Source organism: Protomyctophum bolini (genome assembly GCF_963924005.1).
Source record: "Protomyctophum bolini genome assembly, chromosome: 13".
Lineage (NCBI taxonomy): Eukaryota > Metazoa > Chordata > Actinopteri > Myctophiformes > Myctophidae > Protomyctophum > Protomyctophum bolini.
Window position 1 is genome coordinate 8,469,663 of NC_137874.1, and position 71,770 is coordinate 8,541,432.

Below are 71,770 nucleotides of genomic sequence, written 5' to 3' on the forward strand. Positions count from 1 at the left end.
TTGTTTTTGTCCTATAAGAACTTTCTGGGATATATGTTTTTAACTCTTCAAACTGCAAACAATGATATTGTTCATGCAATGAAAACAGACCCTCGCATTCCCCCCCACCTGCAATCTCATCCAGACAAACGACTCTCCGTTTATCTACACTTAACAATGCATTTGTGCTAATTTCCCTTTTAGAAACTGACTAGGGAGGGACAGACACTGCCTCAAGGTCAAAGCCGAAGCAGTACATTAACATTTAATCACACTTATACACAGATTTAATGTGGGGGAAGCGCAATGGGAATTATAAGGAAGGAGGTCTTGAAAGGGATAGACGGTATATCTAATGAGTCAGAAGTGGATGATTTACATTTATTGTTTATGTGCAACTAAAGAGGGACTGTGGGGGGCCCGCGGTCATGGTAGGCCGTCTGGGGGACCCGGGTTTTACAGTTACAACCAGTATAGTGTGGCCACAGGCACATTCCCTTTGCTGCTGTCAAAGAACGTTTATACAGTGTGTGTGTGTGTGAGAGTGCATGACTGTGTGACTGTGTGTGTGTGTGTGTGTGTGTGTGTGTGTGTGTGTGTGTGCGTGTGTGCGTGCGTGAGTGAGTGCGCGCGCGTGCGCCTCTCATCGTCTCGTTTCAAGGAATGCCTCACAATCTTCCCTGGAAAACAACAGCCAATTAAAACAGCTACAATCTGTATGCATAAGCCTCAGCCAATTTGTCGAGGGGAGAACGGAGGAATTTGTTTGCAAGTATACGCGGTTTGCAATATTCAATACATTTGTATTTGCCGGTGAGTAAAGCCATTAGGTATGCATGCATTCCACTGATGGCAAACCGTGATTCAAATAGAGCCAACTTTAAAATAAAGTAAAACGAAAACAGCAATAGCAACTGCCTCATTAAATGTTTCCAGATGGATTCAAATCAGTTCTCACTAGCAGTAGTGAATGACAATTAAGGGCTAAATACTTGGTATTGCCTGTAAGTATGCCGTTGATAGTTCTCTAGTTTACCAGAGGGAGTGCAACAAACCATGTACAACCCAGATTCGGCACAAACAAGGGACTAAATTATTTTCGCTCCTATGCCACTAAAATGTGGAACGCCCTACCAACATTCATTAAGACATGTGAATCCCTTGACTCCTTCAAAACCGCTCTCAAAGGGCACCTACGGACGGCTGCAATTCGAAACTGGCCCCCGTAAAATCTGAATCGCCCCCCTCCCCTGTATATGTTTCTTTTCCCTTTTTGCTTCCTTTATGATGAATTCCTGGTCTGTTCTTTAACTATATAGAAGTGTCTATTTGTACGTCTCTAAATGTTTTGATGAATTGAACACAATTAAGTGTAATGCTTAATTGGGTCGTCCACTCACAGTTAACAGTCTTTGTATTGAGTTTGTGCTTGACTTGTACTGTAATTCTGCAAACTGTTAATACATATTTCAATCAACCAATCAAAAACTCAGTGCATAGATAGTGAGTTTATACAGGATGTTTCCAGGGTGTTTGCTGGAGTATGCCTGTGTGTGCATGTTTCACAATAAATTATACATTTCTATCTATTTTACTTACCATACATTATGAGATCGATATGTTTTCAAGTAACAATCCAATCCAATCCAACTTTATTCATATAGAACATTTCACAACTCAAGGTTTACAAAGTGCTGTAGAGAGAGTTAAAAGCTAAATACACTATATGAAGCTAAAACATAAGACAAAACCACACGGTAGAAACGGACAGATACAGTAACAACAAAGCCACCGAAAAACGCAGAACTGTCACACGTAATTAAAATTAGATAATACAGTCCATGTATCCCCCCCGGTGAGCAGACATAATGCTACTCGGTGGAATTGGTTCACCCATGTACTGTACTGTACTGTATGTGTGCTACTGGTTCACATGCACAGCATTTGCTGTTGTGTTTAGCCTGCTATTGTGCTTAACCCATTCTGCGCGGGAACCCCTTTTGGTGTTTTAAGCATTATGCTACGCTTTAGCTGTTGAAAAATAACAGACCTACAAGCTCGTAGCGCGGCACCGAGTGCCGCGCTACGAGCTTCTAGGTCTGCTATTTTTGAAAAACCCCGTGAAAATGTGGCGCAAACCTTAGAACATATATTCTTCCAGAGCGAACAACATATATTCAGATGGGGGTCGGCGGCCGAATACATATATTTCTGGGGGTCCTTGACATGAAAATGTTTGAGAAACGTCACGACATAGAAACATGGGGTTTTTTTTTCCAGAAAACTGTCAGGCTTTAGAAGACATTTGTAGAATCTTTTCTCGGGTCAAAATGGGTTATATATATAGGCTATGGCGTGTGTATTCTCCAGGTCCATTGGTATGTGAGACGTGTGCAGGCTGCACACATATATATGTCTGTGCTGGAGTCTTCATTACTGCAGCTGGTCCTGAAGGGAATATATATACGCTGCACGTTGTTTGTGTTATTAATGATCTTCATTTAATTGGGCAGCAACAACGAGGCTGAACCAGGAGTGGTTTCAGTTCCTCTTATTGGCTCCGACGCAGTGCATTTCAGCATCAAAGTCAGGCTGCAACTATTGATTTATATGCAATAGTTGCATTTCCATATATATTTTTTTAAATAGTTTGAATAAAAAATGAAGAATAAAATAATAATTTGAATCAATGTGGATTTTTTTTTTAGAATTTTTAGAATTGCACAGAAAAACTGAAACACATTAATGTCTACAAGGCACACGCTCACAGTATTGTGAGCTCACAGTGTTGTGAGCTCACAGTGTTGTGAGCTTGTAGATCTGCTATTTTCTGTATTTGTAAAAAGCTATTTTTGTCTTTTAACTTAAAAGCACGTATCTTTACCTAATTCATTATTAGGTCATGAATGGTACAGTCAATATGCTGCACATTGGTGTATTACAGATAAACACTTTTCTCAACCAGAGTCTATAAGTCAAGCGATGTAAACACCTTTTAGATCCCATATTCAAAATCAAATGCATGTAGTTCCAACTGTAGAATCTAACTAGAAATCATTGTTTTGGGCCAGAAGCAAGGCTATTATTTCTAAATCAATAAAACATTGTTTTTCTTTTTCTCTTTACCTCTACGCTGTGTCAAATTATCGCAGGATAATGAGTTCTGATTCTGAGTCCTGCATCGACCCTGATCATGGGGGTTTATTCCACAACAATGACTGGCTCACTGTTCATCATCCCTTATACTTATCCCATTCTGACCTGAGATCAGATTCTACAAAACGTCTTCTACATCCTGACAGTTTTCTGAAAAAGCTACGTTTCCATGTCAGTCGTTCTTCGATTTTCCAAAAAATAGCAGACCTACAAGCTCGTAGCGCGCCACTCGGTGGCGCGCTATGAGCTTGTAGATCTGCTATTTTTCAATAGCTAAAGCATAACATGATGCCAAACACCAAAAGGGGTCTCCGCCACCAAATGGGTTTGTGCTGGTGTGTGGGAAGGGTGGGTGGCAGAGATAAGCTGTCACACCTACACACATGTCGACCTGTCATTATCACTGCCTGCCTGCGTCATGGGTGGCCCCTCTGCTTTGACAATTGGCACACGCCTATAGCCTGTCCTGTCCTCTCGTCGTCGTCCCCCAGACCCCAAACCTCGGGGCTTTCGTGTTTCATCATCGACGGCAGCACAACGCCGAAATGGTGAGCTGAAATCCACCAACCGCGCCGCATGCACCCCTAGCCCCAATAGGTCAACCACAGTGGTTTATAGCGCTGCTGCTGGACATGCTATTTGCCACCTGGCAGCATGACTCGAGGCCAAGCTTCCAATGAGGACCCCCCTCTCTGTTTCTAACCAATCACCATACAGCCCTGCTGCGGAAACGTGACCATTTAATGAGTTGTTGGCAAAGCTTATAAAGCCCTGCTTCAGCCTTGTCCAGGAGAGGATGTATATACTGGTGGATAATTGGACCATTTTCATAGCTGGATGTTTTCTCTGGCACGGGGGGGGGGCTCCGTGTAGCGTGTTGAATTAATGAGCTGACCATTGTATTATTGCTCTGTTTGCGGGGGGAAAAAGGGACAGAAGCATGCATGACGCTCCATGAGGCTAATGACGCTCGCCATTATATAGCAGCCTCGGCTACAGTATACAGTATTAGCTCTCCAGACAGGGTTTTGACGGTATTATCAGGTACTTTGTGTCTTCATCATCATGGATAACCTGACAGTCTAGTGGGAACCCATTCGGTATAAAGAAAAATAAATAAATAAGAATCACACCCGTGGTGAAGTATAGTAGATCATCTCTTAGCAATGGTATCGTCTTATCTTATCGTATATCTGCTCTTATCATCGTATATACATCGTCTCAGCCGCCAATCACAACCAAAATGTGGGAGACGGTCCTTCCGGGTGCTTCAAAAACGCCACTGAGCAACTTCCAACTGATATGAATAGTGGGGGAGGGGGGGCTATATCGCGCTGGTTCAGTCTCTCTATCCTTCTTTATATATACTCAGTATAGCTTGGTTTGGCTCCTCCCCTTTCTTAGTCCACTTCCTCCCGGGTGCTTGCTGCGTGTATTCCTGCTGACAGTCGTGAGTAATCTATATAGTGAGAGAGTGGCGACACTATATATAGCGTTGACTCCCATTGTAACAATTGGAATGCGGAAGTGCTCATTTCTATCTCAATGGGATAGTTCCAATGTTTGGAACTATAGCCCATAGGGCACCCCGCTTTGTCTCAATGGGATAGTTCCAATGTTTGGAACTATAGCCCATAGGCACCCGCTTTATCTCAATGGGATAGTTCCAATGTTTGGAACTATAGCCCATAGGGCACCCCGCTTTGTCTCAATGGGATAGTTCCAATGTTTGGAACTATAGCCCATAGGGCACCCCGCTTTATCTCAATGGGATAGTTCCAATGTTTGGAACTATAGCCCATAGGGCACCCCGCTTTGTCTCAATGGGATAGTTCCAATGTTTGGAACTATAGCCCATAGGCACCCGCTTTGTCTCAATGGCATAGTTCCAATGTTTGGAACTATAGCCCACAGGCACCCCGCTTTATCTCAATGGGATAGTTCCAATGTTTGGAACTATAGCCCATAGGCACCCGCTTTGTCTCAATGGCATAGTTCCAATGTTTGGAACTATAGCCCATAGGCACCCTGCTTTATCTCAATGGGATAGTTCCAATGTTTGGAACTATAGCCCACGGGCACCCCGCTTTGCGGCGAGATCAAAGCGTGTCCCTATACTCTCCTACTCTCGCTACACTCTGCTGACAACAACACTACGTGTTTACTTAGGGCACTAGGCTGATTCGGCCGTTGGCACAATCTGTCTCCGGAGATTATGAACCAGCTGAAACTCTGTGTCAACAGAGGATTATCAATCTGGCCTGCTGTCCTTGTTTTGATCCTTGACATATGTCACTAATGTGTCTTACATTATGGGAAAGACCACACTGGAGCCTAGAGAGACAGAGCTATAAGGCCATGAGCCCTCGAAACGCATACAGTATATATTAGCACACGACGCACCGTTGTGTGTAGCCATCCTGTCTGTTGTTGTTCTGGAAATATATACAGTATACACTGAGATGATTGACAGCACCACGCAGCAACAGTGTCAAACATATTGTGTATACTGTAAATAATATACAGTATACACACTGAGATGATTGACAGCACCATGGAGCGACAGTGTCAAACAGCTTGTATTGGCGCATGGCCTGCATGCCACTGGTCAATAGTGTAGCCTGGCATGGCCAGACTTTTGGTGTTTTAAGCATTACGTTATGCTTTAGCTATTGAAGAATAGCAGATCTACAAGCTCATAGAGTAGAGTGCCGCGCTACGAGCCTTGTAGGTCTATATACAATTCGACCACGTTTGAGAGATTTTAGATTTACTACCGGATCGAGTGTTAATATACAACTGCTCTAGTCTACACAGCGCTCTTGTTTCCTCCCCTCTCTTTTTTTTTTATCGACTGACAAACTATAGGTGTCTGGCGAGATGCTTGGAATATTTCACACGGTTTTTGCCCTGCCACTGATATACGAATGGACAGGATTTATACTGTGTAGAGCGTGTGGAATGGGCTGTGTGTGTGATGGGCAGCGGGCAGCTGGTTTGCTCCCATGCATTGTTAACAGTGGCTGCGGCATCAGCATGACCAACGGGAGGTCAAACCGCAGCCGAGCATTATCCCATTCTGTACGGGAACTGAACTTATGCCTTAGCAGATCTACAAGCTCATAGCGTGGCACAGAGTGTCGCGCTACGAGCTTGTATAGGTCTGCTATTTTTGAAAAAATCCTGAAAATGTGGCCCCAAATGTTATGAATATATTCTTTCAGAGCGAACGTTTTTTTTTTACTCAAATCTTTGCTTCTGGAGGACAACATATTTTCAGACGGCGGTCGGCAGGCCAATGACTATATATATTTTTGGGGTTTTCCTCCTTGACATGAAAATGTTTGAGAACGAATGACACATAGAAACATGGGGTTTTTCGGGGGAAAACTGTCTGGATTTATAGAAGGCATTTTGTATAGAATCCTCCTCAGGTCTAAAGGGGTTATGGTTGCCTCAGCTCAGACACAAGCTCCTCCTGACAGACGGCGAATCCCCCCGCGACACCCTTTTCCTCCACACCTCCGCTCTTCGGTTACATTCAACCTCTGTGTGTCAGACTGGTCTCGTCAGCGGGAAAACAAGGAACTGTATAACGTGAGGATTATTCACGCCGTGTCTGTCCGGCGTGTACAGTATGTAATGTACAGGATGTTTGTGCAGTAAATTATTTCCTATAATACTTTACTGAAGTGTCTGTTTCCTCCCCTTTTCTATATAAACAGTTTCCCGGGAGTTGATTGAGTGAAACACAATTATGTCGGATGCTATAACACAAACACAGTGACGTCGTCCGGATGTATTCATCCGAGTGTGTAAAGTTTTTCCCCCTAAAGCCATATATAACCTCTTAAACCATAGTTGATCTACAAGCTCACAATGTGCGCCCAACAAAATCTGAGGCTGGAAAAAAAAGCCTTGCTTATTTCGGACCCTGGTCTTGGAATGACCTACAGAGACCAGACTCAAACTGGCGCTTCTGTGATTCCCCTAGTGAGCTTTAAAAGGATTGCCATGGCTGGGCAACCAGACAGTGGCCTTGTGGTTAGAGTGTCTGCCCTGAAACTGGGAGGTCGGGGGTTCGATCCCCGGGCCCGGGTTCATACCAAAAGACTGTAAAAATGGGACCCAATGGGACCTCCCTGCTTGGCACTCAGCATCAAAGGGTTGGATTGGGGGGGTCAACGGCGCGGCACGGCTGCAGCTCACCGCTCCTTGGCTGCGGCTCACCGCTCCAAGAGATGGGTCAAATGCGGAGCACAAATGTCACTGCGGTAACGTGTGTGACAAATCGTATGACTTTGACTGTATTTATGAGCGTTGTACGTATGTTTGTTGTATGTTTGTGCTGTTTTTTGTCTGTATTTATTGCTACTGGCAGAGCTGTGTCACTTATTTAGCCTCTACTCTTGGCCAGTTCACACTGTGTAAAAGAGACTTCAGTCTCAATGAGTTTCTTTTACTTTTTACTGGTTAAATAAAGGTTAACCCATTCTGAACGGGAACCCATTTTGGTGTCAGCATCGTGTTATGCTTTAGCTATTGAAAAATAGCAGATCTACAAGCTCATAGCGCGCCACCGAGTGGCGCGCTACGAGCTTGTAGGTCTGCTATTTTTGAAGAACGACTGACACTTTTAGAATCTGATCTCAGGTCAGAATGGGTTAATCAGACCAGTGTGTGTCCAGTGGAAACCTCGTCTGAATCTGATCTCAGGTCAGAATGGGTTAAATAACTACTCTAGTCTCTACAAGCTCACAACCCATTGAGAGCTTGTAGATCGCCTATTTTTTGCCAAACGTTCGCCTATATTATAGGATGCCCCCGAATATGGACATTAGAGTATATACTGTGCGCTTACATTAGCGCTTCGGATTTGACTTGTGCGGGATGACAAATATACACTGAGCAACGTGTACTGTTCAGTGTTCCTATGTGTGAACAGTATCACACTGCAGTATATTAATGTGTTCTAAAGGACCCTTTGGTGCAAAGAATATTCCCTCCCCAAGTGCACCTACTCTGCGTTAGAGAGGCCATCGCGTGGGGCCGGGGTGACGCGGGGGTGGACGTAACCGTTCATGTTTCCCTGCCGCACCACCCTGCACCCACACACATTGACTCCGGTCTGTCGCTGCACTTTTGACCTTGCTATGTATCATCATCCTGCAGTTCATCATGCAGTGAAGTTAATACAGTTGGTTCTGGCTCTCAGTCGTACACTTCCAAGAGCCGTTCTTCATATTGTCTATTATTCCACGGTACAACAAAGCATTATCCATCCATGTGCATCCATTATGTTATATATATACTGCTGCCTGTTTGTCTCTGCCAGCTATAGTCAAGCAGAGTTGCAGAATGAGGGGGATTATCGTCTTTCTACCCCTCGTTGGAGTGTGTTTTTTTTTTCCTGAAGTCCCTTCAACGTTAGCACTTGAAGCGCTCTGTGATTGCTCTCGTCTCAGCCCATTAATTGGGTGGAGTGGATGCATCCGCGACAATGTCGATATACTGTAGAAGCCTGTGTGTGTGTGTGTGTGTGTGTGTGTGTGTGTGTGTGTGTGTGCGCTGTGCTGCATGTTTGGTTTTTAACTCAATTCGAGAACAATTGAGATAGCCCGCCTGAACGTGTCGGCGCGAGACAAACAACATGAAAATGTTAAAGCATCACTCCAGTCTTTTATTTCATCTCCCATATCTAGGGGGTCTGCTGCAGTGCTCCAAGTGGCTCACGTATTAGAGATGTCCCCGATACTGTATATCGGCATCGCAAAAGTATCGGTATATATCGGCCCTTCTTTTGGTCATAACGGTTCATATCGGTATCGGCGAATATGCCGGTCTAACCACCGATCCAGACACAGGGGGTAAGCGGGTTGACTATACTATAAGGCAGGTGAATACAATGTTGGGGCATGTGGAGTTTGCTACTTTTGGAGTTGCCCAAAACGGCAAGTGCACATTTGAGTGAGGATTCCGCTATTGACAACACGAGATGAAATCAGTAATTTTTTTATTTTTTCATTACTATTATAAATATTATTCTCTGGTATCGGTATTGGCTAGACAGAGCACATGACCCAATACAAGTACACAACAGGCTGTTGTCAACAGCAGACTGATTTATCTGCAGTATTTCACACAAACAGTCCAACAGCAAAACACAATGCACGGCTGTTCAACTACAATATAGTTCTACATAACCTCGACCACGTCAGGCTCTTGGTTGTATATCGACGGGGCGATTGAGATTAAACGACACGTTCTTCAGACTTTTGCTATCGTAAAGAAACTGTCGCTGTTTTTCATACTTCATCACATATACGAGTGTCAGGCAACTGTGGAGATCTAGATCTGAAAACGTACTTACTTTACTCAGTGGTACACATTTCAGCACATGATGCGCAGCGCTGGGCTTGAACCCAGGGTATGGTGCATGAAACTTGAAGCTTTTAATTCAAAGAAATGCGTTGAATTCCACAAGTTCATTATGGACTTGTTTCAACACAACAATTTAAAAGTCATTCCGTATAATCTCTATACACCATATTGAATTGGGCTCATTATGATCCTCTATATATGTGGAGCCACATCTCACTGAAGCTACATTTAATTGGAAAAGTTCTCATCCCGAAAGTCTTAACACTCGCCCTCGCAGTACACCTCCAGACTTTTAAACATTCTCAGACGTAACCATTACTTTTGATTATTGATTTTTGTTGTACTTGTTGTTGTTGTTGTTGTTGTAAGTGTTACCCTAGTCTAAAACTTAAAATGTTCAGTCCAGTCCTTTCTAATCCCCAGCTACAGCTCTGGTCCATAGCCTTACTGCTCTCGCTGCCGTTGCATTAACGCTATGGAACTGTTTGGCTTCCTGCCTCGCATGAAATGCAGACCAGCCTCTCCCCTGTAGCGAAAATAAAAAAGAATGTTTTACCTGCTCACCAATACATTAGAAAGCCTACTTTCCTTAGTGCATGCACTCTGAGCCAATAATGGTTTGAATAACTTAGTATTAAAAGGGAACATGCAGTAATTGTAAAGTTACATTTGAGTATAGTGCACTTAGTAAATGTTTGTTAAATGGAGAAGATCGTGTACGGTATAACAGAACCATATCACCATGCATTCTGTGATGGCTCATTTATTTACACTTTGTCATACACATTTATTTTTAGTTGAACCTTTTTAGTTCACGTGTCAGACAGAAGCATCAATTAGTCTTAAGCAGATGCACCACAACACTTTTACTTCGTCAGCTGTTATTGTTCATTCTTCTACCAGATTTGGATCTTTGACCCTTTGGGCTTGTAAACTTGCTTTGATCACTCAGCACAAACAGGTGCTCACTTTAGTGTCTCATAGCCACCATTTACAGACAAGATCTGGGTAACAATTGCAAATATAGTGCTTTGCTTGAAGCCCTCGTTGTAGCAGCCGTACAAATGAAAATTTGGACAGCTCAACTGTCTACAGGATAATCTGCTATTATAGTCTGCTATGCTTTATTAATTATAGCCTAATGATAATAATAGTTGTTTTGTTTTTACATTGTCCAGGACAGGCTTCAGAGTCAGACACACCTCCTCAGGAGACTAATATTATTATAATAAAACGTGTAGCTGAAACCAACAGTGGTAAATGTCCAAACTGCTCAACTACAATCTAAAAACACTTGCCTTTATCAGATATTTGAAATGGTTTTGCACTGGGTTTTTTTCCTGTTTCAAATAACAGACACTAAGCAAGTCATAACTCTTTTAAATGACATGTGAACATACTAAACAGATTCTGAATCCGGTTCTGTTACACTAAAAAAAACACACTGCTTAACAAAATGTTAACACGAAACAATTACATTTTGTTCTCTATATACGTCCTTGGATTCAATCAGCCCCAGCTTTGCATTAGGGAAACATCAGGGCTCCTGTTTTCCATCAACAGGACCAGACAACAGTAACAAAACATGTGACACATCCCCAGGGGATGATGTCAGATGATGCTACTGAACGCTCATTGTTAAACTCAATGCGTTAACCCTATACCCAGCTCCCCCAAATATATCCATTATTATTCACCCCCCCCCCCCTCCTGAGCAGTCCATCCTTGCATGCTATCTCATGATAGCCCCCCATTCACCCAAACTTCAACCCAGCTGACTCCCTCCGAGTGATAGGCAGGGGCTATTGTTTTGTGTGTGCTTCAACAAAACAAAAAAAAACGGCCACATGCACTATAAGCTAACTCCACCACAAGATCCCTCCAGGGAGGGAGAGAGAGAGAGAGATAGAGAGAGAGAGAGTTACCAATGTCTCAGAGGTTACACGCGTGTTCCTCCTCCCCGCGGGGGGTCACGTACGCCTCGTCCCTGGTCATGCTGAAAGTAACCATAAATAAAGAGCGACTGCAGCGCGGGGGAGACAACTAACTGGAGGAGGGAGAGAGAGAGAACAATGACCTATACCCCTCCCTCCCTCCCTATATACCCCCCCCCCACCCCCCTTCTTCTCACTGTGGCCGCCAGGGATGTTGTAAATCAGAGGTGGAGGGGCGGGGGACGGGGGACGGGGGGGGGGAACCTGATCCGAGAGGAGGAGAGTAAGGCAAGGCGACATTAAAGTGGGAACCTGGTTCTGGAGGCGACTGGCTGTCCTTTTATGATGATCAGAGAGAGCCTGGGAGACGACGGGGAGGAAAAAGAACAAGGGGCTGGGACGCAAACACAACACACACACACACACACACACACACACACACACACACACACACACACACACACACACACACACACACACACACACACACACACACACACACACACATACACAAACACAACACACACACACACACACGCAAACACAACACACACACACACACACACACACACACACACACACAACACACACTCAGATAGATTGACAAATAAATGGCAAAAAAGAAGCAAGGTCGTTGCCTCACACAGACACAACACAGGCACACACGCACACACACACACACGCACACACACACACACACACACACACACACACACACACACACACTCCCACACACAGACACACAAAGTCGTAAAGTAAGGACGTCGCTGTAAATTGTGACAGCATTAGCCCCAGAAATCCAGGGAGGCGAAGTATATAATTACAAGCAAACAAGGGATTGCTTTTGATTTCCTCCCCCCCCCCCCCCGATGGCAAAGGAGATTGAGACCCTAAATCTTTCGCTTATAAGTCTCTCTTCTACATAGTGCGACGTTCCCTTGCAATGCAATCTTGTCCTTCTTTGCCCCCCTCCCACCGGTGTCCTTGTGTTCACAGAAACATCCCCTAATAATGATGGAGAAAAGAGTTATTGAAGGAAAGGGTAGAGAGACAGAGGACAAGCGATGGAGAAAAGCATGGGAAAGAGAGGCAGAGAGCGAGGGAGAGAGAGAGAGAGAGAGAGATTGTGTATTTCCTTCATTGTGATTCACCCTGCACCCTCACAAAGCAAGGCGCACGCACACACGCACGCACACACGCACGCACGCACGCACGCCACACCACAATTGCACATCCTCAACAACTGCTTGGAATCAATCGATAGCAGTCAGAACTCATCAGTGTGTGATTAACCACCAACTTTACTCCGGATGGGAATACGTTCTATTATTTCACTGTATTTCAATTTGTTTCATTTAACTCGCTATTTAACCGAGACTGATGAGTCACCTCTATATATACAATAGATAACCACAGACAAGAGTCATTTTTTTTTGCTGTATATATAGTCCGCCTGAATTCTCAGACTGTGAAAAGCCTTTTTTCCCACACTGACTTTTTTAGCCTGATCATTCTCACACAGCGTTTGAAAGACATGACAGTGGGAATATTAAGGTGGGTTTCGTCAGTGCAGTGACTTTGCTCTATATATGCGGCATCGATCACGACATCGACGGCCCCTCTGGGCTCGGCTCATCTTTCTCACAGGTAACTAAGCCTCGTGGAATGTTGGTGCTTCCCCACTCTCTCTCTCCCTCTCTCTCTCTCCCTCTCTCTCTCTCTCTCTCTCTCTCTCTCTCTATCTCTCTCTCTCTCTCTCTCTCTCTCTCTCTCTCTCTCTCTCTCTCTGTCTCTCTCCGTGTTTTGAGGTGGCTCTCACCCATCGGCTCACATTTTCCCCCTGAGGTGCTGAGGCTTAACCCTGACAGCCTGTGTGGAGAGGCTGGGGGATGTCGTTGCCTTTTGGTTTTTGTATAGTGTGGACTCTTGTGACCTATCGTCAGTTTGCTGCCACGCAGTTCTAATTTTTACTCTGAGAGTGTACAGTATACAAAGGGTCCATTTGGTTACATTTTGTGTACAGCACACTCCTGTATAGTTGCAAAAGAATGCATTGACACAGTGGTTCCCAAACTGTGGCGCGCCGTGCACCCCTTGTGGTGCGCGATCGAGCGCCTTCTAGGGGGGTTCGCGCCGGCATGAAAAGTCTAATGGTGGTGCTATGGTTTTATTTTAAATATATATTAACATATTATGGCAATATATGGCAGAATATATAGCCTATATGCTGCATTTATTATGCCATATTCAGGTTCATATATGTGGATAAAAAAGGAAATATATGTCTCTATATAGCTTATGCAATTTATATTTCCATGTGGGGGGGGGTGCATCAGCTATAGGTCGGGAGGTATAACAGGGGGTGCACGGCCAACAAGGTTTGGGTTAACACATGAGGGAAGGAGGACAAAATGTCTGCACACTGAGAAGAATATTTAATTAGTGAATTCACTATGTGTTCCAGTCACAGGGACCTTATCAGGCTTATCTCGCTATTGACAGTGTCACTGTACAAGCTGTCACAGAGTGTCACATCAAGTGTGGCCCCCTTATCAATGACATTGAACGAGCATGCAGTTGCCATGGTAATAAATGGGTGCCCACGTACAGTAGAATCATGGTAAAAAAAAAGTACCGCCGGCAGTCCCAGATTATCCGTCTATGAATGCATGCGATGTCAGTCTCTATGTGTGTATACGTACAACAGTACGCGTGTAATCCTGTGTGTTATTGTTGCTCTGAATGTGTAAGACATTACAGTCTTACACTGCAAGCCTGATTTTACATTACATTGTGCTCTCACAACATTGGGAGACATTCCCACTCAAACCGTTTCACGATGGTTGTTGCCTCCTGTAAGGTTCGGCTGAAAGCGAGATTTAATTTGTCGGGTTTTTTGCCACTAAATGGCATGTGAAGGAGTTTAGGGGAAATTGCTGCTGCTGTATATTCCAACTTCAGTACGCTGTTTGCAGTTCCTACTGGAATTATGAGAGTGGCTGCTATGCATGGAAATGTCCTTTATTAGATCAGCTTGCAATACTTGAATATTATCCGGCTGTATATGAATTCACAGCATAATTTCTTTCCGCCTTTTCCGAATTGCCAGACACACAAACAGTGCTGTCCAATAAACATAAATGGCTCATTTGCATCATGTAACTGTAACAGTGTAGGGAGTAACAGAATATTAAGCTTACATCTCAGCAGGAGTAAGCTGAGATGGGGTCACGTTCAATGCATTGAAGAAAAAAGGCTGTTTTCAAACTACCAAGGGTAACCCAGAACCTGGAACTTTCCTGAACTCGTGTTCACTCGCATCCAAGTTCCGTGGTGTTTTTTGTCAGGTGAAACCTAGCCTCGGAAAAACCCAGACGGTTTTATTCCCAGGGAGAGAAAAAAAGGTCTGGGACCGAGTCCACTTCAATTCGGCATAGAGTAGCGCACACGTCGATCACTCTCTGCTGATTTCTGATCGTCTGCACCTTTGTTAAATTGACGCACACGCGCACACACGTACACACACACACACACTCTGTCCTCTCTCTCTCTCTGTCGCTCGAATTAATTAGTCTCATGTCGCGCAGCTGCGTCTAGATTCTCCCGGCGGATCCTGCCGGGAGCTGCCTATGCCATAGAAAGCATAGGTGGACCCCATAGGCTAGGTGAAATCTGACTAATGAAAGCTCATGAAATGTAAGGGACCGTACACCTAGTCATCAAAGTATGGACCCACCCCATGCCGCCTAAGCCAATGGGAGTCTGACCCCATACCCTGAAACGTCGCCTAAGCCAATTTGAGTCCGACCCATACTCTGAAACGCCGCCAGAAAACGGCGGCAGCCAATCGCGTATAGCCAATGATTGCCTGCCTCCTAAGCCAGTGAAAATAGCTTTCGCTGTGGGCCACTTAATTCCCTTCACTGTGGCTTTGTGGCTCGGGTCATCCCGTTTCAGGCCTCGTGGGGAACATTCTGACCTTCTTGCAAGAGTTTCTAGACAGAGGTCTAGGCCTCCCCTCGGTCAAAGTCAATTTGGCAGCCAGAGAGAGAGAGGGAGAGAGAGAGGGAGAGAGAGAGGGAGAGAAAGACAGACACTCCTTGACTTTCTTGAACTATATTATTAAAAACATTGCCTCAACAAATAGACTGGAAATACTCCTGGCCTGTCACTGGATAATAGGTTTCATTGAAAGCCAGGGCTGTCTATTAATGCCATGTGAGCTCATGGATGGATGGAGTCAGCAGGGCTCTGGTTTATCAGAATATTGTGATGGCACACGCACGCACGCACACACACACGCACACACACACACACACACACACACATACGTGCGCGGCTGCGCGCGCGCGGCTCCAACAGCTCCCTCCATGTGGTTCCTCCCCATATCTGTAGTGCATGCAGACTGCCATTTAAACACCCATATGTCTATTTTGCCCCCTACTCTTTTCACTGTACACTGAATCTCTTCACACAAAGTAGCCGATCCACAAGCGTTAATAGTTAACCCATTTAGACCATTGAGGACGATTCTACAAATGCCTTCTAAATCCTAACAGTGTTCTGAAAAACCTCAGGTTTTTATGTCAGTCGTTCTCAAACATTTTCATGTCAAGGACCCCCAAAAATATATGTATTTGGCCGCCGACCAAAATGGTAAATGGTAAATGGTGCATTTATATAGCACCTTTATCCAAGGCGCTTTACATAGATTGTGCATTACATTCACCCATTCATACACCGATGGCAGCGGAAACCATGCAAGGCACCAACTAGCACATCAGGAGCAATTAGGGGTTCAGTGTCTTGCTCAAGGACACTTCGACAGTAACTCTGGGGGAGCCCGGGTTCGAACTGGCAACCTTGCGGTTCCCATCCAGGCACTCTACCCCTGAGCCACCGCCGCCCATACTAGTATTACTGCAGACAGCTACCATTTGGATAGATGCACCAACGCAAAGCCAAGTAGCCAGGTGCCTATTAGATGTTTTACTTCACGTTCATTGAATAAATTGCAGTTTCATTAAAGAGGATATTTCCAGAGCACTTAACCTGCCAGTTATAGGTAAAGAAACGTTGAATATGTATGTGTTTGGTTCCAAAACACCCCAGAGAATTACCTGCAGGAAAGTGAAGGCTCGTTTGAGAAATATTAAAAGCACCATAATTATGAAAATATTGTGTTCCAGGAACCCAGCAGAAGCAAATATTTGAGTTAAAAAACGTTCGCTCTAAAAGAATATAGATTCAGAGATTTGCGCCACATTTTCACGATTTTTCAAAAACAGCAGATCTACAAGCTCATGAGCTATGAGACCATATAGCTGTCTAAAAACCAGGAAGCGACGCCGGCATGCAGACATGCGGCTTTTGGCCGCGCATGGAGGTGGTTTAGGTGTGCCTGTGCTGCTGATAGGGAGCCTAAACATAGGGACACACACACATTGCTGTGCATTGGAGTGGCTGCACCACTCAAAATCAAGAAGAAAATAACTCAACCAAAACCTCATCATTCCCCAACCTCAAAAGATGTCTGCTGATGTCAGCCTGTGTATCTACCGAGAGATCTTCAGAGCTACTGGTGATTGTGTGTGTGTGTGTGTGTGTGTGTGTGTGTGTGTGTGTGTGTGTGTGTGTGTGTGTGTGTGTGTGTGTGTGTGTGTGTGTGTGTGTGTGTGTGTGTGTGTGTGTGTGTGTGTGTGTGTGTGTGTGTGTGTGTGTGTGTGTGTGTGTGTGTGTGTGTGTGTGTGTGTGTGTGTGTGTGTGTGTGTGTGTGTGTGTGTGTGTGTGTGTGTGTGTGTGTGTGTGTGTGTGTGTGTGTGTGTGTGTGTGCGCCACAGCTAATCCCAAGTCACTGCAGCATTATACGTATAAGTACACTGAAACCAGTTGAACGGTTAAGACAAGAGATTAATGTTGCCTTTGACCCCACCAGTCTGCCCTTCTCATAATAATGTGGGTCGGATGACAAACACACACGGCGAGGTCCCAGCACACACACACACACACACACACACACACACACACACACACACACACACGCACACGGACGCTCTTCTCTATATGTTTGCAGAAAGCCGAGCAGAGGGTGGGTCTCGCTTCACAGCCTCTCAATTAATAAGGGCCTCTCATTATGGGAGGCAGAAGAAGACAAAGAGGGCAGACACTGAGGTCGTTGGAATAGACAGAGATATAGCCTACAGAGAGAGAGAGAGAGAGAGATTGCATTCTAAAGGCGAGAAAAACAACATGCGGAGATATGACATAAATGTCTGTAACACTAACAGAGAAACTCATATAGTTTGGATCTGTATCTACAACATAGCTGGGCTTTTCATTAGTATACTTGGGGCTAAATCCGAGCCTTGCCTATAGCCCATGTAGGCCTGAAATTTAAAAAAATGTCTTCTAAATTCTGACAGTTTTCTGAAATATCAGTTTCTTTATCAGTGGCGCTCAATATTCCATGTCAAGGACCCCCAAAGATTATAATGTAATTGGCCACCGACTCCCCATCTGAAAATATGTTGTTCCAGGAACACCCTCGGGTGCAAAGATTTGAGTTAAAAAACCGATACATTCAAAGATTTGTGCCGCGTTTTCACGATCTCTCAAAAATAGCACTTAGTACAGTATACAAGCTCGTATAACGCGGCACTCTAGTATAACATAAGGCTTGAAACACCAAAAGGGGTGTTCCGGTTCAGAATGGGCTATGAAATCCCCTCCAACAGGAAGAGGAAATGAGGTGCCCCCTTAATAGCGCCACTCGGTTGGTGCTCTCTCCCTCTTATTTTCTTTACCTTCCGTCCTCTCTCTCCGTCCCTCGGGGAGGTTGGTTGGGTATAACAGCCAATCTCATTGAAAGGCAAGATCAATAAAGAGATATATTGTCATCTCGCAGCTAGGCAGCGCCACCCTCTTAATCAATTAATTTATAATGGAATCCATTCTTTTTGGAGAGACTTAAAGGGCCAGTGCTCCTATTTAGCAGTTACGGGTAGAAAGGAAAAGAAAAAGAGAAAAGGGGTGCAGCAGACATGTATAGGGGTCCCATTACTACACAGCAGGTAATGGGGTAGAAAGGGCAAAGAAAACATTGGCATTAAGGGTTCAAACGCCTGGGTTTACAGTAGATGTGTGATATACATTTGATAGCATTTCAAGAAAACAGAGGGTTGCATTTTCGGCCAGTGCACTAGCTTTAGGTCAGTCCAGGATCTCATGGCAATCGTCCTAATGAGTTATTATCCATGCTCCGTCGCAAAACATCAGATACTGGGAAGTGAACTGAGTTGCCTGAGAGACTCACTCACAAACAGCACAGTGTACTTAGTGCGCCATATGTCGTTGATGTTATCTTAATCCATTCTGGGCGGGGAACCCTTTTTGGCGTTTGGTGCTTTAGCTATTTAAAAATAGCAGATCTACAAGCTCATAGCGCGGCACCGAGTGCCGCGCTATGAACTTGTAGGTCTGCTATTTTTGAAGAATCGTGAAAATGTGCCTTAAATCTTTGAATATATATTGTTACATATAGCGAGTTTTTTTTTTTTACTCAAATCTTTGCTATACTGGGAGGGTCCCTGGAACAACATATTTTCCGATGGGGGTCGGCGGGCAATTACATATATAATTTCTGGGGTCCTTGACATGAAATATTGAGCACCACTGACACTGACGTAGGAACATATAGGTTTTTCAGAAAACTGATTTAGAAGACATTTTTAAAATCAGGCCTAAATGGGTTAATGCGTTTATTTTCTACGCTCAGCTTTGGCAGGCTATAACCACATGAAAAGCGTCCCCTAATGGTCAGCCATGATGATATTTGCCTTACAAAATGAATCACTGAAGGAAACGTTTTTCTTTTTTGGGATGTCTGTTAGTAGGGAAGCAAGTGTAGTAAATCTGGACAATAGCCGCTGTCGCCAGCATTTTCTCTCAGAGGCACTATAGTCTCTGATAACAGCTGCCCTGGAACTATAATTACAAACAGGGAAATTATTGCTTCAATACTTTTACCCCGAATGAAGTCAAAAGAAAATATTGTTTTATTTTTTCATTCGTTTTCCAATTCCAATTCCAATTTTCACTGTAGCAAGCTGTCTTTGTTCTGCCAACAAACTTTTTGCCACGGAATTTACTGTTATTATTTCCGTTCGAGTGGAGAAATACTCATGTGTGTGTGCTCTGCATTGACACTTTGTTTTTCAGGAATAAATATGGCCACAGACAGTCAGGGTTGTTTATATACCGTTGCATCTTCCACCAAGTTTGCCAACTAGAGAAGTTGTAGCTGCCAGACTTGGACAGCTGTGTTAGTATTGCAAATGCATGCGGTGTTTAATATTCATGACTAAATAAACCCATCTATAAAATAAATCTGCTAGTCTTAAAACCGTATTTGCTTATATGATATAGCGATTATTAGAGCTGATGCGGGGAATAAGAGCTGATGCAAGGATTACATCATTTATCCCAAGGAGGGATACTGTATCAATCAATCAATCAATCATATTGTACTGTAGCTACTGCACCATAGACTGACCACCACCCACACACACACACACACACACACACACACACACACACAGAGAAGTCATGATAAACAAAAATATCAGGCTGTTATATTTCCTCTTAAGAATTGTTGTAATAATAACCTGTTTGCCAAGATTGTACCTCTGTCATTTGCTTTAATGCTATGTTTGCCCACCCAGAATGAGAAGTGGATGAAATGGTCAGGAGCTTGACAAACCTTCACAGACGCCGGTCTCCATGGCAATCACAGTTTTATTTTCCTGTAAAATATGGGCACTTGATACTGCGGTTGCATTCTGACAGGGCAGTAATTCACCTCTATGCTGCGTAAAACACTGAAAGAAATGGTGGTGATAGAAAGCAGCACCATGCAATATATTGAGCTCAACCCTTAGGGAACACAGGCATTTGCTGCAGTATACATTATGTGCTAATTAAATTTCATTCAAAGTAATGTGTTTATTTACAAATTATGGAAGCATTTATCAGGTCAGTCGCATAAATTGAAGCCCCGTGGTGCAGTGATGCAATTCTCATGACAAAAGCGCAAAGAACTTCTCTCCATTACTGTTACACTTCGGACTGATGACAAATTTCTCCCCTAATGTGATTTGTCAACTTGATATAAGGCATTGCGGGCAATTAATAATGTTTGCATGACACCCACTGAAACTTATACTATTATGGACATAATGTCTTTCTTTCTTCCCCTCCCCCCCCCCAAAAAAAATTATTGACGTTCCTTTTCTGGCTAAGCATTTGATGACTGCTTTGATGTGTCCTGTTTTCAATCAGTTATACTTCAGAGTTTGTTCCATCTTTAATTTCATAAGCTGCTGCACTATCTGATCGCAAACACGCCGATCACAATATACTGGATAGCATATTGTATATCAATACACTTTTTCCATTACATTTTTCTAACCAAATACCAACGTTTTAAAAATTGACAGACAAGAGCAACTATACTAAACAAAGAGATGAAGGTTACAACAACAAACATCCAGGATGTGTGTATGCATGATGGGGAACCGTTATGATTGATGGTTGAGCTGTATAACTGCACAGCACACCATCAAACGGCGTTGATAGGCTGCCATTGTAATTGGATGCCTAATATGGATAATTAGTCTAAATCCGTGGGGCCGCTTGACTTCGCCGACGCCTTCGCCAAATGTTTGATGAAGCCGCCGACCCGACGGCATCAGTCACAGGCAAGCGGAAATGCATTTAGGGAAGGGCCTCGTCATGTTTTATTCAATCACGCGGCAGCAGCTCAATTAATCAGTTCCCCGCCGCAATTAAATTAAACATGCATGCAGCCCTGAAACACGAAAGGAATATCAAGAATGTTCACACATTCATCATAAGGGGGAGCGGTGCTTTTATTGGTTCTTTGGTGTTCCTGCAAACCAAAAAGGGTTATTTATTTACCGGGCCAATAACCCATTCTGAACGGGAACCCATTTTGGTGTTTAGCATCATGTTATGCTTTAGCTATTGAAAAATAGCAGATCTACAAGCTCATAGCGCGCCACCGAGTGGCGCGCTACGAGCTTGTAGGTCTGCTATTTTAGAAAAATCGAAGAACGACTGACATTTTTTAAATCTGATCTCAGGTCAGAATGGGTTAATCAGACCAGTGTGTGTCCAGTGGAAACCTCGTATGAATCTGATCTCAGGTCAGAATGGGATAAGGCAAAGAATGCAGGTCATCTGCTAATAAAATGTGACTTCGCCGGTGGTGTGGAATTACTTCTTGTCAACTTAATGTTTGATGTGTAGTATATGTGAGAGGATGTGTGGATACGATAACGCATGCAGCACACCCTGAACCTGCAATGCATTTCCATGAATGTCAAGGAGGCGTTTGTATTATGCTCGGGCTTGCGCGAACCCCCTAATATTTATTCAGCTCAACCACACTCACTGCTTATTGCCTCTAGTGCAGGATTATTCTTCATATGGTATATATGTCATGTCTCATTGCTTTAACTGTTTGCCGTATCTTTCTGGCACATATAATTCTATTTATAATGGAAATATTGCTTTTCACCTTCCATCAAGCGGAGACATTTTCTAATATGCAGAGATCGATTGTGACATTTTACCGGGTTGAGCGTGGGTTCGTTTTGGATCTCTCATAGTGCCCAAGTCGAGGTTTATTGGCTGATGTGTGTACATAGCATCCGAGTCAACGGTCAATCAAAAGGTCTTTCAAGATACATTTGCATTTGGATTTGCTTTTCTGCCAAGGCTATGCTTCGGTGCTTAGGTAAAGGTTAGGAGCTGATCCTCATTAAATCGTGCAATTTCAACGACTAAATGGTCCATGTGTAGCCTCACTGCGGCATTTAAACAGTTTCCAGATGAATTATGTCAAGTTTCAGAAGTTTGAGGGTAGTAGTAGTAGTAGTAGTAGTAGTAGTATTTTTAAATATGGATTTTCCTTGTATTTTCCATCAGGGAAGGTCATTCTGGCTAACAAAATGTTGAGGTTGTATTAGGTGGTATATCTGTGCTATAGGGCCACATACGCCACATAATAGGCTAATTCTTTCCATTTGAATATATTGTTTAGACAAAGGGATGTACGGCCTGTCACTTATAATTGATAGACCCCTACAATTCAGTGACCTTTTCAGGGAATATATAGCCAGTTCACAGTATAAATGGTACAAACATGATGCACAGAGAATATGAATTGACAGTATTTTCTACAGGGCATTATTATTTTGTATTTCTCTCCAGACATTCTCTCTATATTCTGTATGGTATATGCCACATTACATACTGGGTTACTAGGCTACGACGGAACACCTAACTTTGTGTCTATGTGGCCGTCTTTTTTTTGCAATGGTTTTCAACAGGAACAGCTGCACTTTCACACCGGGAAGCCGCGCGACAATGGCAACGAAACGCTCCATTCACATTGAAAACCAATCGCCACACAGGCAACGAATCAAAGTTACCCTAAATGTTTTTAGGCCGGGAAACCCCTTTTGGTGTTTTAAGCATTATCTTATACTTTAGCTATTGAAAAATAGCAGATCTACAAGCTCATAGCGCGGCACCGAGTGCCGCGCTACGGACTTGTAGATCTGCTATTTTATTTTATCGTGAAAATGTGGTGAGCACCACTGACATAGAAACATGAGGTTTTTCAGAAAACTGTCGTGATTTAGAAGACATTTTGTAGAATCAAAGTAACAATACGGTAGGCATTCATTCAGTTGACTGTGTAAAAGCAAAAGCAGTAGTCCACAAATTATGGCTATGTTATTTCTTCTTCTTATGTTTGAGGGCCCCCGGCCCTCCTATGCCCAGCTTTTCGTGTTTGTACTGTGAACACAAACATTGAAGACAAAAGTGAGGACAGAAAAGTGAAGACGCAAATTGTGATCGGCCGGAATGATATTTGTGATGATTTGATTGGTTGAGCACGGAGTGGGTGACGTACAATGATGTATGATATAACTAGCGCCCCTCAGTTCACATGGGTGACATGCTGAACGATTTACTCTCAAGACATAATAGCCTAGTATGTAGCCCATGAGGTTTGGGGTGATTAGGCCTGTGTGAGAAAATAGGCTTACACACAATAAATCAACTTTCCGCGGTGAAATTCCTCGTATAGAAATAGAATTCAGTGGTTCCCAAACTTTTTCATGTCGAGGACCCCTGAAATGACACTCATTAGCATGCGGACCCCCCCCCCATTTGAAAAAATATTTTTGCAGCTTCTAACGGTCAACCATTTTCATTTCAAGGACCCCCAGTTTGATATGCAACAGGCTACAAGACCTTAATGGCATTTATAATGGCAGACCCGCCTTATGGGTCTGCACAAACTTTGTTGATCATGCGTGACGTGATGGAAGCATTTGTGTTCACATTGGTAGGTCAGGAAATAAAATATATTAATATTAAAAGCATACTCTCCCCCCATGCCTTCGGCCTGGTGGAGACAAATATATTAAAACTAGCCATCTTGTGTATATATGAGAGCAAATATTTGGATGGATTGTTATTTCATAGTATATTGTACTGGGTTAAAAAACTATTCGTACAATGTTGTTTATATGTTTTACATTATTTATGGTTGATAAGCAAGGCTAAGGGGCGGTGTAGTAGACGGCCTCATTGAATGAAGCATTAAGAGTTATTTGTCACTATAGCGAGTTATTTGTCGCTATATAAATAGTGCATTTATATAGCGCTTTTTATCCAAACATTTTTTTATTTACATTGTGCATTACATTCACCCATCCATACACCGAAGGCAGAGGAAACCATGCAATGCACCAACCTGCACATCGGGAACGGTGATGCGGCCGTTAATATATATGTTATTCTTCATTCATGGCTGCCAGTTCCCACCTGATGTCGTGTGGGAGTTCAGACTGGACCAGACCGTGCTGAACAACTGCTAACTTGCATAATGTCTTCAGACTAGGATTACAGTCTAAAATAAACAGTTTATCAATGTCTCCTCCAAACAGGATGATACGATCTCCCATCGTGCAACAGCAGCCATTACTCGGCCATGACGGGCCGTTACCATTGGGCTTAACCACCTTCCAGGAGAACGTGTCTGGACTGAATTTCCACAGGTGATCGAACCGACTATCCACATAGTAGCCACCAATTATGTATAGCTCTCCCTTGTAAGTAAAGGCTGAATGAGTACAGCGACTTTCTGAAAGAGCGGGCTGTGCAGAAGGTGTGTTCAGCCAGAGGTTGGTCTCTGTGTCAAACACTCTGAGGTTGTAGTCCCTATGGTCCTGGCCTCCCAATACAAACATCTTTGTCCCGATGATGGTGCCAGAGTGTTGTGGTGAAGCAGTTCCTCTGGTGTTAATCAAAGACCAGGCCATGGTGGTGGTGTCCAGCTTGTACATGTCATTAGTGACTCCAGTCTGGGTCAATCCTCCATAGATATACATGACATTCCCCACGAGACAGGCTGAGTGGCAGGCCCTCCCCTCTGGAACAGTACCAGAAACCGTCAGCTTTAGCCATGTGTGGGTGTCTACATCAAATGCATAAAGCACGTTGTCGCAAATCTCCGAATACTCAATACCCAATCCCCCCAAGATGTATGCTGTATGTTGTACCAGAACAGCAGTGTGGTACCGGCGCCTGCAGGGAACTTCAAGGGGACGACGTTCTCCTCTTGTAGTTACCACGGGGGGCAACGTCCTCCATCTCAGAGACTCTGAATTGAAGACGTATACATTGATGTGATCCTCTTCAGGGTCTCCAAAGTAACTAGGCGGAGGCGTACCAAATGAGTATACCTTGTGCCCCACGGTCACTGCAGCCTGAATACATCTCTTATTTGGAGCGTCTCTCTGAACAACTGTCCAGTGCATCGTGTAGGACAGACCTGCAACTCGCTGAATTACAACTGATCTGTATGACGGAAAGGGTCTGAAGAGCTTGTATCGGTTCTGTTTTCCTTTCAAGCTCTTAGAGAATGTCTCTCTCTGTGTGATGGTTCAAGCTCTTATACAGAATGTATCTGTGATGGTTCAATCTCTTGGCTCGCCGCTCCCATTCTTTCCACACATGTGACTCCGCTTGACCTTCTTATGTGTCAACATAACCGACCCGTGTCAGCATGACATCAGACTCAAACAAGCGGTCGGTTCCATACAGCTCTAAGCCGATCACATTCACTGCCCACATATAGAGTTTTGGGATAAAAAATGATGTCCTAATATGGAGTCCGTGAGGTTGCCCACTCTGACCTCTTAAATTCAAACATGGGTTTTGGCGTACGGTACCCCCCCTACGTCAACGTGGCATCCTGTCCACGCAAGCACATATATATATATATACATATAAGTGTGCATTTTGTCACGTTTGACAATTGTTTAACGATTCAATGCATAGAATATCTATTCTTTTTAATAATCAGATTAATTAATTGTGCAGGAGTATCACGCTTTCTTTTTAAATAGACAAACCCTTTGATGAATTCCAACAGTTGCACCCTTAAAAAGTAAAGTGAAGTAACGATAAAGAAATAAAAATGGCCGCCACGGCATGCGGGGAAAGAAACAGCAGTGTATGCCAGTAGTATTATTATTCCGTGGGGGTACAACCTTTGTCAAGTATAGTAGGCTACATTAGAGCGTGTGATTTCTATCCTCAACGCATGTTGTAAGTCCAGAATTGGACGTACAGTAGCCTACTGTATATAAGTTTGGGTTATTCGGGCATATAGCCACATTTTGCCTTAAACAGGTATAAGTTGTTATGGTACCCCGACTTTCAACCCCTGAAAGTCAGAGTGGGAGAGAAGGAGCGATGATTAGCTGAGTGGATGAGAGGGAGAGAAAATGGCATATGCGCTGGAAAAAAACAATGTTTTAATATATTATAGGAAAACTATTGGTGGAGAGGTTTGTCTAACCCATGTTATGCTTAGCTGTGATTGGACCATAGCAGTTTGGGGCGGAATTATAGAAATGCATGTATTTAATTTAGTCTGACCAGAAGCGGGATATTAAGGGCCATAACAATGTATATGTATATATCCCCCCTCCCCCCCCCCCCCCCGAATATCTAGGTGTGCCCTGGAAAAAGGTTGGGAAACACTGCCATAAAAGGTCCATTTCGTTACAAACTATCATTTAGCTGGGGACCTTCTGTATCTCCCCACCTTGGGAAACACTGTAGGTAGGTAGGTAGGTAGGTAGGTAGATAGATAGATAGATAGATAGATAGATCTTAAAGGGGCCGTGGCTCCGGCTATAACTCTACGGTGGGAGCCACGGAATGAGTGCCCTGCACCTTTAAGAGAATCAGCGTGTACAACAGAGAGAGAGAGAGAGAGAGCGAGAGAGAGAGAGCGAGAGCGTGTTGCCTGTGATGAGGCTCTAATTCAGTTCAAGGAGGAGAGAAAGAGAGAGAGAGAACCGCGGAGAGCGAGAGACGCTCGGACAGACGGAGAGAGAAATAATAACCTTGGAGGCGAGATAAATAATGGAAGTGCTATTTTCCCGAGTTGTTCTCAGACAAAAATGATAATTTTCGTCGGGCCGCGACTGTTTCTTCACGAGTTTAGTAACGTCATTAGTTAAGAAGAACCGACGTCCGACGAGGAGGAAGCGAAAGGATTTGGGGTAGAGCGGTCACTGCCCACCCTCTCGGCCGCCTCTCAGCGCATCACCTGCGGCTTGCTGCTGGCGCTCAGTCACGGACTGCCCCGGACCTTCCGGAGGACTTTATTGGAGGACTTGGAGCCCCATAAGGGGGAAAGTTTTATTATTTATACGGGATGTTTCAACTCGGGTCTTAATAATTATTCTGCAAGCAGCGGCTGTGATGCTGCCAGGTGGTCTGTGCGTGTTATCCACACCACGGAGGATTTATTTGCCATCATAAATCCTGCATTTGGATCCTATATAGCGTCGTTGTTGTTGGACATATTTCCTAACAAACTGCGCTCCTCGTTTGAAGGACAGTTTTAATGACACATTGGAGAGGAATGGAGTATCGCCCAAATACGGATATTCTACTGGTTTCACTGGCTTTCATAACTTTGGTTTATGGTAAGTTTGGGTTGGATGGGTGGGTGGGTGGTGGGTTTGGTGTCGGGGACGGGACGGGGTGTTTGGTGGAGGGAAGTGAAGTGTGTTTGAACAAATAGACGGACAGAACCGTCTTTACTTTATTGAATGTGTGTCCTTACTCCTCCATAATGCTATGTTTCACACGCCTGATCTCCATGGAGTCCAGTTGCTTAGAGCCTTGGGTGATGATGAGAGCTAGTAGTGTTAACCCAGGGGACCATCATGTCTACTGTGGCCTTCTATACATAGGCCTAGTGCCTATATTTAATACATAATACAATAAGTAGCCTACTTGCTTTTGTTGTAATTCAGTCTGTCTAAATTATTAGGGTATAACCAGCCCCAATATGTTCCCTCAGTCCCTACGGACTGAGGGAACATATTGGGGCTAGGGTATATAACATTTGAAGTAAAAGTCTTCACACACATTTCTAGGTGAGAAAACAGCATGGTAGGTACATCCCTCTCCATTCGTTCATTCGTTAACCAATTCAACGCCATGCAGTGTCATCATCACGTGGTTCATTATTGTGTGGTTCCATCCAAACCAACCCTCTGGCCTAATGCAAGTCTTGTTTTTGTTCATCACTTTGTTCCAATTAAAACACGAAGAAGCATCCTCCCTATCTCATCTGGCTGGGATGATAAAAACCCAGAGGCACACAACACAGACAGTGCGTAGCGTTGTTGAAACCGTTGCAGTGGGCTGTCTAGTCAGGCAGAACCTTCTCCATGCATAAAATCAACCCTTTTCAAATCTAAAAATCTGAATGAGGGGGGGAAAAAAAACCCCTCATTCAATAAAACACTGATTAAATAAATATGCAAGTTTTAATATCGGGGTGTATAGGCCTGTGTTGTTGTTCAACTTTACACAGTATTCTCATAGAACGTAGAAAGCCGACATTCCCAATGATGATGCAGGAAAGAATAACTGTCTGGAACATTGTTGTTTTTGTCAGCTTGTTTTGTCTTGGGAGGCATCTCTAATGCTGAGATGGTTTTTACAGGGCTGTAAACACTAAACTTAATATGAACCCAGAGTATTTTATGAACCAATGCAGCAAAAGTGCTCCCTTGGTGATCTACGTGTCCTTTGGACTTATACAAAGCCTTTATTAAACTTAAAGTTAATCAACTTACTATTTTTTTTGTCTCATCATAGTTGTTGTTTACACCTTGGTGACATCCTTGCCTTTTAATGGCTTTTAAAGTATAGTGACATTTTCTTTTGATCACAACTATCTCATCAAGGTATTTCCCACACCGTGGGCTCCATTTTCGTCACCGTTAAAGCCCTTATCCCTAAACTTCTTTGCCTTTTTTACTATTTGTAAAAACATTTTTGAATACAGGTAGTTCAACTAGCCAATCTACATTGACACGTTGTGAGCTTGTAGACTGGCCATTTTAACTATTCAAAAATGTTTAGCAAAATAGTAAAAAGGGCAAAGAGGTTTAGGGATGAGGGGTTTAGCGGTGACGAAAATAAGTACTTAAAAAAATAAGTACTTAAAAAAAAAAAAAAAAACTCTGTTGAGACATCCTTGACCTGGTCCCCAGTGTCCCCCCGCCTCCTGGAGATCACCTTTTTTCACAAGTCCCTTCTTCCTCCTGAGCTCTGAGAGTCATGTTTCACTAGGGCTCGGGGCTTGAACTATATTTTGCCAGTATAAGATGACACTTCGAGTCGATGCTGTTGCTGTCAATCAGCTCCATCAACGTCAGTCAGTCAGTCAGTGGGCGCATTGGTCGCGGGGCAGGTCTGCTGAATTGACTGTCACGAGGGGCCATGTGTTTGCTGTGCTGCTCCCCTTTGAAGTGGCTGAAAGTGGTGCTTTAAAAACAGCTGTCCGCTCTGTCATGGACCAAACAGGGCAGTAACCAGATCAATGTCCCCCCCACGCCAAACCTTTTTACCCGCGCAGTAATGACAGTCTGCACTCATCTGCAAAGACAGAAAAGAACGCAATCCACTTCCTGGGATTGGCGCCGCGTGCGTGTGTGTTTGTGTGTGTGTGTGTGGATACAGCTGAGATGGCAAATCATGGCCAGGCACAAAATCTGTAATAGTCCCAACATGTCTTTTCTACTTGTGGTGCAGTGTGATTATTAATCGATAACCTCATCCCTTCACAAAACACATATTTACGTGTGATACCTATGGTAGTGGTTATAGCATTCTTCCATCGCTTTCGTCGTAACAGTTAACATCTCTGAGTAATTTATTAAGATCATCTCAGTGGTGACGCAAATATGTAGGCTACTTGTCACAGTGGGACATGGATGACTCACTACATCACAACACGGTGACATACATCCTCTCCTGTTTGTCTGTTATAGCGTGGAGCTGTCTAGTGTATTGGTTAAGGTAGCCACAAACGACACACAGCAGGCTCAAAATATACTCTGTTTAGACAGAATAGCCTATACAGTATATATATATACACACGTACAGTACTTAATTGGAGACATTTTGATGTGCAGAAAGAAAGAGAGAGAAACTTTTTTTTTGTCAATTCAGAGAACAAAGACGTTTCAATCATTCGCGGACAGTGTACCAGACAGTCCTTATACTTGCCTACGGCCTAACTGAATGTTATCCACAGATCAATCCAAGCCATCAATAGATTAATGTGTTGGTGAGATAATGTCAACTTCATGTATATACCATACCTAACATTCAGACACGTCATTCTTTGAAACTAACTTACACATGTCATTTAAGCACCACTTCCTGACCGTCATCAGTCACAGACACACGCCATAAACAAACACCGCAACTGTATGTCACGACATGAAGATGTCTTGCCTATTTTGGATGTATTGCTTGTTTTTTTTGTCAGGTAAACGGAGTCAGATTAATGCCTCCCTGTGGGGGGAGTGGAACGTGTGTGTCGACTTGAATTTGAAGTCGGTGGGGCTAACGGTTTTCGAGTTGCGTGGATTTCAGTCGTACGTACGTACACACAGAGACTTGGTGCATTTATAGATAAGATATATATATATATATTTTTTAAATATTGTTTTGGGATGAATGTTGCTCCTTACCTATACCCTACACAATATTAATACACAGTGAAATCTTCATTATTACTATATCTAAATAACTCTGAGAGCAAATAGACTCTTACAGGTCCATTTGGTTACATTTGTAGTCGACTCTCAGAGTTAAATTAGCCCTCAGTGTTTTACTGCGCGTAGAAGTCAAAATAAACACGACATGAAACAGGAGAATTCCCTGCTGCTGCCATGAATGGAAAACCACAAAACCTGACGCTATTTAGCAGTGGGCGCTGACAGGAACACGCCAGTCGTCCCCTTTCCCCGATGGTCTCAAGTGTGACTGCCCTGAGGGTCCATCAAAAAAAGAAAACACGGCTTCGAGCCCCCCTGGCTGTAGACAGATGGATGTCCTCCAGCATTAAGGGAGGGGTGACCTCTCCATGCAGGTCACAGTGGTGAAATAGATTTGGTTCGAGGCTAACCACAGGTCACTGCTCTCGCTCACAATGAAGTCTCTGTCATATATAGCACATACACACAGTGAAATCCGCAGCGTTCATTTAACTAAGAGAGTAGACAGTATTGAGCATACACATGTAACCAAGTGGACCCACTAGAATGGATGAATTAACTCTGAGGATTACTTGTACTCTGTACTCTCTGTAGAAATTAATTGTTTTGAAAACTTAAAACCCATTTTGGGCGGGAACCCATTTTGGTGTTGGCATTATGTTATGCTTTAGCTATTGAAAAATAGCAGATCTACAAGCTCATAGCGTGCCACCGAGTGGCGCGCTACGAGCTTGTAGGTCTGCTATTTTTGGAAAGATCGAAGAACAAAGGGCATGGTGTTTCAGAAAGAGACCTGCTCATAATGTAAACTCTGTTACCTCAACTCACCTGTTATACCTTCCCACTCTGTGCCTTGTTGTTGTGGCACGTACTAATAATAAAGGCCTTCACAGAGCAGCTTCCACCATTTCACGGTCAGCGTGCTTGCAGTCCTCACTTCAGAGCTTTGTTTTCCATCGTGCTTCTTGTGTTTCTTTTCTCAGCGGCATGCTATACGCCTCCAGGGGGTCTTTGGTCTTCCTTTTCATCTCTTCTCTTCTGGGAATTATGTCATAATGACATTGCTGCTATACTTTGCAGTCGTTATCGTGCTCCTGCTCCAGCTTCACTTCCTCACTCAGCGTCTTGGCTTCATCTCAGCCATTTCTATAGCAGGTCTTTAGTACTGACGTGGTCTTGTAAATTTAAAGGAGAAGGCCATGCTAGAAGGCTTTCTTACCTTTTGTTTGTAGTCGTTACGTCCCCACCAAAGAGGTCCAGGGGTTATTTTGTGCAAAAGCGCACTATTGGCTTTTTCGCCTATACCATAAGCCCTCAATGAATTGGATTGAATTGAATGGGGGCATTGGGGTGTTCATTCGCTTATTTCCATCGCTCAAATTCACAATGTAAATAGTATCCCAAGCGGCACACTTTACTACTTATTTCGATGAAAATAAGAGAATTAGCACAAAAACCCAACCCCCATTGAGGGCTTATGGTAGGGGAAATAGCCAATAATGCACTTTTGCACAAAATAACACCTGGACCTCTTTGGTGGGGACGTAACGACTACAAATAAAGGTAAGAAAGCCTTCTAGTATGGAATTTTCCTTTAACTAGTGTGCTTTAAAGTTACACAGAGAACCCTCATGCAATAAATAAGTAAAGTAATGTGCTATACATTTCAAATAATTCCTATTCAGTACAAGTACAACCGTAGTCTTAAGTCTTTGCAGTTAAACCAGGTTTCAATTATTTGAGTATAACTTTATACTTTTGCAAATGCATTTCCTGTCAAGTGGGGCTGCTCTTTTACGTTAAAGACTTTCAGCAAATGTTTAGTCAACATTTGTAGTCCTCTCTAACATTGTTTATTTGTTTCTGGCTGTGCATGTATCTCCATGCATCTGGAGATTAAAAAAAATCTCCAGAGTCCAGATTCCAGATGCAATTTTGAAAGTGCACAAGCAATATTTTGAACACCTTTCAATTAGTTTTATCAGATCAATTCTCGTTTCTGTGATTACAACCGTGGATTTGGATTGGGCGTACTAGTGACAGAGCAGTGAGTGGCTTGCGAGTTCTCCGCTCCTTTTTATCAAGGGCACAATCACCTCGTCTAACAATGGCTGTCAACAGAAGACACCTCAGATACAGTCATTCCAATTGTTCTGTTTTCAGACTAGTCTTCTCGTCTTCTTTGTTGTCTCTGGTGAAGGAGTTGTCTGTCACGTAGCTTGAAATAAAGGGGGGGGGGGGGGTTATACAGAAATTGAGAATCTGCTGTCAAGAGTCAATAGAAACGCCACTGTAAACATTCCCAACCCATCACACCCCACAGAGGTAGCTGTCACCTAGGTGGATTTAGAGGTGTTGAATGAAATGGTGAGAATGGAGCTTGGCATGTTTTCATGCCGTCAGCCTGTGGATAGTGCCATCAGGGTGCAGGCGGTGGGAGTGGAGTCGTTTTGACAGCTGCTGTTCAGTGGCAGACTTAATGGCTATGTTTAAAAATGAAAGTACCAGCACCTTTTTTTTTGTTGTTGAAAAAACAACAGCTACTGTACCTGTTGTGCCTGAGTGAGAATGTGAGATTGATACAAAGAAAGGAGACTGGTTTTGGAAAGCACTTAAAGAGCACAGATGAATTGTGTGAGGGAAAAATAAAGATTCAACACAGAGCTCTATTTGACAATTAACAGTTAGTATTTTATGTCTCGTCATCAGGAAATGGCTGTGAACAAAAACTGGCTTGCAGGGTGAGATTGCAACGTTGAGTCAGTGCTTTCTCAGCTTCTTGATAACTTTTAAAAGTAGGCCAATTCATACTCCTATTTTACCGCTGTTTTGGCGCTGTAGTGCCGAAATGATTTCGGCTCGTCAGAAATTTTCAGTAGCACCGAAGAGCCGACCCGAACCTCAAATGACGTCACATTGTAGGCTCTACAGAGCCGAACAGACAGAGTATGAATCGGCCCTAACTCCCCCTGACAGAAATAAGCCTCAAAATAGCAATTAGAGCAGCCATAAATTGATCTAAACATCGAGCCAAACCTCACCTATAAGTACTGTACAATGGTGGGGTAGCCTAATGCCTATACTCTGCTGTAAAACCAAGTATAAATCCGGATTAACCAAGAGATTAACTGAGAAATTATTTTGTACTTGCATAGATTTGAACTATAGTACGTACATAATATGGCTGAGTTCTAATCCAAAGTATATACCGGTACCTAAAATGCACATTCGGTCAATATGGCAATTTGAGAATGAAAAATGTGTCCAATCTGTTTTTTTGGGGTTTTTTTCCCCCCCCTTCTTTATAAGCATTGCCATTTTGGATGATGGATTTGCCCTTTAAGAATTTTTAGGAAGTTTGTGTTATGACCTTTTCCTCTCCTGGAGTGATATGTGGCCAACTTGATGTAAGGTGAATGCAGTAGCTTCAAGCGCACACACACACGCACACACAAGCTACTAGCTTGTGTGTGTGTGTGTGTGTTTGTGTGTGTGTGTGTGTGTGCGCGTGTGCGTGTGCGTGTGCGTGTGCGTGTGCGTGTGTGTGTGTGTGTGTGTGCGGCGCGCGTGCCGTGCATATACAGTATGTGTGTGAATGAAGACATATCCAGCAAAAAAAAGAAAATCCTAAAAGACGCTGCTATGAAACAGGACGCTGGTTGTGGTTAAACACTTGAAAGGCTCGAGGCAGCTCTGGAGCGTCTCAAGACAAAATGCTGTCCCGACATACATTTGCAAACCCAATGGATTGCTTATTGATGGCCAACACAGCGGGTGACTGTGCACTTTGGCCGTTTCTAGGTTATGGCGGGTGAGCAAGCTGGCCCTAGCCATTGGCACGCACACCACATGCATATTCATAGTACTGTCATCGTATCAGTCTTCCCGTCCTTCCAGACGGGAACTCGGGAAGCGAGTGACCCAGGCGTTCTTCTCGCCTGCTCATGAGAGGCGCGGGAGGTGTAGCATGCTAAAAAAAAAATCTCACCGCAACCCAGGTCCAGTCGTCTGCAAGGCACGTGCGCAGACGAGCACGCTCACGGGACCTCGCACGCTTCTGTCAACACCCCTCAACGTCTCTGCGTGTTCAAAACAAATCGCCCGCCCCCCCCCGGCCGAAAACTGTCAGTATTTAGAAGACATTTGTAGAATCGTAAATGGGTTAAGAACACTGAACGAGTCCATAGCAGTTCAACTACGTGCTACGTCTTGGGAACGTGACTGCGGTACAGATCTCATAGCCGTGGCAAAAAATGCCAATAAATAAGCTTACGTTTGGGAAAAGTGAAAGATCAACCCATGTGACATGTCCGATCGATTGGTCAACCTAATGAGTTGAAAAATGGATCGACGATGGACGCAGACAGTTTTTTTCTAGTAGTTTATTTTCCAGTAGGACGCTTGGAGCGAAATCTAATGACGAGCAAGTGTCTAGGCCTAGGGGGCCACGGCACACACACACGTTAGTTCTGCCCCTCCCTCAGATTAGTCAGCTTTTGGAATTCTAGTCCACATCCCCCCTGAGTTTTGGAACGATGTTGGACTTTGTTTGCAGGTTGCAACATTTGATTGTTGCATACGGTAGTTGATTTTGCCGTTTTCTCCGCTACCCAATTTTACCAGAAGGAGCTGCATATTGCGGCGCACTACAAGCTTGTAGGTCTGCTATTTTAGAAAAATTGTGAAAATATTTATTTCAGAAAACTGGAGGATTTAGAAGATCTTATTTTTATTTTGAGCCTATATAAATGGGTTAAACTGCTGCTGTTGGAACCAGCTACTGTTCACTAGTCCATAATGCAACTGCTTTTTATCTTGACAATTTGCCTAAAAAAAACGTAGCCAAAACTCTGCTCAACTCTGCTCTCTCAGAGGAACTGAACTGGCTGTCCTCCTTGGTGGAGGGTGTCATGCAGAGCTCTGTAAGTGGAAAATGGCATATTTTAACTTGTGGGAGTTTTGCTCTTTCTCTATATTCATGGGCCCTGTAGTAAAAAAAAATGCCCCTATAGCCGCATGAAGCCATTGACGGCCGAAACTGAAAGACACGATAAAGGCACACAGTTGCCCTTTTAGCAAAGACCCTGCAACAGAGGCTCAATTAAGGAGAGGTCGTAGCTTAAGCTTTATTATGGCTGTTAGTTTGCATTCTCATGCAAGTGTCTCATTTTGTTGTCCCCCCCCCCCCCCCCTCTCCCCCAATGAGTAGGAGGCAACACAACACAACACCCCAGCCTACCTCTTTCCCTCTCTACTGCTGCCAATTTCACTTTGAATGCAAATAAATGCGCAGGCTTTGATGGAAAATTAGAGAGCGGGAGGCGGTGTGGTGGTGGAGACTATTCGCTCTAAAACAACACATTTTGTTCGAGGGAGTCTGGCTCTATATAGATGTGGGAAGAATGAGAATGGGGATGACAAAGTGGCGGATTATGTTATTCATTTATTTATTCTCTCCTTCCTATAACTCTTTCTGAACCTATTTCTGTGTATTGGCGGTGGTTGGTATTGGTACTAGGGTTATTGCTATTGTACCAGAGCTGACTCCATCCTTCTGTGGACATTAGCAGTGACAATTTATTTATTTAGGAAGGGGGGGGGGGGGGGGGGTTGCTCAATTTAGCCTTAATTTCAATTACTAAACCACGTTGTCCCTTTTTAAGAGCCTCCACAGACTGATAACGATTTGATGTGATGGTGTTCACACTTCCACCGAGCATTGCCTTTTAGCCAAGTCATGTCTTTTCATGCTTGAAAGAAGTGAACAATTATTATTCAGTTGACCTTCTGTATAGGCTTTAAAAAAAATAAAGAAAAACATTATATTTATATACATATACATATCTGACAGTGCTGAATAATTAACAAGTAAGAGGACTGCACTTGCCCACTTACTTCCGGGATTTGGACTTTTGGAATTTTTGCTCGTGTGAAACATTTAAAAAATGTGACCATGGCGGTCAGCAGCAGAAGTGATATAGCTACAGTAAGTCAACTGTCCATTAGTCCGTATCGGCGGATAATGAGACCGTAGTAGCCCCCTGGGCACAGTCTTGTAAAAGCCCCTCCCCCACATTGACTGACTGGGACACTGACTCCTAGCCAACCACCACTATGTTTACCATGCGAACAACAGTTACAGTTACACAGTGACACAATAGCATTACTATTAACACAACGTGTGACATGTTCAACGTGAAGATGACTTATTATTATTATTAGCTGTTCCTTTCATAGTTTTCAGCAGGACTTTTGGGGGACTGTCATGTTATCGGCATGACTAAACCTTTTGACCTGTTGAGGACGAAAATAATGGAACTGTCCACCCAACAATTGGACCATAATGTCCACTTTGTGCCTCTTTACGTGCAAATAGCCTGTCTGTCCTTGAGTGCTGGTCAGAACCGTACACCCAAGTGATATGTGGGAATTTGTCGGGTCGGGAGTTATGCTGATTTAGTTTTCTACTTTCCACAGGATGTGAATCTGCTCATGGATGAAAGCCCCACTCAGTGTCTGGTAAAAGGGAGAGAGGGGGAGAGAGAGAGGGAGAGAGAGAGAGTGCGGTGGGGGGGGGCGTCTACTGTAGAACTTTGCCACGGTTGCCCTTGCACTTGTTTTATACCAGTAGAGACTAGAGAGAGAGAGAGTCTCTTGCTCAAGTTGTACACGAGAGGAAAATGCAGCATCAGCAGTCAGCAGCACTTCCCAATCCTCCATTATAGAGAGAGAACAACGTGATGTATGACGATAAGTGCGCCCCTTACTTCACACAAGTGTGATTTTTTTCTCTTTCTCTCTCTCTCTCTTCCCTTTTATTGTTAACTGCTCTTGATGTATCTTTTTTTGTCATTTCCACGCTTTAAAAGCCTTTGAGCCAGTACATTAGTGTGCATTCGACCAGCAGTGGAGAAGTAATCCATATCAGGAAAGCGATCAAGCAAACCTCTTTCTTTCTTTTTTTTTTCAGAAGTAATTAAATAGGGTCATATATACAAAGCGGTAAATAGAAATACATTTTCAGGTCAGGGTACCAATTTGATCCAGAGAACTCCACAAAGAGGTGGTGGTTGTTCTTACTAACGTGTTCATCATTATCACGTCCGCATGTTCACAAACAAACACCATGTCACTTACACGGTCACCCCCTTTTAACACATTCTGGACGGGAACCCCTTTTCGTGTTTTAACTACTTTAGCTATTGAAAAATAGCAGATCTACAAGCTTGTATACGAGCTTGTATGTCTGATATTTTTGAAAAACTCTTGAAAATGTATAGCGCAGATCTTTGAATATATATTCTTTCAGAGTGAACGTTTTTTTTAAACTTTTTCTGGGGGGTCCCTGGAAAAAAACATATTTTCAGATGGGGGTCCGTGGCCAAATACAGATAATTCTGGGGCTCCTTGACATGACAAAGGGTTGAGCACCACTGACGTAGAAACAGAGGTTTTTCAGAATACTCTTAGGATTTAGAAGTCATTTTGTAGAATCAGTCTCGGTCGAAATGGGTTAAACACATGAATCTTATTCCATCCATAATATATTCTGGGTATGTCATGATAGGTGAACATTGGGTGAAAATCGGGCAACATTCTGCAAAAGGTTCTACAAGCTCCCAATCCGAATGTATCTCACCACAACATCACTTGGCATTGACCGCCTTGCCTGCCTCTGCTGCCTTAAAGGGGAATACAGCAATAATAAGCTACATATTTCTGTGGTCTGTGAAAACTACTCTCCCAACCCCTCGGCTAGAAAGGCTCATACTATAATCCTTTATATTAAAAAGTATGGATCATCTCTACACTTTACACAATGCGGCATGCAATGCTGCAACCTGTGCATTTTCTCTGTTCGTATACTGTACAGCTGAAAGATGAAGGGATTTGAAACACCTTGTTTTTGTTTGCAGACGGCAGTAAATCACCGTCACTTACAAGAGTCTAGGCCGAGTCGCTGCCATAGCTCAGGATCACGTACAGTAAAAGCTATGTTGTAAAGTGACATTCTGCTTTGCAGACAGGCCATCTTGTCAATACTTAGCTCAGTCTCAGGTGGTGGCCTCTGTCCCTTTAAAAACCCGTGCTTAACATTTCCACATGGCTTGTAACTTGTTGTGACCGGCCTATTCTGTAAAATTTATGAGTCAGCTCTTAAGAGCTCTGTCCTGCTGAGTTCTTGCCACAGAACCGCACCCACCCTCCCACCCACCCACCAGCGAAACCGCTACCAGCTTCTCGGTTCAGCCATGATACATTGTGCTACCTAAAAGCTATTAGTCGAATGGGCCCCCACTATGTGCTGCTCAGAGACCATGAGGGAAGAGAGGCATTTAATGAAATTATGACTGTTTTAACCCATTTAGGCCTGACCTAAAAATAAAAAAAAGAAAATCCTCCCAGTTTTCTGAAATAAATATTTTCACGATTTTTCAAAAATAGCAGACCTACGAGCTCGTAGCGCGCCACTCGGTGGCGCGCTGAGAGCTTGTAGATCTGCTATTTTTCAATAGCTAAATTTATAACATAATGTTTAAAACACCAAAAGGGTTTTAAAGCATTTTCTTTTTTTCACGAGAGAGACACAGACCGGAACAACTGGAGGAGAATAGTGCATTTTGTGCAGTTCTGCTTTTGATGCTGCAAGTGCCTCCATTTTAATATGCAGAAAGGGCATTTGTCTTTCCTTATTGGTATTTTGAATGAGTGTGAAATAAATAACAATTAAATTAGGCCTCTCAAAAAGAGGAATGAAAGCAAGCAGTACATTGCTTCATGCTGCATTAATGCACATACATTGATTTTGGCATTTGTTTTGGGGGTGGACGTATGCCTAATGTTTGATTGATTTAGGCAAACGTGTCTTACTTTGAATAGCTAACGTCAAACATAATTCTCGCTGTAAAAATGTGTTCACCACCTCACAATGCCAGTGTGATGTCACAGCATGACACCACAGTATATATACTGTCCCGGCTTAGAGACATGAAGACATTCAGCAGACAGACAGAACTCTATACTCGACTAGAGAGATAAGAGATAAGAAACTATATAATATGTCTCTATTCGAGAAGATAAGAAACTTTATAGCTAAACTCAAGAAGGAGATAAGGAACTATACATCTAACTTCAAGTAAAACAAGCTTCTCAGATCTATATTCAACTAGAGAAATAGCCGATAATTCCTAAATGGGCTATACTGTCAGCGTCACCCCAGATTGCAGGTTTTATTCCAGTTAATGAACTTGTCATGTTAGTCAGTGTGCGCTATATACTTTACTTGGTCAGCTCCATTTTTATAAGCGCTATAAAACCAAATCGTAAAACAAACGACTCTACAGGGATTAAAACAGAATACTGACTTTGCAACTCGATGCATTTCTGAAATAAATGAATCGACTTAAAAAACACGAGCTTGTGGAAACTCCCTCTCAACAAATATATATACTTTTTTTTTGCGTCTTTGGTATGAAAATGGCACCAGCTATATGAAGAGCAGAGATGCTCACCAAGTGCTTCACAGAGAAACTGAACTGTACTTTACTGCTTATGTATGTACATAAACACTAATAGAAAAAGTATATAGGAAAATAGAGACCGGCTGGTGACATATATGCTGGGCTATAGTGTACTGTAGGTTAAGGTTAGGGGCCTGCCTTCTTGACGATGCCCACCTTTTCATGGTAACTCTGAATTGGATTGTAAATTTGAGGGGGAGGGGGGCCTATACTGTAAGAGCAATCTGTCCCGTGTCAGGCCTTTTAGAGCAGTGGTTCGCAAACTTTTTCATGTCAAGGACCCCCAAATTGACACTAATTATAGCCCCGCGGACCCCCGTTAGAAAAGATACGCCCCCATAAGAGAAGATTTGTACAGTTCCAGCAGAGATTCTCAACCCGTTTCATTTCAAGGACCCCCAGTTTGACATGCATTAGTCTACGGACCCCATTTAATGGCATTTCTATCTCTGGGACCCCCCAAAATTTATATTGTAAATTTAACTCTGAGAGTGTACGAATGGTGAAACCGATTTGGTTCCATTTGTACACTCTCAGAGTTACAGACCCGATAAGGGTCCATGTGGTTCCAAACTTATCATTTAGCTGGGTGGGGACCCCCTGGAACTCCCTCAAGGACCCCTGGGGGAAAACCCCTGATTTAGAGGCCCTGCATGGTGGTCAAGCGCCACAGCATTTTGGAACGGAGAGAATGTAATTGCACTGAAATTGGCCAATAACGACGATCTGAAGGGACTGTAACTACTAACTATCCCCCATCGAAGGAAAAAAAGCCAAACTCACTTTTTCACAAGTTTCAGAGTTGTTAATCCTGGAGTTCCAGAGGATTTGTCAATTTGAGGACTCCCCTTACTCCCCCCCCTCATCCGTATCAAGAGTTTGAACGTTTGAACTCTTTTCCTACACACCCACGAGTGTATAGAGAGAACACGTGAGAACCCCCCCCATAATATATATCCGTCTTAGTCTCAGCGTAATAGCTCAGCTTACTAACTGAGTGGGAGGGGGACGAAAAAGAGTCGCTGTCTCCCGACTGTGCGCTGAAAATGATTCCAAAATAATGAGGTTCGACTGCGACGATCAGAACGGAGTAGTGAAACGAAAGTTTGTAATTCTGTCAAACACTGTGGAAGATTACACAGATCTCCTGGTGTCATTCCCTTGGCTAAAATGATCTCCTGCTGGGGAAAACTTGGTTGGTGCCTCAGATTGTGTTGTTGGCGCTATTTATGCTTAATTGTCCCACCAACAAAGCTGTCATTCAACCGGGAGGAAGCGGGGGGGGCTATTTCAAAGCTTGTCAAACAGTGGGGAATTACCTCGCTTCCATTTCTGCCCACTTTCTGTCTCTCGATTGATGTTTATGATTTTCTCTTCTCAATTCTACGAACCTTGAACAGCCATACAGAATTCATTGCTATGATAAGCATTCTTTCATGCACAGAACAAATATACTAAAGATGCATGTTCTGTTTTCCTTACCTTTCAGCCAAGTTCAGAAGATTGTTTTGTAACATTTCTTTTAGAAATATTGATATTTAACTGGAACAAAAAAACCTATACATTCACGTTTCTTCTTGTTGTCGGGGTCCGATGATCTCTGAAAGACTGTCCTAGTATAGACCACAAAGTGCACCATCTTTTAATTAATTAATGTTTCTATTTGAAAGAAATTAAAACAAATCGCTTTTTGAGAGATGCGAAATAAAATCACGAACGGAACTTCATTTAACCACTTCAAGGCCTATTCCACTTTTTTTTCCAAAATAAGCCAACCATGCAAGCGATCTACCGACGTGTCGCGTGTCGGAACGTGCAAGTCTGCGACACACCGTGAGCTTGTAGATCTGACATTTTTCGCAGAATGTTTGCCCCTATAGAACATGGGCCAGGGTTCATGAACTTAACATGTAGTTAAATTGGCGCTCTAGGATTTTACTGTGTAACAAACTGAAGAGGTTTAGATATAGCTCACATTTTATGGGGCCCGGGCTGCAAATATTTTGGGTTGGACCGTCCACTTTTCCTCTTGGAACGCAAGTGGCTGCAATCTGCAATGTAAACAAAGACCGGAAAAAAAGGCACAGTCTACTATAGTGTATAGTATACACTATAGTACTCATATAGTACTCATACAGTATACACTGTATACTATATGAGTACAGAGGCCTTTACTAGTCCTTGGCTTTACCTCGTGTCCTTGCCTTCACGGCAATCTAGCACTGTACTCTTTGTTAATGGTCCTTGAAATGACACATTGTTTACTGCCTGCTTCTCTCTGGCCTGTTAGATTGAGTTCACCTCGCCGGAGCGTACACCATTTTTTACAGCATTCTATTATTTTCTCATACTTGCTCTGCTGTCCTTTAGACGGAGCTTATACTCAGCGTATATACCTGATCTCCATTAACCCCACCTTTTCCCTTTTTGCAATTATTAACATTTGGAAGACCGTTTGACTGCTATTTTCTAATCTGTTGAATGTGAATGCCGGTGACGCTAAAAAATGATGAGGCAGGAAGCTCGGTATATAATTACGTCTTTTTTGTCATTTAATTGGGTCCCACAATACACAGCACGTTTTTGTTGCTTTTTTTGTTGCAACATAGAAGTGCTGTTCTAAAAAAGGGGAGAATGTTTAGGCTTGTCACAAAAATGCAATAAATGATGTTACTGTATGTTATATACCGGTATCTGATTGAAATTTATACCACTTATACCCATTTTGAGCGTGAACCCCTTTCGGTGTTGGCATTATGTTATGCTTTAGCTGTTGGAAAATAGCAGACCTACAAGCTCATAGCGCGCCACCGAGTGGCGCGCTACGAGCTTGTAGGTCTGCTATTTTTGAAAAATCGAAGAACGACGGACATAGAAACATAGATTTTTCAGAAAGCTGTCAGGATGTCGAAGACATTTTTTTAATCTGATCTGAGGTAAAAAATGGGTTAAATGGTGTAAAAGATCGGTTTCTTCACATAGGGTAAATTGCCGATCATAGACAGGGTAAACGCTGATTTACCGATCAGAGTGAATATCGGCCGATCACCGATCATCGGAGCATCTCTCTCTAGTCCTATAAAATCTAACCCGTCGTTCTTCTCCGTCCCATCCAGGATCCCGGCCTCGGCTGGAGGACGCGGCGCCGCGCGTGGTGGAGCACCCGTCGGACCTGATCGTGTCCAAGGGGGAGCCGGCCACGCTCAACTGCAAGGCGGAGGGGCGCCCGTCGCCCATGGTGGAGTGGTACAAGGACGGGGAGCGCGTGGAGACGGACCGCGAGGACCCCCGCTCGCACCGCATGCTGCTGCCCAGCGGCTCGCTCTTCTTCCTGCGCATCGTGCACGGCCGGCGGAGCAAGCCCGACGAGGGCGTCTACGTCTGCGTGGCGCGCAACTACCTGGGCGAGGCGGTCAGCCGCAACGCCTCGCTGGAGGTCGCAAGTGAGTTTTTGTTTTTGTTGCTCGTTGTGTGTGTGTGTGTGTGTGTGCGAGGGAGTTGGCTCCACGTCCTCGACCACACGGTCCCCTGTTATAAACCTGCTGTTTATTCTCGCCGTGTCGATTTCATTAGCATTATGTGTGGTCACGGAACGGAAATGAAAGACTGTCTCTGTCTGAGTTAGTGCACGCCGGTGGAATAACCTGACCATATGTGACACACTCCAGCTAAAAAGTGAAAAAAAAATTAGTAAATCAATAAATAAACTCTTTTAAATGGTTATATCTCCTTCAATTATTGTCCAATTTCATTGAATGATACATCATATGAAAGCTTACATTCTGTACTTTAATAATCTGTAAAAATCTGAAAAGTAGAGTTGAGGGCCTTTTTGCTGGATTCTGTCACATGATATAACGCCCTCGAAGACAAAAAGACGTCAAGGATTTCCATTTGCTGAAACAACGGCTGTTGTTGTGTATAGAAATACTGTAGATTATGTGTGCTGTTGTTTTCAGTGCAGTGGAGTGATACGTTCCCAGGGCCGTCCGTGTATAGTCAGTGTGTGTGTAGTTCCGGGCGTTTTATGTAGGATGTATTATGGAATTAATGAAGTTCTGAGCACAGATATACAGCCTGATGGATAACGTTGTTATAAACGGATGGTCAATAGAATGACTCAGCGCTGGGCAGTCCAAGCTCATTAAGTATATGATGTTGTGGCTGTGTGAATTGCATTTACTGTATTTATATCGACTCTGTGGGGGTGGAAACCTCATCACGTCCAGAAACTGTTACTTTCAGATTACTTTTTTAGATTTAGAGGACAATTAGGCCTTTTTTAGACCTGAGGACGATTCTACGAAATGTCTTCTAAATCCCGAAAGGTTTTCTGGAAAAAACCTCATGTTTCTATGTGTCAGCGTGGTGCAGCTCAACCTTTTTCAGTATACCGTAAACAGATCTACAAGCTCAAACCGCGTCGCGATTCCCAACCTTGCAGATCTGCTACTTTTGCTATACTTTTGTGTGACGCTGTATAGGGCGTTAACTTATGAAATAAAGAAATAAATAAAATAAAACGCAAAACATGGAGATAAGGCGTTTCTTGCCCCGACAGCTGCAGTGGTATTTTGGAGGCTGTGCGTGCGTGTCTGTGTGTGTGTGTGGAGGTCTCGGCTGGGGAGAGAGAGAGAGAGAGCGAGAGAGAGAGAGAGAGAGAGAGAGAGAGAGAGAGAGAGAGAGAAAACGTGCTCAGGGCAAGGAGGAGCATCTCCAAAAGGACACTCCTCTCTTTCTTATCATGGCCGAGCATCACTCGGGGGCAGCCTGTCCTTAACTCTGATGTAACCCCTCGGCCCCTCGGTGGTGTTTTGAGTCTCGTGGCGGCTTTTCACCTCAAGGCCCCCCCCCCCAGTGTTCTGTTCTGCTCCCCCCCCCCCCCCCCCCCCCCGCCAGCCTCAGACATCCCTCCCATCTGCAGTGGAGGAAAGTAACTTTAACCCCATTCAGGCCTGACGTCGAAAATTTTAAATAAATGTTTTCTAAATCATGACAATTTTCTGAAAAGATTTTTAACGATTTTTCAAAAATAGCAGACCTACAAGTTCAAATGAGCTTGTACATCTGCTATTTTTCAATAGCTAAAGCATATCATAATGCTATAACACCCAAAAGGGGTTTCCCGTCCAGAATGGGTTGACAAAATACACGTCGTTGCTGTCGGACAGAAAACGTCTCATCTCCATATAATAAAAAGCATCAAAAGTAGCCGGTCCCGCAAGCAGCGAAGCGCTATTTTCTTTTAGATCTGAAGAGTAACAGTCTTGGACGTTTCCTCGGTTTACTCGAGTAGTTGTACGACTGCACAATGTTGAGGTACTTTTACTTTACTTCCGTTTTTTTCAAGACATCATACTTAATACTTTAGCAATTGCACGTTTTACTCGACTGCAATTATTTGACAGGTTTTATTTACCGATCACTTTGCCGATTTAGTCGTAGTTTCGACACATTGTGAACTGGTATAGATCAGACAAAGTTTTAAGTAATTACTTTTAGTTTTTCTATTAATTTGAGTATATTTTGAGGTTAATACCTTTTTGTACTTTCACTCAAGTAGATCAGAGCTTTCTTTTACTTATTGTACTACCGTACTTTGATATAAATGGAAAAGAAAAATGGAGTCCTTCATGTTCTCCACCACTGCCCTATCTGTCCACCCCCGACCCACTGTGAAGGAGACGGACCTCTCTGTCGCGTTCTGACCGTCTCTCTCTCTCTCTCTCTCTCTCTCTCTCTCTCTCTCTCTCTCTCTCTCTCTCTCTCTCTCTCTCTCTCTCTCTCTCTCTCTCTGACTGGGTCCGTTTAATGGCGAGAAGATAACAGCTGTCGCCACTGGAAGACAGGAAGACAGACTGACTGGGAAACGTTGTTGGTGGGCGGATAGGAGGGGGGAGGGGGGGTGGTTGACTGACTCACTAGCTGGCAGTAAAATCCTCAGTGATCATCATTCGACCCTGAGAGTTGAATGATCACAGAGGACTTTATTTATTTATTTACTGTGCAAAACTTCTTCTTGCACGAGGCATAGATGTCCAGCTGAAATAGAGAAATATGACCTGGCTATAATGCACCACCTTCCTGTCAGGAAAACTCAGAGAAGGTTTATCCCAAAAAGGGCACCGTCATTTCTATTTTCCACGCACAGCGGTATACCGACGGTGCTCGTTTGCACTTTAATTAAATCTGCATGGGGGCCAATTACTGTAGATTTAGCTTTCTATTGGATTAGAAGGTGTTAGAATGTGCTGTGGTGCCTTTACACACAGGGGCCATGGGGTCATTGCAGTTTTTTTTACATCAGCCAGAGGTAATTTGCCAGAGGTATAATCTATATGTTGCCACTACAAGTTGTGTTTTTACTGTAGCCAAAAGATTGACTGACTTTGGAAGTCTTGTGGCACAATGTATACTGTATGTGTGCCACAAATATTTCCCCAGAAAATGACTAAATGAGCATCCGGTTATCTTTCCACACACAGACTGGTTTGAGCTATATACAGCAGCACGTTCGCACTCAGCTGCTTTCAAAGAAGGACCAGTAAACTGTTTTTTCCTTTCCTATTCCTTTCCTCTCTGGCCTCTTGCAGTGTTGTCCACCCTTTAAAATTCAAAACCCATTCCAGGAATTCCTCATTGCGCTATATAACACAAACCAGCTGAATGATTGGAACTTCTATACTTTTCTTGGTACAAAAAAAAGAAACCCCCGGTGAAATCGTGCTTTCCTTAAAGAATCTAGAGACCTATATAACCTAATCATGGTGAATTTCCCCCAGTCAGCTTCGTCGTCCACAGAAAAGCACAGGTCCTTCTCGCTGCTTGTTAGAATGACTCGGCTGAACCAAAGAGAATTAAACATCCAGTCGAGATCCCGTGATCTTTTTGTGGCCAAATGTCCATTTCCTGGGGTCTAGTAGTAGGACTACGTTATAGTAATTAAAGGTATATTCAGTGATTTCACTTAATTCAAATATCACTTATTTTTTTGTTTTGTTGTGATAATCCTCTCTACTATAGAGTGGTGTGACCATATAAGGAGTTCCTCCCTGTCCCCAGTTAACCCCTGGGGGTCAAAAAATCGTATGTTTCATTTTTGGCTCTCCATCCTGATTGGATGAAAGGCCTTGGGTCCCAGCCAAAAACGAAACCTACGGTTTTTTGAGTGAAATCACTGAATATACCTTTAACAATAAAGAAATCGCCGTAAAACTTTGTTAAAAACAATACATACTGTATTTAGCCTCCTTGTTCGAATGTTGTTTTGAACGTTATACGCTGTCTTATCGACAATGCAGATCATTGACACTGGGTGTCGTGGGGATAAAATGTATGAAAAAAGACAAACCGAGCGTGTTTCTGGGAGAATGTTGGCGAGCAGTGCTATAGTATAGCAGCAGGTTCAGGATTCAAGATGAAAGATGCCTCCTCTCTCTGTGCGATAGTTACTTTTAAGCCGTGGCACATTTCATCACGCGTTGATTATGGTCAAGCCAAGTGCTCTGGACATACATTAAGGGCTTTGATATACTTTGTTGTGTGCGGCGCCACGGACCGAAAACAACAAATCTATAACGTCGTAATGTGTCGCAGCAGCACAAGTTTGCTGTACAATTAAGTCTAAGTCACCCTTAATGCTGGTAGCACTCGTGACAAATTGCTAGCAGCCGCTGAAGATGAAAAAGAAAAGAAAAGGTAGTAATAAACACCACTTTAAGTCTTGTTTTAAAATTGAAGGCGTGTTTTGGGGACAATATAAAGCATTCAGAAATCAAGGGCCACGTAACTACACTGTGACGGAACAGACTGAAGGAGGTCTTTGATGAAAACATTGCCGTCAATAAATATTGAGCAAGTGAGTGAAGGACAGTTCACCTTAAAATCCTCAGTAGTGTGACTTTTACTTTAGAAATATTTAAATGGTTTTGTTCATTCTCATCATTAAATGTGGGTTCTCCAACAGTTTTTTCTCAGCCTATAATGGTGCGCTTTCCACTGAATGTATACGGGTGTGCAAAAGCTGACTCATGTTCACGTGAACAGAACAACGAGTGGCCCAGGAAATAAATCGCAATGCATTTTTCCCATAGGCATTTCTTAAGTATTTATTTAAAGACGGTTTACGCCGCGGACAAAGCCAACTCGGATCGTGACAAATCATGACAAATGAACGCAATGTTTTGTGTGAGAGTTGAGGTGAGTTGAATTCGTGGCGCCCAGTCCCCACTGGCGTCTATAGCGATGTGACCAGCAGCGCATTGGGCTCGCTGTCACAATGCACTAAATCCAGCGCTCCCTCCCGTTGTCGGCTGGCATCAACTGAGCCTCCAAACCCGCGTGCTGTGAGGTTGCATAGGGCCATGTTTACAGCCCAGAGGGCTTTCCTTTTTCATCCAGCGCTTCTGTGGAATCCACACTCCCAGACTCTTCACTTTGATATCTATAGTGTCTCTTTATTCCATTCTGGGCGCGGGGACACCCGTTTGGTGTTTTAAAGCATTATGTTATACTTTAGCTATTGAAAAATAGCAGATCTACAAGCTCATAGCGCGCGCGCTATACGAGCTTGTACGTCTGCTATTTTTTTGAAAAGTCGTGAAAATGTATATTCTTTTTCGGAGCCAATGACGTTTTTTAACTCAAATCTTTGCATCTGGGGGGGGGGGGGGGGGGTCCCTGGAACTATGGGGGGTCGGCGGACAATTACATATATTTTCTGGGCACCACTGATATAGAAACAGGGGTATTTCAGAAAACTGACAGGATTTAGAAGACATTCTTTTAAAATGTCGAAGTCAGGTCTTAATGGGTTATATTCCAGTCGGCCAGACGTCGGTCAGTTTCTCTCTGTCTGGCTTTGCTTTAGTTTATACACTTCCTCCTTCCTATTTATTTAACTTTTAGATTTTTTTCTTCCAATGTCTGTCCACAGACGAAGAGACAAACAAACACACACAACTCATTAACCAGGTCGAGTCAGATGTGTGGCATTTCCTCTCTCTCTTTATAGATAACAATCTGAAATCCTGTTTTCAAATCTCCAGCAGCATGCCTGCGATGGGAGAAACATGGAGCACAGCGTTGTGTCATGTGTGTCCGTCCCCCTTGCTCCGGGAAGCCTAAAGTGTTTTATTTTTCTCGTTTTTTTTTAAAGATTTGTTTTAGGCTTTTGTGCCTTTTATTGATAGTTACATTGAAGACAGACAGGGAAATAGGGAGAGAGAGAGAGAGAAGGGGAGAGAGACACGCAGCAAAAGGTCGTCATGACCGGGACTCGAACACGCGGCGCGCCGTCAGGACAAAGCCTACAGTATATGTGGCATGCGCCTCCCTGGACCGCTATAGGCCAGCGGGCGCCACGAAGCCTAAGTTGTTAGCCTAATTTTTATACAGGGTATTATTAACACACATGTACAATACATGCAATAAACAAACACACATTTACCACTGCTACATTTCGGAGCTCAGACACCAGGGAGAGGAGTTCTGTAAACATGTGCCAGCGTTGGCCAGCATAGTGCCCCCCCCCCCCCACCACCACCAGCGCCAAGTCCTGCCAGCCCCTCTGCCGGCGCGGTGCCAGCGGGGCCAGAGATGAGCCCAGGTATAGTGGCAGTGCCAAAGGGCTCAGCGTGGCGTCAATGTGTGGCATCACAACATGGTGCTTTGTGGCGGCATGGTCTCACTTGACTATAGGAAGCCCGAGAGGGAGCCGTGTGCGTGTGTGCGCGTGCGCGTGTGTGTGGTGTGTGTGTGTGTATATGCGTGTGTCAGTCACAGTGCTGGCTCAGAGCCAGCGCTGTGGGATGACTCGTGGGTTTAAGGAGGTTTAACCCCTCACAGACTGGTGCAGAGCCATTGAGTGTTGCTGCATACATATACAGAAACCTGAATCAAGGCTTTGTATTTTGGTGTGTGTGTGCGCGTGTGCGTGTGCGTGCATGTGCGTGTCTAAATGTCACACAAAAACAGTGATAGTAGCCCCTCTACAAGCTCACAGCTTGTCGTATCGTTATGTATACTTCTGCTATTGGCACTGCGCCGTGAGAGTTTGATTTGTGCAAATTGGTCTCAAAAAGTTTGAATGCCACTGCAGTACAGTACATTGATTTTGGGCCTGTTTGGAACTGAAGTATTGAAGTATTGTCCCTCTATATATATATATATATATATATATATATATATATATATATATATATACACCTCCCCAGTGCCCAGGATTACATCAGATAATTGACATTGGGTGAAAAGATGGGTTACAAAATCACGGGATAATTTATATTTTTTTAATGTGTGTGATATATATTGATCACAGAGGCACATTAAGACACGTGATGTCTGTCTGTCTGCGTGCGCCAGCCAGACACGCGGGAAGACACATAACACTGACAAATGAATCTATTTGAATACATCACGAACACGGCAGACATTAACTCATGCCCTATATACCATTGAAGCACTGGACAGGTAATAGCCTATATATATTATGTTTGATGCACACACAGTGATGCGTCAATCATTCGATGTATATTCTCTTAAAATGCAATGCACCGGTTAATGTATAGCTGCATGCATTTTTAAACCCATTTAAAAATAAACCTCAAAATAAAATAAAATAAATCCTTCTAAATCCTCCAGTTTTCTGAAATAAATATTTTCACGATTTTTCGAAAATAGCAGACCTACAAGCTCGTAGCGCGCCACCGAGTGGCGCGCTACGAGCTTGTAGATCTGCTTTTTTTCAATAGCCAAAGCATAACATAACGACACGTCGTGAGCTTTTAGATCTGCAATTTCTGTCAATCTTCAACCTATAATATATAAGGAAAGTGGCTGATGTCTATACATCTATATGGGGACGACAAAAACAACGCCTAATATGACTTCTTAATATGTTCTTTCTCTTTGTACGTGTGTGGGGGGGTTTCTTTTCTCCACGCTGATCATGTCGATTTCACACGTAAAATAAATGTCTCAGACTTGTCGGAGGCACGATTGTCAGCCAAGCACAACAACCTGAGCATACGCAGTATAACCCATTTAGACCTGGCGTCGAAAAATTAAAAAAAATTAAAATTATGAAAATGTTCTGAAAAACCTCACGTTTCTATATCAGTGGTGCTCAATCAAGGACCTGTAATTGGCCACTGACCCCCCCATCTGAAAATATGTTGTTCCAGGGACCCCCCCCCCCCCCCCCCAGAAGCAAATATTTGAGTAAAAAAGTTCGCTCTGAAAGAATATATACTCAAAAAAATATTTGCGCCCATGCACCTTTTCACGATTTCTCAAAAACAGCAGACCTATACAAGCTCGTAGCGTGGCACCGAGTGCCGCGCTATACGAGCTTGTAGATCTGCTATTTCTCAATAGCTAAAGTATCCCCCCGACCCCGTCCAGAATGGGATAAAATCCTCACACACATGCAGCAGCGCAGCGTGGTGGTGGGAGAGTTAGACACCCACCCACCCCAGGGTGGGTGGGTGGGTGTCTGACATTCAGAGACCCGACCTGCACAGCAGCCACTCCTCCTCCAGGCTGTTGCAGGATTGTTGAGTGTTTTATACCGGGGGCGCTGACACTTTTATCACGGCTCCTACGACGTCTCTCCACTGACCAGTTTTATGGCTCATGAATATTCAAGAAGCCCCACATCCCACAGGGAAGAGGATGGGTGTTTTGTAAAAAAAGCCGGGGAGAGGGAGGGAGGGAGGGAGGGAGGGGGAGGGGGGTGGTTGGTTGGGGTTCGGAGGCATTTTCAATTCAAACTGACTGATGGGGGTGTGGGGGGGGGGGTTACATCTGACTGAGGCCCTTTGTGCCCCATACCTAGCACCTCGGAGGTTGTTTAGAGGTCGCGCCTCCGAGGTTCAAGATGGCAGCTGCCCTCTGTGGTATGTAGAGAATGAACAGGTGAGGAGGTGAGGACGGGGGACGGGGGGATCCATGAAACCCCTGTCGCGCGCACGTGTGTGTGTGTGTGTGTGTGTGTGTGGGGGGGGGCATGTGCGTGCTTGTGAAGCTGTGGTAGCAATGGTTAGGGCCAGCTTGTTCACCCACCATAACACTCAGTTACCAGCTGGCCAACAGCACCCAACACCTTCCTCCTCCCAGACGAGGCACATGCACACACACACACACACACACACACACACGCACGCGCACACACACACGCACACGTGCGCACGCATGCACACGCACACACACACAGGCACACACACCTGTCATCTGTGACTGCTGAGACCTCAGGCAGAAAAATGGATTTGTGGGTTTAGGGATTTGGCGAGTGCACGGAAATGGATTTGGGGGCCTCGGTATTGGCTGGGGGTGCAACGGGAGCATTAGGAAGGAAGGATGGGCTGTCGTCTGATAAGACAGACAGAGTGTATATCCCCCCCAACACACACACACACACACACACACACACACACACACACACCTTCCATGGGACAAGCCCCCCCTAACCTCAGGTGGCTCGAGGCTGGCTGTTCTTCTCTTTCCTCTGTTATTAACCTCTGTTGGCCCGGGCCAAAGGAGGAGAGGGGGGGGGGGGGTTGGGGGGGATTTACAAGAACTTAAGTGTAAGAGGCAGTCATTTTGACCTGTGGATACACATACAGTCATGTTGACTGTGGATACACATACAGTCATATTGACCTGCAGTGGATACACATATACAGCCTATTTTGGTACGTGCTAGCTAACGTACTAAACAGAGCACTGTTTCCCCAAACAGCCGGTACTCGGGACCAAAACGTTTTTTCCTACATTCAATTAAAAAAAGAAAATATAGCCATGTTTCTTTTTAAAGACAAACTGAACAATCACAACTCCTCATCACTTTAAAACAGTTCCATGATTTATTTCGTGAATAAACTAAAAAAGATCTTGTAATTGTTTTTTTTTCTTTTTGCTATTTTCACTAGTTTTGGGTCCCTAAAAAAGGTTGGGAAGTAACCACTGCACTAGATAGAGAGAGCTCCAACCTACCTAGGATTGCTACCAATTGTACCCCTGCAAGCATTACGACAAATTATTAACATAATGAGGTTTTTTTTTTAATTAGTTTCTATTTATATTTTCTTTCATGTCTTATGTAAAGCAATGTTGTTGTTGCTGTTATAACAAGTATAGTGTATAATCTCCGCTGTTTTTGGAGCAGCCACATCGTGACAGCCATGGCCAGCATAAATTCCAGATAGATTTGATATAAATTTGTCCATTTGGAAGGTTGTCTATATGGAGAGGTGAACATGTATAGTGTATACCTCACTGAAACGAAATGGTGCTCCAACTCAATGGTGGAAACACATAGCTGCCAATGCAATGCTTTTCACAAGCCTTTGGGAGTCGTTTGTCATTTCACGCACATCTGCCAACGAAAGAATTGTGTGTGTGTGTGTGTGTGTGTGTGTGTGTGTGTGTGTGTGTGTGTGTGTGTGTGTGTGTGTGTGTGTGTGTGTGTGTGTGTGTGTGTGTGTGTGTGTGTGTGTGTGTGTGTGTGTGTGTGGTGGGGTGTGGTGGGGGTGGGGGGATTTAGTTTTTATGCTGAGTCATCATTGCTGATATTTTATTACAAAATGTGCTGTCCGTACTGTTAGCCACACAGTTTCTGTTAAGCATGGTTCTTCATTGTGCTGAGCCATCTACTGTATGCTTTATTATTGCAAAAAAGTCCCCTGTACTTTGAGCCCTGCACCAAGACTCATATTTTGTTAATTGTCCGTCAGGATATACTCGTAGAGACGACAGCCATTTATTGCAACGATATTGCATTGTGTTTTGGCCATGTGGCTCTGCTTCCACGATGCTCCAGAACAAATATGTCACTACTCCACCCCCCCCCCCCCCCCCCCCCCACACACACACACACACACACACACACACACACACACAGAGAGAGCCCAAAGATACACAGTTATTACTCGTATAGCGCAGGACCGACAGCTATACTATACTCACCAAGAGTGTATTAAAATAACAACGATATACCGTACGTACGATATCGGTCACCGCATTGAACTACACGTTGACGTAATAATGATGATATTATAAACGCTGCTATACGGGGAGGAGGCTGGTGGTGGTCACGGACAATTCCATATATTTTGGGCGGCCGTTGACATGGAAATGAACGACATGAGGTTTTTCAGAAAACTGTTTAGAAGGCATTTAGAGAATGGTCCTCAGGTCTAAATGGGTTTAAATAGGCTGCCTATAGTATAGTTGAACCATTAGGATTAATGGACATCATAGTGTCGTGCCTGAATTACCACAATTATCTCTATATACGCTGAACCATTTTGTTGGGGGGAAAAAAAAAAACAATAATCTTGGTGGCTTCAGAAACGTATATAGACACCAAATTAAACCTGATCGTCCCCATTTGGCGCTTGGCAGGTGTTCATTACAGAGCCAATAGGATAATGGAGCTATATAGTTACTATATCTGTCTACTGTATATGTATAACATCCATTGTCTATACTGTAGCTCAGGTGTTCACAACCTGGGGGTCGCGACCCCTTTGGGGGGGGGGGGGGGGGGGTTATATTAAAAAAAGAAGAAGAAAAAGAAAGTGCAACTGATTGGCTGCGAGCATAATGGTGCAAGAAGAGGGCGAAGGTGCATGCGTCTGTCTGTCTGTCTGTCTGTCGGTCTGTCTGTCTGTCTGTCTGTGTCTGTCGGTCTGTCTGTCTGTGTCTGTCGGTCTGTTGGGCAGGCGGCTGGGCCAGCCAGCCAGCCATGGTCTTCAGTCATGGGATTAAAGGTCCTGGCCTTGTGGAGGACTGACTGGTCCCAGACCAGTCCTGAGAGAAGGGATCAGATGGCCAGAGTGAGGCCAGGGGGGTGGTGGGTGGGTTCCTCCTCCTCCTCCTCTGGCTAACCCCCCTCCTCCCCTCATGGAGGATGATGGCCGTCTGGTGGTTATTGAGCCTGGCCCAGAGGATAGCTTTGAATTAATTAGGCCCAGGATGGAGGAGAACGAGACTGGTGGCGCGCGTGTGTGACGTGTGTGTGTGTGTGTGTGACATGTGTGTGTGACATATGTGTGTGATGTGTGACTGTGTGTGTTGTTCTTTCTGCTTTGGCAATGTAAACGTATGTTTTCTCATGCCAAATTGAATTGAATTGAATTGAATTGAATTGAATTGAATTGAATTGAATTGAATTGAATTGAATTGAATTGTGTGCGTGTGCGTGCTATATCCTTGTTTGTATAGGGTCATTTTTCCAAGAGAAAATATTGCTTTACGGTTAAAGAATTAGTTAACTGGGTTATAACGTTGAGGTTTGGCGTCAGGCATTTAAAGGTTATATAGGTTTTAGAGGGGTTGGTTTTGGAGTCATGCCTGATTTTATAGTGAGTTGGTTGGTATAGGTTAGGGTTAGAAATGGCAATGTTTTCACTGAAATGACGAGGTCCTCACAAGTATAGTAATACTAATGGTGCGTGCATGTGTTTGTGTGTTTGTCATAAAGGGTCAGAGGGACAATGGTGGGGGGATGGGGGGTACACGAAGGGGAGGTAGGACAACAGGTGGTGTGAGGAAGACCCCCCCCTCCTTGTAACAACAGGCCATGGGGGGTCCCGGGGAGAACAATGGCAGCCCCTGGTCCAACTGTTCTCCAATCAAGCCCCATTATCTCAGACCCCCCCCCCCAACTATCCCCTTCTGACCTGAGATCAGATTCTAAAAGTGTCTTGAACTACATCCTGACAGTTTTCATGAAAAAGCTATGTTTCTATGTCAGTCGTTCTTTGATTTTAAAAAAATAGCAGACCAGTGGCGCGCTACGAGCTTGTAGATCTGCTATTTTCAATAGCTATAAAGCATAACATGATGCTAGCACCAAAAGGGGTTCTGTTGGGACGTTCACTATTGTATAGAAACCTGCTCTTGTGTCCAATTGTTTTTGTAAAACCCATTCAGACCCTGCATGAGGTCGATTCTACAAAATGTCTCCTGATTCACGACAGTTTTCTGAAAAGCTTATATGTCTCTGTGTCAGTGGTGCTCTCAAACTATATATGTAATATATCTGAAAATATGTTGTTCCAGGGCCTCAGCCCCCCCCCCCCCCCCCCCCCTTTGTAGCAGATCTACAAGCTCGAAATGCAGAGCAAAGCGGCGCGTTTTGAGCTTGTCGATCTGCTGTCTTTGAATTTGAATCCTGAAAAGTAACAGTTTTGCACATAATGAGGTTTACTTTCCACCCACACATTTAATTCACACTACAGTACAGACACTGGATGTTGAAGAAAAGTAATTATAGATATAGCTCGGACACTGTCATAATACCATCACCAGAAGAAAGTTGAAGCATTATTTTAACTTTATTATGAGGCTATAATATAATATGCAATCTAGCACCGCATGTGTCACTCCATTGTAGCAGCTGGAACAAAATGCAAGCACGCCGACAAGCAGTTAATCAAACTAATCCATTATACAAAATAATAAATTAGTATATAACTCTACAAACACTGTTGTACAACAACGGTAATCAGTGATTACCGTATGTGGTTAATGAGACTATACAAAGAAAAGAAAAAATCCATACCGCGGGCTTTTAAGATTATTCAATTATTGGAAACATAATCAATAGGATAATTGCTACAAACATAGTTGATTGTTTGCAGGCAGCCCTATACAGTCAAGCAGATACAAGCAATGGGTAATATATATATAAGACAAATAACAATTCATTCAAATCCAAATGTGGCCCTCATTGATTTCAGCTGTTACATTTCCAAACATGCAAACATGACCAGCTTTTATTACTTCTTCTAGTGTATATTAGTAGCTTAATGACTATAGTATTAAAATGATTAGTCTTTTTTTTTTATGTCCAATGCATTTGTATTTAGTTCATAAAGTTAACATAACTAAATGCAATCAGGATTCCAATTAAAAAATAGCTAAGAATAATTCAAATATAGCAAAAAATTGCCGATCTACAAGCTCAAAACGCATCACACTGCGACGTGTTTTGAGCTTGTAGATCGGCAATATTTTTGCTACGACAGTAATATGCAATGTGGCCCTCTGGAGTGAGTTTGGAACTATAGTGGCCCTCTGGAGTCTGGAGTGAGTGTGGAAATATAGTGGCCCTCTGGAGTGAGTGGGGAAATATAGTGGCCCTCTGGAGTGGGTGTGGAACTATAGTGGACCTTTGGAGTGAGTGTTGAAATATAATATAGTGGCCCTCTGGAGTGAGTGTGGAAATATAATATAGTGGTCCTCTGGAGTGAGTGTGGAAACACAGTGGCCCTCTGGAGTGAGTGTGGAAACATAGTGGCCCTCTGGAGTGAGTGTGGAAACATAGTGGCCCTCTGGAGTGAGTGTGGAAACATAGTGGCCCTCTGGAGTGAGTGTGGAAACATAGTGGCCCTCTGGAGTGAGTGTGGAAACATAGTGGCCCTCTGGAGTGAGTGTGGAAACATAGTGGCTCTCTGGAGTGAGTGTGGAAACATAGTGGCCCTCTGGAGTGAGTGTGAAAACATAGTGGCCCCTCTGGAGTGAGTGTGGAAACATAGTGGCCCCTCTGGAGTGAGTGTGGAAACATAGTGGCCCTCTCCATCGTCAAAGTTGCCCACCCCTGATCCAGGGGTGGTCTCAGACAGATGATTTGACACAGAGGTTACATCTAGGGGGGGGGGTCTCACTCTCAGACATCATGTGACAGTCGGACACTAAGCAGTAGCAAGCACAAACGCCAATCAATACACGTTTCAAACACATCGATCGTGACAGACGCGTCGATACGACGAGGCAGATAAAATGAACATGAGGCCTGACAGTGGGAGAAGCGCGTACAGCTTGTTAGTGTCGCCGTCGAGTTGGAAAGCGGACAGAAAAATGTGTGAGAATGAGCAGCCATTCATCCGTCCTTGAAGCTGTCTTCAACGTAACGAAGAGAGATGACTGTGTCTATAGTTTTCTGGGGAGCTATTGGGGGGAGGAAAAATAATAATTTATAATATTTTTGAGCAAATACCTCTATCGATGTGCGACAACCTATTATTTCTTTCTTCTTCCGAAAATAGCAGACCTACAAGCAAACGTGCACGGGCACAATTTTATAGCTATTATCTACTCTTGACAGTTTGTGTAAAAAGTGTAAAATGGAGACAAACCGTTGTTTGTTTGTCTGCAACTCTGCATGAGATTCTCTCCAGTATCTCACACACACACACACACACACACACACACACACACACACACGCACACACACACGCACACACACACCCACACAGGCTTGCTGAAGGCCGCTTCCCATCAAAGAGATTCAAATATGTTCTATTATAACAGTTGGTGCAGAAGTCTGTCGACCCCAGTGGAGAAAGACCGACGGTATATTATAGAAAGAATGCAAACAAGCTGTTCAAACGCTCTCTTGCCTCTCTTATACATATTGATTCCCCCCCCCCCCCCCCCCCCCCCCCCCCCGAAACGAACGAATGTGTGCGAGTCTTTATTGCTATTCGTATACTTGGGTTTTTTTCGGAATGCATTTGGTTTGTATAACCTCGTAGGGAGCCAAAACAGGAAGAGGAGCAGGATGAGAAGGAGAGGTATATATACAGCATGTTAAAACTAAAGGGAAGGGAGAGCGTTCGCTGTGTATTTATAGCGGATAACCGCATTAGCGGGGAATTATAAATTGTTCTTTGGGTATTTGCCAGGCGCATTGTTGCACATTATAGGCCCTCTGCATTATACCCACATACTAACGAATTATACGAGCAGTGGCTGCATGCCGTTAACAATTAACATGCGCACTTACAGCACCTGGGAGTATTGTCTTATACTCAAGGACACTTCTACATTAAGCATGCGGGGGGGGGGGGGGGGCGTACTGTACATGTATGATTCACCCCCACGGCTGCTCTACCTCCTGAGCCACTGTAATAATAGCTCCAATTGTTAAATCAACATTTTGTCCGGCCTAGCTTGACTGGGTTACTGCCTGGCCTGGCCTGGCCTGCGTCAGAGACTTCCAGGTGTCCGTCTTTTGTTTAATGTTGTATAATCAATTGTTACTAGTTCCATTCTCACCCTTCCCAGCTCTATACCTGTCTATAGTGGGTGCCAGAAGAAACATTTCACTTTATGTAAACCTGGCAACCATTTATTGATGGTTTACTTTTCAGACAGGCAGAGGACGGGATACAGGGTATAGTATGAGGCTCCAGCTTGTTGCCAGGTTGGTTTATATGGTTTTCAGTAATAGGCAGAGGACGGGGGGATGCAGGGTATAGTATGAGGCTCCAGCTTGTTGCCAGGTTGGTTTATATGGTTTTCAGTAATAGGCAGAGGACGGGGGGATGCAGGGTATAGTATGAGGCTCCAGCTTGTTGCCAGGTTGGTTTATATGGTTTTCAGTAATAGGCAGAGGACGGGGGATGCAGGGTATAGTATGAGGCTCCAGCAGAAATGCATTACAAAAATGCATTTCACGTGGACTTAGGCACGGTTTGACCTCACGGGGCAAATGCTAAACGTGCAAGGCTAAGCGGTCGTTGGAGAATGCTTATTGATTTCTGCCCCACATTATGTTACATTTATATGCGATTAAAATTCACCTTTTAAAGACGCCGCCTCTGTGCCTCGGATTTATAGGAAAGGTCAGAGGAGGGGGCTTAAGTCGCTCAAGTGGACCTAAATGGATTTCTGCATCCCAAGATCCATCTGGTTTTTTTTAGGAGTTTGTTGACGGGGTGGACAATTAGAGCATGTTGTCTACCCCCTCCCACACACATGCATACACACACACGTACGCACACACACACACACACACACACACACACAGACGCCCCTGCCGCCGCTCTCCCCACTAACAGGCTGTGGGTGGGTGGGTGGGGTGGGGGGTTGTATCGGGCACGAGGCATCAGCACAAAGCCCTTGACTATAACCATCTGTTCCAGCGATGCGGACGGAGTGTGTTTTTGCGTATATGGGGCTGGACGGGCAGCTTCTCCCCACATCAGCCGGGCGGCGGGCACCGTCCGGAGGAGGAACATGCATGGTGGACAGGGACAGCTGGGCGCCATGAGCCCGCTATACGCTGCCACAGACAGACAGACAGACAGACAGACAGACAGACTGGCTCGTCTCCAGCACAAATACAGTCAGTGTCTTCTCCAACATCTCAGGCCCCACAGCGTCGCACGCACGCAGCAATAAGGGGACGGGAAGGGAAAGCATATAGTGTCAGAGCCATTGTGACCTCAGTGAAACACACACACACACACACACATGCGTGAAATGGCATGGTCATGTGTGTGTGTGTCTGTGTGCGTGTGCGTGTGTGCGTGCGTGCCACCTTCCATAGCCACATATTACACAGCTGAAAAAGCTGTGTAAAAATTCATGTGCAGTCACATGTCATATATAGCACAGTGGTTCTCACAGTGGTTCTCACAGTGGTTCTCACAGTGGTTCTCACAGACCCCCAGGGGTCCTTGAAGGAGTTCCAGGGGGTCCCCTGCAGCTAAATGATATAGTTTGTAACCAAATGGGTCTGTATAACTCTGAGAGTGTACGAATGGCACCTAACGCGTTCCATTTTGGTTCCATTTATTTTGTACACTCTCATAGTTAAATAAACATTGCTTTTACAATCTAAATTGGGGGGGCCCCAGAGATAGAAATAGAAATGCCATTAAATGGAGGCTAATAATGGATGTCAAACTGGGGGTCCTTGAAATTAAACGTGTTGAGAATCACTGAGTCGTAAAAACCTTCTCTTATGGGGGTCCCTGGGCATATCTCTTCAAATGGGGGTCCGTGGGACTAATAAGTATTAATTCGGGGGTCCGTGACATGAAAAGGTTTGGGAACCACTGATGTAGCCAAAGTCAAAGTGACATATACAGTATATATTATACATGACAACGTTGCTGCTGGTGGGCTGAAAAAGCAGCAGCGGGTGGTTCTGTGGTTCTATGTGGAGAGGGATCAGCCAGTTTGGCTCATCGTGTACTATACTGTATAGTACAGTCAGACATGTATAGTCACAGGAGAGTCGTTTAAGGGGACCTCGGTCGGATTGAAAAGAAGTGAGCCCATGTGTATACCAGTCAGCCAATTTCAAAGCTCAATCCGCTGAGGAGGCAGCGAGGCAGAGAGGTGGAATTTATTTTTCGGAGAATGGATCGCTGTGCTGACCCTTACCCACTCTGACCGCCCCCTCCCTCCCCCCGCCCAGTCAGCGCCCTCATCTATTCTGGCCTTTAACAGGAAACGAGGAAGATGGGAAGAAGGGAAGAACAAAAGGAAGGAAGGGCAAGAGAGAGAGAGAGAGGGACAAGGAAGTCCGAGCCACAGAACGCACGCGGGGGTCACCTCACCTCACCTCACCTCACCTCACTCACTCACTCACTCACTCACTCACTCACTCACCCGCTATTAACCGCCTGCTTCAAATATATCACTGGCATTCAGCCATTGTTGCGGGCAGAAGACCATACATACTACGCCTATATATACACCGTACCAGGACACTTCCCAAAGTATATAGGGGTCCGGGGGGACTTGAGGGAGTTCCAGGGGGGGGTCCCCATGCTAAATTATGATTTGGAACCAAATGGACACTTATGGGTCTGTGTGACTCACCGTTTGTACGCTCTCAGAGTTAAATTAGCTGATGATTTTTGGAATATATTTTAAAATGGGGGGGTCCACGGGGCTAATTAGTGTCAATGTGGGGGTCCTTCATGGGAACCACTAGCCATAAAGAACAGTGGGGACCATCTCTGCTGTGTGCAGGAGACGCAATATATATATACCCAAAGCCTGGGCATATATACCATTCAGCGCTGTATAGCGAACACCCCCCCCCCCCTTCTCTCCGCTTCACTTCCCACCCTGTATTTAGTGGGTGTTTTCCACAGTGCCTTCGGTGACGTGTTGGACTATACAGTATAGATTGATTGGGCCGGGGCGGGCGGGGGGGGGGGGGTCAGCCGGGGATACACAACAAAAACATGGGGGGGAGGGGGGTGGGGGGGAGACCACCGGCAGGCCGGCCGGCCGACCTCACAATGGACCTCCTCCTCTTAATGCGAGGCTCCTCTCAGCGACCCTCTTACCTCGCTGAACACGGAACAATCGCACGTCAGCCATTACTAGATTAAACTAATCCTCTTTTCAGGGTGGTGGTGGGGGGGGGGGGGGTGGCGGACAATAGCTTTTTATTGCAGCGACCTGCAGCGACCACACACAGGAGCAACAGTCGACCACCACCTCCTCGTTCGGCACCCTGTAATGGTCTTATTGTTGCGGCTCGGAGGAGGAGGAGGAGGAGAGGTCCTTGGTGGGTGGGTGGGTGGGAGGGAGGGGCCGTTCTGCTTACAACTCCTTAGCAATTCCACGTATATACATACATACATACCTCCCCATTGTCTCGTTGGACCTTTCACAGCTCCCACTCTTTGTTGTTCCGCGTGGCGGCTTTGTTACGGGTGTTGAACCTATAGTGTAAAGACACAATAACACAATCACACTCACACACACACACACACACACACACACACACACACGTGACATACTGCCCCCTATGCACCGCGTCGGACACACACACACACACACACACACACACACACACACACACACACACACTCACACACTTGTGGATGTGCATACTGTATATATGACATGTTTTCCTGACAATGGAACCCTCTAGTCCTGGTGAGACTCGAGTTACAACTGTACTCAGACTGAGTACAGTTTGTGTGTGTGTGTGTGTGTGTGTGTGTGTGTGTGTGTGTGTGTGTGCGTGTGTGTGTGTGCGCGTGCGCTCCACACTCCTCTCATCCTGGCCCTGATCTGTTGCCAGGTAACTCTATTAAGGGACCAACTTTATGTCTTCACTCTGTGTGTGTTTTATAGAGGGAACAGTCTCACAGCCAATAACCCCCATCCAAGGTTTCTTTTCTTTTTTTTCTAAAAGTTCTGTCTTTTGTAAGTTTGTTCTGTTTTGTCAGACATCGTTGATGTTGTTCTATTGACCCATTTTGACCTGAAGTCGATTCTATATACAAGTGTCTTCTAAATCCTGACAGTTTTCTGAAAAACCCCATGTTTCTATATGACAGTCGCCCCAGAAATATATGTATTTGCCTGCCGACCCCCACCCGAAAATATGTAGTTCCAGGGACCTCCCAGAATCAAAGACTTGAGTTAAAAAAACGTTCGCTCTGAACCACATTTTCACGATTTCTCAAAAATAGCAGACCTACAAGCTCGTACGAGCGCTACGAGCTTGTAGATCTGCTATTTTTCAAAAGCTAAATTATAACATAACGTCTAAAAAACACCAAAAGGGGTTCCCGTTTAACTTGTGCAAAAGGAGGAGGAGAAGAGATGAACGATTCAAACCGTAACGACCTCAACCAAAAAAAGATTCATGAAAAAAGAAATGAGCAACAATACGCTTTCGTCATTGTGGTTGAAAAAGCATTGTATATCCAAACCAATTGGGGGATGGAAATGTTGTGAGGACATTTCTTTTAGATGCCTTGTCGAAAACACTCTAAAGCACTCTTAAAGTTTAGCTTGATGAAGCGTATATAGAACTAGAAGGCACTAACAAGAATGTTGACTTAATTCCTTCCAGAATTGTGGCTGCATGCTGAGCTCTGCAGCCTCCTCTCTCTCTCTCCGGCTGCAGCCAGCCAGGGGGAGGCCGTTTGTGAGTTCAGGCTCTTATCCACGTCAGGCAGTGCCTGTTCGCTGGGAAACATTCAGACACACACGTGTGAAAGGCACGCACACACACACGCACACAGTCACACACACACACAGGCCATGGCGACATGGCATGCCAGGGGAGGTGGTGGCGGTGTGTGGCGGATGGATTAACCTCCAGATTGCTGGATGGGTGAGCACAGCGCGAGAGAGAGAGAGAGAGAGAGAGAGAGAGAGAGGGCCCACCACCACCTCGGGATGTGTGCGGTGAAATGTGCCACAGACAGCACCACGGCACGCACAGGTGAACGCTCCACCGTGTGCCAGCAGCAGAATGGAAGGATTTGCACTCCAAATTAGGAGCTTTGCTATGTGGTGTGTGTGTGTGTGTGTGTGTGTGTGTGTGTGTGTGTGTGTGTGTGTGTGTGTGTGTGTGTGTGTGTGTGTGTGTGTGTGTGTGTGTGTGTGTGTGTGTGTGTGTGTGTGTGTGTGTGTGTGTGTGTGTGTGTGTGTGCGTGTGTGCGTGTGTGCGTGCGTGCATTCCTGTAAATGTGTGTGTGTGTGTGCTCTATATCCATATGACTGGGTCTATACTCTATACAGTGCACTAGGGTTGCACCATTAATCGAAAGTTTAAAAAATGTATGGTTCACAATTATGCTATAGTGTGGAAAACTGGCAATGGATTTAAAACATCTTATTTGTTCAGCTGTTTTAGAAGTGGACCGTGTCTCCTCACTGTTAGTATTATTATTATTAAAGTGCATTGCGTATGATGCTCTCTATGTGCACAATGTTCTTGCGCCCGGTCATTGTTAGTGTACCATTGTTGGAGATTTGTTGTATACTTTGTATAAAATTAAATTTAAATTAAAAAAAAATCCACTTACAGAGTCACACTGAAACCAAAAACCTCAGGCCAAATATAACCTGAGATCAGATTAAAAAAAAAAAAGTCTTCTACATCCTGACATATAGTTTTCTGAAAAAGCTATGGTTCTATGTAAGTCGTAGCGCGCCACCGATCTGCTATTGTTCAATAGCTAAAGCATAACATAATGCTAACACCAAAATGGGTTCCCGACCACAATGGGTTAAAGGTTTCATGACATCAATTTTCATTTATTTTTTATTTAAAAAAACGTAGGTTTTATGACCTCAATTACACACAAAACCCCCCCTGAACTTTGAACATTCAGCGGATTTTCTGTGGTCTGGAGTTTTCTCTGGGGTTTGGAAGCCTTTTGAGCTGCGGTGAAAACAGGCAAAACAGGCCTCAACAGTGACATCCGCTGGCGAATCCCATTGACATATATGGGATTTGCAGGCTGTGACATCACAGACAGCAGGGAAATCAAAGCACCTGTTTGAGTGGTCTGGGCCACAGAAAATCTACTGAATGTTAAAGGTTCAGGCTTTTTTTTGGGTGCAATTGAGCTCAGAAAACCTAAAAGAAAACGGATACATTTAGACATCTCTCGCCCACATTATGCTCATCATGGGCACGCACGCACACTCACACATAGGCGCACGCCACGTGCACGTATACTCACTCAGACACTATAATATGTGCAGGGTCCAGCATTTGCCTTCCGTTATGTTATGCCCACGCAAATAACCCATTCGCGGCATTTCCATGACTTCAGCTCAGCTTCGGCTTATCAGGCTGCCTATATATACGAGTTGGCCCGATAATCCGCCTCCTCCGTGCATCCATCTGTTTATGGTCACAGGCGGCGTTTTTCATGTCCGCGCGCGCTCGCACGCACGCACGCACGCACGCACGCACGCACGCACGCACGCACGCACGCATGCACGCACGCACACCCTCCCCGTGAAAACCCTCTTCCTTACTCTACACACTCCGGCCCGCGGCAGCCCCTCCCCTCGGTCCCCATACTGCTGATAAAGAGGGGTCCTTTACCCCCAACGCAGCACGCGTTGGGGCCCCTCTGCCCAGACCTTTCCCTCATGCAACATGTCTGGGTGTGACAATTAAGAAGAAACCATGCACGGACAGGGGAGAGCGGACAGGCCGGGCGTTCATATGATGAGAAACATGGCTGCCTTCTTGGCAGATATATAAGCTCATCTCATCTCCTTCTCAGCAGCCCGACCTTGCCTCGACAGTGACTTTCAGCTTCCTCTTTATTTTATGACGGGGGTAATATTGAAACAGGGTATATACAATAAAGTAATTCTTAACCCATTTTGCGCGGGAACCCCTTTTAGGTGTTAGAATTACGTCATGCTTTAGCGATTGAAAAATAGAAGATCTACAAGCTCATAGCGCGCTACGAGCTTGTAGGTCTGCTATTTTAGAAAAAAACGACTGACACATAGAAACATGGATTTTTCAGAAAACTGTCAGGATGCAGAAGAATTTTTTTTAGAATCTGATCTCAGGTCAGAATGCATAGGTCAGTATAAAGGGTGGTCTCATACAGAGATTTGGATATTCTCGTGGTCTCCTGGTTTAGTGGATGGAAGATGAGGACGATGATGATGATGATGTTGGGTTTTATTTCGATAACTTTCAAGCAGGATAGGATAGCTCAGCATGCTCTCTCTCTCTCTCTCTCTCTGTTTCTGGCACAACAGCGCCCCTACTGGTACTAATAGTCATACTGGTGCTCATGAACCGACACATAGGTGAATGAACCGACACACATAGGTGAACACGGACATTACATTGCTGTTCCTTGGAGTGGTGGTTGTGCACCACTCAAGAAAATAGCAGATCTACAGATCGCTATGAGCTTGTTTGATTGATTGATTGAAATATTTATTAACAGTTTGCAGAATTACAGTATATTTCAAGCACGAACTCAATACAAAGACTGTTAACTGTGAGTGGACGACCCAATTAAGCCTTACACTTGTTTACAACAGGGTCCACATTGTTCAATTCATCAAAACATTTAGAGACAAACAAATAGACACTTCTATGTAGTTAAAGAACAGAACAGGAATTCATCATATAGGAAGCAAAAAGGGAAAAAATACATATACAGTGAGGGGAAAAGGGGGGTAAGATGTATAGATCTGCTATTTTTCCGATAGCTATAAAGTATAACATATAATGCTTTTAGTTAAAAAAAACAGTAAAACACCAAAAGGTGGTTCCCGTCCAGAGGGTTTTATATATATATATAACTTCTAATTGTCGGTGTTGTTCTTTCTGTCTATATACTGTGGCACTAGCCTGCCTGTTGTGGCGCGCCAACAACAGCTGCTTTTCACCCATCAGCCGGCATGGTTTAGGTGGCAGCACACAGGAGCCAGTCATGGAGGGGGTGGGTGGTGGTGGTGGTGGTGGTGGTGGTGGCGGCGGTTTTGGGGCAGCTGTTGGAGAGGATGCTAAATGGACTCAAATGACGGCGCTAAGCGGCAGAGACAGCAGCCCTAAATGAGTGTTGCCACCGCGAGCGACATGCTCGCAAACAAAGGAGAATTTGGAGGGAGTGGATCTGACGGGGAAACGCATTAGAGATTGATGATGAAGAGGAGAAATGTGTGTGTGTGTGTGTGTGTGTGTGTGTGTGTGTGTGTGTGTGTGTGTGTGTGTGTGTGTGTGGTGACGCCTGAGAGCTGTGTGTGTGTGTGTGTGTGTCTGTGTGTGTGTCTGTGTGTGTGTCTGTGTGTGTGTTTGTGTGTGTGTGTGTGTGTGTGTGTGTGTGAGTGCATTATATATTATATGTGCGTGCGTGCGTTTGTGTGTGACTGTGTGTGTGTGTGTGTGTGTGTGTGTGTGTGTGTGTATGTGTGTGTGTTTTTGGTCATGCGTATTATGTGTGTGTGGTTGGTAGGACAGTAGTATGTCTTTAACTGTGTGTGTGTGTGTGTGTGTGTGTGTGTGTGTGTGTGTGTGTGTGTTAGGTCATAATGTGTGTGTGTGTGTGTGTGTGTGTGTGTGTGTGTGGTGTAGGACAGCATAGTATGTCTTTAACAGACAGTCCACCCTCCTGGGTCGACACGTCGAGGGTCTAATTGAAACGCGGCGCCCTCATCATTATTTATCATTAGCGGTGGCTCCGTGTGTACCAGAAGAGCCACAGCAGGTCAATAAACCATCTGCCCTCTCATGATCATCATATTATACGCATAGGAGAAAAGAAAAGAGCAGAACCCAACCTTTATTGTAAACTCATTTTAGACCTGAGGACGATTCTATATACGAATGCCTTCTAAATCCTGACCGTTTTCTGGAAAACCTGTTTTTTCTATCTGTTTTCAAAGGACCCACAGAAACATATGTAATTGGCCGCCGACCTCCGTCTGAGAATATGTTGTTCCAAAAGCGTTCGCTCTGAGAGAATATATATTCAAAGATTTGCGACACATTTTCAAAAATAGCAGACCTACAAGCTCGTAGCGCGGCACCGAGTGCCGCGCTACGAGCTTGTAGGTCTGCTATTTTTGAAAAAGCTTGTAGATCTGCTATTTGTCAGTATATAGCTAAAGCATGACATAATGCTTAAAACACCAAAAGGGGTTTAACATTAACGTGAACGTGTAGCTATGGGGAATCAGTGGCGAGTTGTCGGAGATGAAGAGCTTAATGTCTATATAGGTCTGTATAGGTAAATGAAACCATATACTTATACGAGTCCATTTGGTCACTTATACTAAATGGACAATGAAGGATTGTGTATATAGTCACGTTGGACAGGGGGCTACAAGTAGACAATGTTTACTGTTTTCCTGCTACAGCTGTTTGTGTGTGTGTGTTGTGCTTAAAGGCAGCCTGGACATCTGTCTCCAAGCATGAGCTGACTCCCCCCCCCCCCCCCCCTGCTCCCAATCCCAGAGAAAACACATGCATGCGGTGATGCACACACACACACACACACACACACACACACACACACACACACACACACGCGCTCGCGCCCAATATCCTGTAGCCGGCCCGTTTCATCAGGATGTTGTATAGTTGATAGGGATCGGAGGGGGGTCCATGGAGGGGGGTCCCACTCCGGGATAATGAGAGTGGGCTGATGGAAGGAGAGGCCGCCGTCAAGAGGGTCCCTGGTGTGTCCCCGGGCCCGGACACATATTGCCTTGAGGGGGGGGGGGGAGGAAAGTGCTTGAGAGAAATGAGGAAAGACAACGACGTGTGTGTGTGTGTGTGTGTGTGTGTGTGTGTGCGCGCGCGTGCGTGTGCGCGCGCGTAAACGGATATGATGGAGAGATAAGACGAAAGCAGTTTGGTATATTTCTGAGAAAGACGGAGGACTTTGTGCGTGTGTCCATATATGTTTTCCGTGTGCGTATACCAGATAGATTGTCTCATGTCGGGACAAGATGTAGGCCGACAGATAGACGCACGCGCACACACACACACACACACACACACACACACACACATGCGCGCACACAGGCATGCGCGCGCACACAGCCTGAGACCCAGACCTTTCCTCACTTTGGCTTTCCGTGTCAGCCAGGGGACTTTATCTGTCATTCTCTTTCTGCCATCTGAATATTTATTCTTGATGGGTGACACATGCACGCACACACACCCACACACACCCACACACACGTCACACACACACACACACACACGCACTGCAAAACACATCCGGTGCTCCTGGAACATTTGATGACAAACGATAAAGCCCTTTAATTAAACGTGAGCTTGGAGCGTTTTGCCCTCCTGGGGTTTTCATGTCAAATCAAAAAGCTGTGACGATGGCCCTGATATGATGTGTGTGCACGTGTTATGTGTACCTCATATTACACACTGTACAGTCCTCAGTGTTCATTTAACCACTTCAAACACATGCCATGTTCTGTGGTGCAGGGGAGCATTCGCCAAAGACAGCTGATCTATACAAGGTTGTGGGCTTGTAGGTCGGTTGTACGTACCGTATACATTTGGTGTACCTAATAGAAGAGTTGCGACGTTGAGGGGGCAGAAACTGAGCACTCGAGCGCTGTTCATGCAGCCTGAACTGAGACAAGCTGGAGTTATGGAAATACATTGTTTTCAACGAGAGCTATTTTAAACTGTTTTAAAGTATTGTACAGCAACCACTAAAGTCTCTTTAATGTTTATGGTGTACTATTACTACAAAACAATTTAAAATAAAGGGAATTATAGGTTTTAAGATCTTTAAGATCTGCCTGAGTCCAATGCATTTCTGCCTATACTTCCGGTCCCCATTCTCAATAGAAGTCTATGTAGAGTCATTGGACTGTGAAGTGAAGACATGAAGTGAACGTGAAGACATGACGTGAACGCAGTTTGCATAACTCTGTCTATATCTAAGGCTCTGGTGTAGACGGGGGGACAGGGGGGGGGGAGCGGTCCATGTACAGAGCCATCTCAGGTCCAGTTTACTAAGTCTGGACTATAGTATAGGGTTTTAATACAAATGGAACCAAATTTGTTCCATTTCTGTGTTACAAATAGGTGTGGATCTATTTGGCTCTGCTTTGTATACACTCTCAGAGTTAAAATAGCACTCAGGGTTTTAACCCATAATTCTGACCTGAGATCAGAATGGGTGGCGCGCTATGAGCTTGTAGATCTGCTATTTTTCAATAGCTATAAAGCATAACGTAATGCTATAACACCAAAAGGGGTTTCCGCCCCAAATGAATGTGTAGACTGCTGCTGGGGTTTGAAGTTTGACATTTTGCTCTGGTAATAATAGCCTATACTTGTTTATTATCGTTTTACAACGTGCATTACCTTTTAACGGTACAGAAAAAAGCTCATAAATAAATGACAGTTATAAACAAGTTGTAAGAAACACATGACAGTTAAAACCCACACAGGGAGACAAAAGCCTTTGACATGTGAATGAAGGAGAGTTTGCCTGGGATGAACACATGCCCATCGCTGGGAGGGTCCATCCATTGGCTGGGATGAACACATGCCCATCGCTGGGAGGGTCCATCCATTGGCTGGGATGAACACATGCCCATCGCTGGGAGGGTCCATCCATTGGCTGGGATGAACACATGCCCATCGCTGGGAGGGTCCATTCATTGGCTGGGATGAACACATGCCCATCGCTGGGAGGGTCCATTCATTGGCCGGGATGAACACATGCCCATCGCTGGGAGGGTCCATTCATTGGCTGGGATGAACACATGCCCATCGCTGGGAGGGTCCATTCATTGGCCGGGATGAACACATGCCCATCGCTGGGAGGGTCCATTCATTGGCTGGGATGAACACATGCCCATCGCTGGGAGGGTCCATTCATTGGCTGGGATGAACACATGCCCATCGCTGGGAGGGACGTCCATTCATTGGCTGGGATGAACACATGCCCATCGTTGGGAGGGTCCATTCATTGGCTGGGATGAACACATGCCCATCGTTGGGAGGGTCCATTCATTGGCTGGGATGAACACATGCCCATCGTTGGGAGGGTCCATTCATTGGCCGGGATGAACACATGCCCATCGCTGGGAGGGTCCATTCATTGGCTGGGATGAACACCTGCCCATTCACATTCATTTTATAGATATTCCATTACGATCTTGGCTTACGTATATGATTCATGATGAACCACTTGTTTATGTACTGTATGTATGTGATGTATTGCCATGCTTTTTTTGTCTTTCTTAAGAGCGTCTGCTAAATGCCTAAAATGTAAATTGTACACATGGACTTTGACCAAGTTCTACATGTGGCGTTACAATTTACAATTTAGCAGACGCATTACATTCCACGTGACTTCCATATAGAGTAGGTAATATTTGATGGAACAAAGAAGAGGCTGACACTTCTTGAGAGAAAAGGGTGAATGTTTCTGCATCCGTAAGGCTGGCCAATACATAAATATTTTATGGATATTGTGATATGATACTAGATATATACATATATATATATATAATTTTTTATCCTAAAGGCCGTTTGGCTAAAATGTAATTTGGGATAAAG

General features: G+C 44.3%; 1 protein-coding gene across 1 annotated transcript; it reads left to right on the forward strand.

Moving 5' to 3' along the window:
• Window positions 1-26,914: 26,914 nt before the first annotated feature.
• On the forward strand, window positions 26,915-60,235 carry LOC308327507 (roundabout homolog 2-like; the record flags this gene model as incomplete). The annotated part of the gene is made up of 3 exons (XM_080781029.1): window positions 26,915-27,553; window positions 43,290-43,616; window positions 60,108-60,235. Exons 1-3 carry the CDS (start codon window positions 27,472-27,474, stop codon window positions 60,233-60,235), a joined length of 537 nt encoding a protein of 178 aa, XP_080637155.1. The 5' UTR covers window positions 26,915-27,471.
• Window positions 60,236-71,770: the final 11,535 nt, after the last annotated feature.